The sequence below is a fragment of the Medicago sativa genome, chromosome 3, assembly GCF_051527215.1.
Source record: "Medicago sativa cultivar Bolivia chromosome 3, Bolivia_mono, whole genome shotgun sequence".
Lineage (NCBI taxonomy): Eukaryota > Viridiplantae > Streptophyta > Magnoliopsida > Fabales > Fabaceae > Medicago > Medicago sativa.
This window is the reverse complement of record NC_140751.1, coordinates 31,512,800-31,584,888: the sequence shown is the minus strand read 5'-3', so window position 1 is coordinate 31,584,888 and position 72,089 is coordinate 31,512,800. Positions and strand designations below refer to the sequence as shown.

General features: G+C 37.7%; 1 protein-coding gene and 1 pseudogene across 1 annotated transcript; one reads left to right on the top strand and one right to left on the bottom strand.

Annotated features, from left to right (window-relative positions):
- Window positions 1–2,363: 2,363 nt before the first annotated feature.
- LOC146937139 (protein NRT1/ PTR FAMILY 5.3 pseudogene) lies at window positions 2,364–4,731 on the bottom strand (annotated as a pseudogene).
- Window positions 4,732–63,617: 58,886 nt separating this feature from the next.
- On the top strand, window positions 63,618–65,364 carry LOC146937138 (uncharacterized). Its single transcript, XM_085749342.1, has 3 exons — window positions 63,618–63,828; window positions 63,912–64,737; window positions 64,827–65,364. Exons 1-3 carry the CDS (start codon window positions 63,618–63,620, stop codon window positions 65,362–65,364), a joined length of 1,575 nt encoding a protein of 524 aa, XP_085605468.1.
- Window positions 65,365–72,089: the final 6,725 nt, after the last annotated feature.

Sequence of the window (72,089 nt, the reverse complement as noted above, 5' to 3'; positions counted from 1 at the left end):
AAAACTAAAACCTCCATCGTGCCACGTTGCCCTTCCATCATGCCACATTTTCCTGCAGATCCTGATTTTAAGTTAACTCTCACAATTCTCCACCTTGACTTCAAATCAGTGATGATGCCAAACCATCAACCACCTTGTTGATCTTTCCCTTGTTCCCACTACACCAAGTAGCTCCACAAGTTTACACCCTAACCCCTTCAGCCATCGGAATGTCTTCCGCCTTCTCGAAGGTCCTTGCAGTCCAACTACACTAGGAATTTTAGGTAGTTCCACAAGCATTTACCTCAACCTCTTCAGCCATCGGAACGTCTTCCGTCTTCTCGAAGAGTCCTTGCAGTCTAACTACGCTTGGAGTTTCAGGTAGTTCCACAAGCATTCACCATGACATCTTCAACACAGGACATCTCCCGCTTCCTTGAAGGTCTCCTTGCATCCAATCACCCTTGGCCCTTTTTTAGGGTAATCCCGCAAGCTGTGTTATACATTCTTCAACCTCCGGAATGCCTTCCGTCTTCATGAAGAAATCCCTTGCTCACCATAGAGCATAGCACCCAAGGTCCTCCATAGTCGTACCATTATCGGTGTGTTCAACTCCACCTTACGCTGAGCGTACTCTACCTCAACTAGCAAATGCATACATCCCACTATGTCTTCAACCTTGAAACTCCACCTCAACAGGTAGATCATGAGTATTGTTGCCTCCGTCTCTCCAGACTGATCATGAGTATTCTTACCACCGCCTCTCCAGGCTGATGTTGAATGTTTAACGTCTCTCCAGACAATTACCGCTTCACTAGGCATCAATCCCAAGGTGACCAACATCACCTTCATCCTCCAAACAACACCACAGCATCAAAGCACCTGCATCCTCATAATCCTCAGTGACAATTTGTGCGGAGTTACCATTAATCTCCGGACAATCCTTCATGAAGTGACCCATCTTATGACAGTTAAAGCATTTAGATTTTGACTTTTTACCACTCTTTCTCCTGTTACCTCTACCTCCACCATTCCCTCTTGAGACACTTAGGCCTTCACCGTTTTCATGAACTCTCAAGTCCTTGGACTTGGTCAACTCCTTGGTTCTCAAAGCCGCTTGAACTTCTTCCAAGGTAACAGTGCCTTCTTTGCCATAGAGCATGGTATCTTTGAACGATTCATAAGATTTTGGTAGAACACACAACAAGAGTATAGCTTTATCTTCATCCTCAAGTTGCACCTCAATATTCTCCAAGTCATCAAGGATTTTGTTGAACTCCGTAAGTTGCTCCATGATAGCCTTTGACTCCACCATCCTGAATGAGTAGAGTTGTTGCTTTAGGAATTGCCGATGAGCCAAAGACTTTGTCATATACAAAGATTCCAACTTTGCCCACATCGATGTCCCGGTTGGTTCCTTTGCTACTTCTCTCAAAACTTTATCCCCGAGGCACAAGACAATGGCACTCGTGGCCTTGTCCACCATCTCGGTCTTCTCCGCTCGTGACATGGTGACCGGTAACGCACCTTCACCCTTCAAAGCTTTCTCACATTTCTGCTGTATTAACACCGCTTCCATCTTTACCTTCCATAACCCAAAATCTTTATCTCCGGTAAACTTCTCAATATCCCACTTCGAACCCATGGTACTTGATTATCCTTTAACCCTTGCTCCACGGTGGGCGCCAATTGTTGCGGATTCGATGAGAAAACGCACCAATAACAAACTTGATGTGTGGAGCAAGGGATAATTAAGCAACCAAAATCAAAGTGTATGGAACAATTATAATCACAAACAAAAGTAGAAAACAGTGAGAGAGAAAAGAAGAGAGAACACAAAAGAATTTGTTGACCCAGTTCGGTCCAAATTGACCTACTCTTGGGGGAGAGAGCAGCCCTCCGTTCCACTATATGATGAGTAACGTTACAAAAGAGATTTCAATGGGTTACAAGAATAAGTCTCCCGCCTAATTCTACCCAAATCCCAGCCTCTTCACGTTACCAAGAAACTCAATCCTAATAGTGTTTCCCAAGGTGAATCAACCCTTCAAACCCTAGTGTTTGTTCCAAAGAGACAAACTCTATAAAAACCCTAGATTTGTTGTTTCCTTTCTAAACCCTTGTTTTAGCCCCCTCTATCTCTCTCAAAATAGTCTGATACAAGGTCTATATTTATAGTAAAAGTTTTGCTTAAAATTTGGAACAAATCTGCTCCCGAAAATACGTTTCTGTTATTTGCTGCCAACGCACCATCGTGCCACGTTGCCTACCCATCGTGCCACGATTTTTCCAGTGACTTGCCTCAAAAACTGAAACCTCCATCGTGCCACGTTGCCCTTCCATCGTGCCACGTTTTCCTGCAGATCCTGATTTTAAGTTAACTCTCACAAAAACTCTAGCTTGGCAATATCCACAAACGTATCAGCAATCCCCATCAAAGCGAATTGAGGGACGAGAATGAAAATAGTAAGTGGTATTGTATCGAGCGGGCCTAAAAGATTGTTTTCTCTTGCAACACTGAGTCTCTTTCTCTCGATAAGGCACGCAACAATCATTACAATAATGTGCATCACAAAGCCAATTCCTAGTCTCTGTAGCATTGTGATCCCTTTCTTTGTGTATCTCGTCGGATTAATGGAACAAAGACTCGATCGTAGATTACAACACTTATCAGCATGAAGATATTTACAAATTCTATGAGACATGCTGGAGGTATTTTAAAATGAGCTCCCATTCCCCTGTCTAGAGTTGTGCCTTGTCTGATGAAGAGTGTGGTTGTTTGAGATATAATGGTGCTTGGAATGCATGTTGTAATCAATACAGGTAACATTTTTGTCATTTGGTTGGTTTTTTCAATTTGTGTCACAGTATAAAGCATCCATGACGAAGTTTGGTCAATCGTCACTGCAGCTTTGTCTAGGAACCTGCAACAATTTGTCAATGTTATTGTTCAAAAGAAAAAACATATTGAAAACACAAACAAGGAAGATGCAATTTTTAATAACGAAGTTCAGGCAATTGTGACTACGTCTCTAACTATAGAGTGGTTGCAGTTCCTTTGTACCATTTCAAGTTGAAGGTTTACATTGTGATGACGTGATGGTGTGGGCAATCACGTAATGCTTTTCAATGAAAGTGGAAAAGCATATATGAGTGGATCTTAAGGAAAATCAAACTGTTTGCACAACAATGGATAAGAAAATGTTACTTGGCAATTAATTGATGCTTGGAGTTTTGGAAAATTCTGATCGAAGAATGAAAGTGAGGCAAACCCTAGCAGAGCGTTTTTCCAATACTCTCTCTCTCTCTCTCTCTCTCTCTCTCTCTATATATATATATATATATATATATATATATATATATATATAAGTCACTATTTTTTTTCAAGTCTCTAAGTAAAATTGATCCAATACCAATATGTCTTGGGGACTGGAAGTCTGGGACACATCAAGGTTGCGCTTATATAGCATTAGATTTGTGTACTCAAGCTTCTTTTTATTGCAACATCATTAGAGGAAACAGTTGTTTGCACTTACAGAATAACACTTCTAAATAAGTTGGAGTTTTTTTTAAGGGTAAATAAGTTGGAGTTTTTTTTTTTTTTTAAGGGTAAATAAGCTGGAGTTTAATTTTTTTTTACGAAGGTAATATGAGAAGTATAAGCTTTTGTAATACTTTATTTTAAAAGAAATGCTAGCAACACACATTCTAACACACTTTTCAGCACACTCTCTTTCATTGGTTAAAATTCACATGAGACTCACATGATTTGGTGGGACCCATGTGAATTTGGTGAGACCTATGTCAATTTTAATCAATCAAAGAGAGTGTGTTGAAATGTGTGTTGTTAACATTCTTCTTATTTTAATCCTAAATGATTTAGTCTTATATTTATCTAAATGTCACTTGCAATTTCTTATACACCGGCGTTAGTCCATATCTACAAACAAGAGATAAAATTGTTGAAACTTTTGTACTCCTTATATTTCTCTTTAACTCATGAATCTTAACCCGTTTCTAATATTTTTTAGTATCATTAGATATTTTAGAGATTTAATATCATTAGATATTTTAGAGAATCATTACTTTAAAAATATAATTAGCTTGTGGGTCGCACAGGTCAAGGATCACTTATAGGTGTTTATTACAGTTGATAAGTTGATAGGACCCTTGTGACAATAAATAAGGAATCATTGTTACTGGAAGCACATTTTGTATTGGTAATAGCCTTAGTGTAAGCTTTCAAACAAGTCATAACAATGAGTCCAACATCGACACTGTCTAAAAGAATTGAGAAGATTTGTTATTGTTTTTTACCATTGAGTATTTTTAACCCTAAAAGATTTGTTATACAAATACTAGAGGAACCCTAAAAATATATTTAACCAAAAATATTGTCACAAAATATGCGATGATTCGTTATATATATATATATATATATATATATATATATATATATATATATATATATATATGTGGGAAGATGTGGGAAGATTCATTCTCAATTTATAAAACAAATACATATGTCTTTCTAAATTGATTCAGAATTGTAACCAAAAATATTGATTCAAAGTTAAATATAATCATAATTAATAATTATATATTTTGTGAAGAGATTCTTTGTAAATTTATAAATATACTTTTACAAATTACATACATACTATATATAATTACAAAAAGAGCTATAACAAAAGAGAAAACATACCCTACCTGTTTATAGCCAAGAGAAGACAAACAGGTAAGAGCCGTCATTCTTATTTTTCTTTCTTCTTTCAAAATTTGCACTTTTTTTAGAGTAAGTAATTGCACCTTTGTCTAATGATTTTTGAACATTCTGTTATGTGGGTTTTTGTTAGGGTTTATTAGCTTCGTTTAAGGATGTAAGATTCGCATAATTTTTTTTTTCCTTCATCAATATTGTTGTTTATTAACATCCCTTCCCATGATTTTGATAGAAACGATCACACAATGTTTTTTAACTTGATCTCCTGTTGCTACAACAAGCCAATCGCCTGGTAACGACTTCACATATATATTCGACATTTTATTACATGTATATTTTTATGGATTTCTAATGTTTGTGTACTTTTTCATCGTTTATTCTTTTGTTTTTTAAGCGATACTTTGCCGAAAGAGGAGACTTTGTTGTATCATTTGCGTGAGACAGCTGGATATGCAAAATCACTACTTGATGAAATACAGGAAAATGTGGATTATATGCAAAAGGAAATTGGACAGTTACTATTACTTGGACAAGAACAACGTGCACGTTTCAAGGTATACCTATTGTTGTCTGCTGTGTGTGTACAATCACAAATCAAAAATATTTGAACCACTCACATAAAATAAAATAAAATAAAATAAAATAAAATAAAATAAAAAATTAAACAAAAATAATGTAGTCATCCCTTATAAAAAATAATATATAGTCATATCAATTAACAACATTTAATTTAATTTTACTCTCTTTTAAATTCTTTTAGTTATGGTTTGTTCCATCACTTTGTTTGTTGGACCGGGGCATACCACGCTTTGGGTGATTTGAAAAGTTAGGAATGATATTGGGAAGAATATATAGTCAATCTCGGCAATGGAAATTAAAGCAGCTCAAAATCCCTCCACTCCATGTTTGTACTATGAATGGATCTAGAACCCCAAGGACTGTTCGATGCTCCTGCTGTTTGTTTGTACACGGGAGTGGAGCTGCTGTTCTGTCTTTTTAGTTTGTTGAGTTTTCGGGTTTTGTTGGTCTCGGTTGCAGGTTACCGCCATATCAAACCTGTTGTTTTGTCGTGTTTTTCTGTTCACGGATTGTATGTCTTGTATGATATAGGTGCCATTAATAAATTTGTTGATTCAAAAAAAAAAAAAATATTGTCATGTGAGTATGTGTGTCCAAATATTTTTATTTAGACTTGTGCTAAAGTAAGTATTATTTGTGTATCTTTTTCTATTTAAGAATTTTAAGCCAATGAGTTATTTTTATTTTTGACACAGGGAACATTGCTCTTCATATATATGGTTATTTATGCAGGTTGTGAAGTTTATTCATGATAAAAATTTGTCTCGGGTCCTAGAGATTATTATACCATTTTTTCGACTAATTGCTTGTCGTCTTCTTTCAATTGAATCTGAAAGGTACTCTTCTACAAGTGTCAATTTAGTCTGAAGTTACTATATATTTCTAGATTTTTTTTTTAAATAGCATATTCAATTAATAAGCCATGCACAAGATGTGCATCTAAAGTCTCAATGTTGTTCAGAGAAGTTCCCCCAAAAATGAAGGAAGCTATAGCTACATTATGTTTTGTTGGAACAAGGTCTTCCGAAATTCCAGGTTTGATGAAGCTTCGATCAGATCTTTGTAGCATGTATGGGGAAGAATATATAGTCAATCTCACCAAGTGCAAGCCAGATTGTTGTGTTAATAAGAAGGTTACATGAATGTTTTGTATGCTCGTCATGCTTTTCTTTTTTGTGGATAAAACATCTCATATGGTTTTAATTTCAGATAATAAAATTGTTGTTACTTCCGAATCCAAAGGAAAATGACAGAAATAAAGTTCTAAGAAAAATTGCTATGAAAAGCAAGATCAAAGACTGGCATCCGGGGTACAAATGTTCGTTTCGGAATTTTGATGCGAAAAAATGTCAGCCAAGATGGGGCTACACATATCCTGATCATAATTTTGTCGATGAAATCACATCGTCGTCATCATCATCATCGGCTTCTGCTTCTCCAAAATCAATGTCACATGTAAGTATTACTAATTTCAATGTTGGACCGTGCATATTTTTCTCACATTTTTTGGTGATTTATATTCGATTAAGTGAACTTATTTTTACTAATTAATTACTCGATTAAGTGAACTTATTTTTCTCACATTTTTTGGTGATTTATATTCGTAAGTGCGTGTACTTTTTTTCATTTGCCTTTCCTTGTATATTTTATTTGTAGGACAACTTGGAGATTGTGCCGGTTGGATGGAATAAAGTTTGATGTTTGATGCACTTATTTTGTTTCACATGCAGTTACTTCTTTATTATTACTTTTTTGTCCTTAATAATTATTTTTAGAAGTTTTAAATTTTATAAGAAATTAGATTATTAAAATTAGGTGTTGAAATCCATTTGACAGGTAAATATTTTGGTGTCTCCGATTTGAGGGGTTTAATCATCAAATTACTTATTTTGCTTTGATTTCGGAATTCTTCAATTTGGAGATCTAGTTTAAATTATGAACATGTTACATGTGGGGTTTAAAAGTGGCATATTGAGTTATATGATAAATAGACAAACATTGTCTTTTTTTTTTTTAAACGGAAAATATTTTTCTCGTCGAGGTAGTATAAGACACACCAACTATCGTGGAGGGAAAAGAAAAAACACAGGTGCCAAAATAATTACTGCAGCAATGAGATAGTTGTAATTTGATTTTATAATTTGTAGCCATATAAAAATCTCATTAGGAAAGCTGAAAGGTCACCCCTATATACATATGCATGTTGTTGAAAGTGAAATGTATCGTCTCCACTTCTCCAGCATATGATGTCTGAAAAAACGAATTATAACATGTGAAAGTGAAATCATCATGTACATATTTCTAACATCAGCTTGTGTCGTCATCTGAAAAATAAACTAATTGTCCAAGTCTAATACACCAAATTGGTCAACCTTAGATTGATCGAATGAAAGAGACCAATAACATTACATCATGTTCTTGTCATGACAATTTATTTCTCAATATACACAAAAAATAAAATTTTTATTACATATTAACTTGGAAGAAACCACCAAGATTGATCCTTCTATTATGAATGAAGCAAAATGAATGAAATGATTCTCATTACTTGTAATTGAAGTATGTTACAGTATATATAGGAAGCTTAGGGACTACAATAACAGTCATGCACTACCTATATTCTATCATACAAACTGATACAAAGTGATGACTAGATAACTTGGTGAGCAAGTTATCTCTATAACTAGGATTTATCATCAATGATCTCTTCACTATGCAATAGCCTCCCACAAGATGGAGGTTGGTAAATGTCTACCAATCCCAGCTTGGATAGTAGAATGTGAAAAGGCTGAGGAAGTAATGACTTTGTGAAGAAATCTGCAATCTGATCCTGTGAAGTGATAGGAAGCAGTTTCATCACACCAGCTTGAAGCTTCTCTCTTACCAGATGGCAATCTATCTCAAGATGCTTGGTTCTTTCATGGAAAACTGGATTTGCTGCAATGTGAAGGGCGCTTTGATTGTCACAATAGATGACTGGTGGCTTGATGCAGGAAAGCTGCAAATCCTGAATGAGGTAAAGAAGCCACTGCAGTTCACATGTAGCTGCTGCAAGTGCCCTATATTCAGCCTCAGAGGAGGATCTTGAGACAGTCAATTGCTTTTTGGTGCGCCAAGAGATGAGGGACTTGCCCAAAAAGAAGCATTGACCTGAGATGGACCTTCTAGAGTCCAAACATCCTGCCCAATCAGCATCTGAGAAGCCCAGAAGTTGGAGAGTGGAATCTCTGGGAAAGAATAAGCCTTTTCCTGGACAGCTCTTGAGGTATCTGACTACTCTCATGGCAGCAGTATGATGTGTATGTGTAGGTTTAGTAAGAAACTGACTTAATTGTTGGGTTATAAAAGTGATATCAGGTCTAGTGGTGTTCAAATACAGCAGTCTCCCAATTAATCTTCTATAAGCAGAAATGTCTTCATAGAGAGGACTGGAATCACTATGCAATTTGATAGAAGGATCTGAAGGAGTAGAAACTGGTTTAGAATTTGTAAGACCTGAATCAGCAAGCAAGTCCAGACAATACTTTCTCTGGCACAGTGAAATGCCTTGTTTATAATGTGCAACTTCTAAACCAAGGAAATATTTTAACTGGCCAAGGTCTTTGATTTTGAAAGAACTGTGAAGTATGTCTTTGATGAGTTGAAATTCAGAGAGTGAGTTCCCAGCAAGGATGATATCATCCACATACACAAGAAGAATGGTGAAGGATTCAGATGAAAACTTGGTAAACAAAGAATGATCTGAATTGGCTTGTTTGAATCCTTGAGTCACAAGTAAAGAGGTCAATCTTTCATACCACTTTCTGCTGGCTTGCTTCAATCCATAGAGGGATTTAATCAGTTTGCACACTTGATTTGGTTTAGATGATTTGACACCTGGTGGAAGTTGCATGTACACATTTTCTTGCAACTCACCATGAAGAAAAGCATTGTTAACATCAAGTTGGTGAATGAACCAATGATGCATGGAAGCCAAAGCAATGATGAGTCTGACAGTTGTAAGCTTTGCAACAGGGGAGTATGTGTCAAAATAATCCAAACCCTCAATCTGATTGTATCCCTTAGCAACCAAACGTGCTTTGAATCTTTCTATGGAGCCATCTGCATGATGTTTTATCTTATACACCCATCTGCAGCCTATTGGTTTGATTCCTGGAGGTAAATCAACCAATTTCCAAGTACCAGTTTGTTCAAGGGCAGTAAGTTAAGTCTACATGGCTTTGTTCCAACATTCAAATTTGCTAGCCTCAGTATAGGTTTTGGGCTCAGTGTGAGTAGTAAGAGACAAAGCAAAATGAAGGTGATCATTAGACAATTTATTATAAGACAGAAAATGTGAAATAGGGTAAGCAGTTTTATTAGTAAGAGATGATGATGAAGATGATTGGCAGATGTAATCTTTAAGATGTGGTGGTGGCTGTCTGCTTCTAGAGGAGACTCTTTGGGAAGGAACAACAGGAGTATAAACAGGAGGAGGAGAAGAAACTGTTTGTGAAGGGTGAATTGAAAGATCAACAAAGGGAGATTCATGAGATTCATGGGAAGAATCTGAAGGATGAGAGTCAGAAAATGGAAAATAATCTGAAGGTTGATTAGATGAAGAAGGATAAGGAAGAATATTGTCATGAAAAACTACATGTCTAGAGATGAAAATTTCCCTAGAATGTAAATCAAAGAGTACAGAACCCTTGAAACCTGACTTGTAACCTAAGAAACAACATTTTCTGGCTCTAGGGTCAAGTTTGGATCTGTGAGACATAAGAGTGGAAGCATAACACAGTGAACCAAAAACTTTAAAAAGTTTAAGGTCAGGTAAAGAGTCATATAAGAGTTGATAAGGTGTTTTGTGATCAAGTAAAGGAGTAGAAACTCTGTTGATAAGGAAAACTGCATGACTGACTGCATAACACCAAAAAGGTTTAGGAAGTTTAGATTGAAACAATAAGGCTCTTGCCACATTGAGGATATGTTGATGTTTTCTTTCTACTCTAGCATTTTGTTGAGGTGTTTCTACACAAGATCTATGGCGAATGATGCCTTTAGAGGCATAAAATTCAGGAAGGAGGAATTCAGGGCCATTATCTGATCTAACAGTCTTAGGGGTGATGTTATATTGAGTATGAATCATGTTAATAAAGTTTTTAACATGAAGAGATACTTCAGATTTAGATTTGAGGAGTATAATCCAAACAAATCTACTAAAATCATCAACAATAGTGAGGAAAAACTTATGATTATGAACAGAAGGAAAAGCTAAGGGACCCCAAATATCAAAGTGAAGTAATTCAAACTTAGCAGAAGCAATAGAAATACTAGAAGTAAAGGGCAATTTTCTTTGTTTTGTCAAATGACAAATGTCACAGACATCTTTATTATTGCAAGAAATTGAAGGGTACATAGACTGCATATGAGACAATCTCTGATGAGAGAGATGTCCCAATCTATAATGCCATAAGGCTGAATTAGGAATTACACTGAATGAAGATTTAGAAACATTATTACAAGAAATAGACAAATTTTTATTGAAACTATGAGGAGAAGACTTGAAGGAATCAGCAGACACCACCAATCTGTATAAGCCATTGAGATTCTCACCCAAACCAATCATCCTCTTGGTACTCAAATCCTGAATAATGCAACTATCAGTGGAAAAATTGACAAAACAAGATAATGATTTGCACATTTTGGAAATGGATATTAGATTAAAACTGAAATTTGGACAATATAAAACATTGGTAAGATATAGGGAAGGTGAAAAAGAGACATTGCCAGCATATTTAACTAAAACAGAAGATTTGTTAGGCAAGTTAACATTGGTAGGTTTGATTTTATAGAATGAGGTAAAACAATGCAATGATGAACATATATGGTCATTGGCACCTGAATCTAAAATCCAATGATGAGGAGCAGAGTCAATAGCACATGAAACAACACTGAATATACCTGCTTGAAGAGAATCAGAAGCAGAAGGATTGGAAGTATGAATATGATTGGAGACAGGACCAGTGGGGGAAGATACTGAGGAAAGCAAATTAGCCTGTTGGAGCAAAGCCACAAGATGATCATACTTCTCTTGAGTCAAACTAAACTTGGAATCTGATGATGTCACATCATTGGAGCCAATAGAGTTGCTGGAATCAGAAACTTCAGCACTAGCATTGTTAGCAGATGAATTACCCTTATTGAAGTTAGGGTGTCCATGTTTCTGATAACAAAATTCAACAGTGTGATTGTATCTATTGCAAAAGGTGCAAAACCTATCTTTACCCTTGCTAGTTGAAGAACTAGAAACACCTTTACCACGAGGATTAAACTTTCTAGCATCTGAAGCATTAACAGAGATGCTAGATTCATCAACAACAGGAGGTGTAGAAAACACAACATTTTGGCTTTCTTCTTGAACAACCAAAGAATAAACCTTGTTGATAGGAGGTAAATGATCCATAAGGAGAATTTGAGTCTTGACAACAGAGAAAGTGTCATTCAAACCAGTAAGAAACTGAAGGATTTGATCCTCAGTTCTATAGTATTTAGCAAGGCGTATAGAATCACATCTACAAGTATGAACGCAAGTGCAATTGGGAATAGGTCTGTGTGAATTCAATTCATCCCATAGAATACGAAGCTCAATGAAGTAATCAAGAACAGATCTAGTACCTTGCTTGAGATTGTTAATGGTGGATTTCAAAGAAAGAATGCGAACACGATCAATCTTTTGGAATCTTTCTTTCAGATCATCCCAAGCAGACAAAGCAATTTCATGAAATACGATAGTTTGAGCTATGGATTCAGTAACAGAATTCACAATCCAAGAGTGAATCAAATGGTTGCAACGTTCCCAAGCTTGGCGATTGAGATCATCAATATCAGGAACAGAGATGGAACCATCGATGAAAACGAGTTTGTTCTTCGCTCCCAAGGCTCGTTGCATGGAACGATGCCATGCAAGATAATTGGAACCGTTGAGTTTGGGAGTGATAACCAAAGAACTAGGTCCATCACTAGGATGAATATAGTATGGAGAATCAGAATCAGAGTTAGAAGGTGCAGAGTTTCCACGAGCCATGAAAACAGAGTATGAAAAAGGAGAGAAAAGAGAAGAGAAATGCGATCGAATTGAGCAAAGAAGAATGCAATTCGAAGCAGAAACAAGAAAGTTGAAAGGTATAGATATACAACAAGTAAGCAACGATTCTCCTCTACAAATGTGTTTACATCACATAAATCAACCACCTTTACAGTTCTACAATTCTAGGGATCTAAGAGAAAAATAAAAAACAAAATGAAGGGTAAATATATACCCAGTGGAATCAGAGCAATACTGAGAGAGCTTTCCGGTGCTTGAGAAAATGATGAGTCCAATTTGAGCTTCACATAGTACAGAAAGCTCACGAGTCTTCTTCAACAATCCAGTTCTTCTTTTTGAAAATGTCAATTGCCTTGTGGTTTTGTTTTGAATCTTCTTAATCTCAATCTTCCCACGTCCCATCTCTTAGAACAAAACCCTAGTTTGCTAGAACTTTCTTTTCCTTTGATCTATTTCATTTACCACATATATAAAGAAACAATATACTATATAGCAACTTTGTGAAGGCTAACTTAAACGGACGAAAATGCCATTATAACTTTTTCTGATTTGAGAGAGAAGAAAATGGTGTAAGTGTCATTTCAATATGTGGGGTCATGAACAATGAAAACAAAGGGGCCATATTGCATGAAAGTAGGTGAGATGAGGGCAATAATGTCAAAACCCATCAAATGTTGAACATAAAGAGTTGTTGCAGACTTGCAAAAGCCATGACACGTGCTGTTTAGTTTGTATCATGAAGGGAAATATCTGAAATTTGCTAAAATAAGAAAAAGGTAAAAATATTAAAATTGCTAAAATTTACATTGAAGAAGCTGAAACACTTGAGTTTACATCACACAAATCAAACAATTTTACTAAGCAAGAGATCCAAGAGAAAAATATAAAATGAAATGTTGAAAGGTATATATATACATGTAAGTTGTGATTCTCCTCTACAAATGTGTTTACATCACATAAATCAAACAAGTTTACAATTCTAGGGATCAAAGAGAAAAATAAGAAACAAAATTTAGGGTAAATATATATATACCTAGTGGAATCAGAGCAATCCTGAGAGAGCTTTCCGGTGCTTGAGAAAATGATGAGTCCAATTTGAGTTTCACATAGTACAGAAAGCTCACGAGTCTTCTTCAACAATCCAGTTCTTCTTTTTGAAGATGTCAATTGTGTTGTGGTTTTGTTTTGAATCTTCTTAACGTCCCATCTCTTAGAACAAAACCCTAGCTTGCTAGAACTTTCTTTTCCTTTGATCTATTTCATTTACCACATATATAATGAAACAATAGACTATATATCAACTTTATGAAGGCTAACTTAAACGGATGAAAATGCCATTATAACTTTTTCTGATTTGAGAGAGAAGAAAATGGTGTAAGTGTCATTTCAATATATGGGGTCATGAACAATGAAAACAAAGGGACCATATTGCATGAAAGTAGGTCAGATGAAGGAAATAATGTCAAAACCCTTCGAATGTTGAACATAAAGAGTTGTTGCAAACTTGCAAAAGCTATGACACGTGCTGTTTAGTTTGTATCATGAAGGGAAATATCTGAAATTTGCTAAAATAAGAAAAAGGTAAAAATATTAAAATTGCTGTAAATGGAATTTTGGGGATTTGTTTCGAAACCACAATGAATAATAATCCCGGTGTACAACATTCATTGCCATATGACAACATTCGTTGTACATAGGGATTCTTATTCATTCTGGTTTCAAAACCAATCTCCGAAATTCCATTTATAGCAATTTTAATATTTTTACCTTTTTCTTATTTTAGCAAATTTCATATATTTTCCTTAATGATACAAACCAAACAACAAGTGTCATAACTTTTGCAAGTTTGCAACAACTCTTTATGTTCAACATTTGATGGGTTTTGACATTATTGCCCTCGTCTCACCTACTTCAATGCAATATGGTCCCTTTATTTTCATTGTTCATGACATGCATATTATCTTCCTCGGACTGCATAATATTGTCTATATCATTAACTTGAAATGATACTTACACCCTTTCCTTCTCTCTCAAATCAGAAAAAGTTATAATGGCATTTTCATCCTTTAATGTTAGCTTTCATAAAGTTGCTATATAGTCTATTGTTTAACTTTGTGTATTCTGAATACGTTTTTGTTTCTTTCTTTCTTCATATATTTGGTAAATAAAATAGATCAAAGGAAAAGAAAGTTCTGGCAAGCTAGGGTTTTGTTCTAAGAGATGGGGCGTGGGAAGATTGAGAGTAAGAAGATTCAACACAAATTAAAAAAAATATATTTTTATCTAAGATAACTTTTATTTAAAGAATAAAATATATGAATGCACAAAATAAATAAATAAATAAATAAATAAATAAACCATCTTGTATATATATTTTTTATTGACATAGATAGTATAATAGGCAACGATGTCGTTGTAAAATATATTTTCACTCATATTCATGTCCCATTACTAACTTTTAACTACTCATATAAGAGTCAAGTGATTTCATAAAATTTGCACTCATATTCATGTCACATTATTGACTTTTAACTTCTCATATAAGAGTCAAGTGATGTCATAAAATAGTAAGTTTTGATTGAATGTAAGTGTGAAAGTGTTTAAAACTCATGGTGCAAATCTTTTAAACCTTATAAGAGTCAAGTGATGTCATAAAATAGTGAGTTTTGATTGAATGTAAGTGTGAAAGTGTTTTACACTCATGGTGCAAATCTTTTAAACCATTATATATGGTACGAAGACCGCTCAAAACTGAAGGGACAGAAGGAGTAGAAGAAAGGAAGAAGGACTCGTCAACACAAGTCGGAGGAGGAAGAAGAGAAGAAAAGCACAGGAAGCATCAACTGTGAATTTTCGGTGTGTGGAATGCACTGTGTGAGCTCTCTATTTATAGAGAAAATTCACAACTAATAATTGAGAAACTTTGGGAACAAGTTGTTATACCCTAATTTTGGACCTAAAAATACTAACTCAATTCTTCTTTTCTTGCATTTCAAGTCATTTGATTTGTCTCTGATCAATTACATCTTTCTCTGCATTTTATTTCAATATTATTTGCAAAATTCACATAAAAGGGCATTTTAGTCATTTCTTATGTTAAAATTTCTTTCGGTCTTTTAAAAAAATTGTTTGAGTCCTTTCAAATAGTTTGAGTAAGTCTTTGTTTCCATTCTATTCAAAATCCATTTCAAAAAATTGCATTTGAAGTCGTTTTGAGTCAGTTTAGCCCCTAGGGGCATTTTAGTCTTTTCATGTGTTAAAACCCTGTTTAATTTCTAAAAATTGCCTCTGAGTCTTTTAATTTTGCTTGTATAAGCTCTTGCTTTAATTCCCTGTTAAAAACCCATTTTAAAATTACATCTGAGTCATTTTTAGTCGTTTTAGCCCCAGGGGCATTTTGGTCATTTCACACGAAATTTCGGCAAAGAGAGGTTACTTTAAAGTACCTCATTTAGGTAATTGGTTCATTTTAGTCCGTTTTGTCAATTTTAATCGTTTCACTTTACGTTATTTCCAAATTACATTTTTTTACCAATTTTTATTTTAATTACATTTTTAGTCCTTTTTTGTCATTTTTTTTGCATTTTAGTCCTTTATTTTTAGTCATTTGCAGATTAGTCCTTTTAGTCCAAATGTGCAGTCCAGTCCACATGTCAATTTTTCATTTGTCCACAAGAGTTTGTTACAAGGTCCAGTGCCACGTGTCATTAGTCCATTGGTCCAGCATACACATGTGTCAGCTATAAATAAGCCAACTCATCAGAACAGTCACAGTCACCAATCATTTTTCTGCACAATCACCACAAACACATTTCGTTTTTCTCTCTCTTCACCAAAACAGATCAAAAGCCACAAAATATGAAGAACACGATGAAGATCATCATCATCTTCAAACCCTAACCGAATCTGATTATCACAAAAACCTTCAATTCTCACCAAATTCAACAGCACCGAACCATAATCATCACAAAAACATCGAATCTCTTTTCAAATTTCACAATTACAGTTCGAATTTACAAAAAAAAAAAAGAGGAAGAAGCTCTCAGAGATTCCAAGGAATAATCATCATCAAGCTTCACCTTCGCAATTCCAACGCAGAATCATCATCAACGACGATGAAACTCACGCGATCATGAAGGATTTGAGGAGAAGAGGGAAAGAAAGATCAAATTCGAAGTCGTATCAGAGAAGAGGAAGAATTCGAAGTTCATCAGAAGAAAAACAACTGAAGAACTCACGTCTCCTTCGTTCGTCTCATCTCCGACCTAAACACAGGTATCAGACTCTCCTTCCTTTTCTTTTCGTTCTTTTTCCTCGAAAATCTAAAGTGTTTGCTTCATACATGTGTTTGTTGCTACGAATCAAAGTAGATCGGAACGGTTTAAGAGCTTTCCTTCAAAGAATCATTTAAACAAAAAAAAGGAGAAGAGTTAACGAAAAAACATCAAAGCCGTATGAGAAATTCCCCGATCTACGTTGATTCAAGAGTCTTTTTAGAAAACTCGTGCTGGAATCGAAAAGAGGAGAGAAAAAGCTTTAGAAATATGCGTTTAGGTTTTAGATCTGGGTGGCTTGAAGCTCCGACGCGGCGGCGCCACTGCCGGTCACCGCGTCGGAGAAAGGTTGAAGATGACCGGTGTTACGTCGGAGAAGAGAGAGTTTGCAGACTCTCTCTCTCTAAGAACATTGTAGAGAGAGAAGCGTTTGTGTTTGTGAGGGTTTTCCCCTTGTTTTGAGCTTATATACCTGCATGTCAATCACACGCGCGCGCGTCCTTGATCTTACCACGTGCTGCTCGTTCAGGACCCTTAGATCTAGGGTTTTGATGGAGCTGGATCCATCCAACGCTCCTAGTGCATTTGAATAGTCCAGGATCCATCAAGACCTTGGGCCTGAATCTGTTCCTTGCAGATCTTGTGATTTCTCTTGTTTTTTGCTATTTTACACTTCGTTTTATCTTTTTACACATCTGATCATGTTCAAACTTGCTTAGAAAATTCTATAAAAATTCGTATGTGTTCCTTGTAATTGTTGTGATGGTTTTATGCATTTTGTTGACTGAAAATCTTGGTTAAAAATAGGTGGCATTTTTTTTAGTTAATTGTTCATTATATTTGTTAAAACTTGCGAAAATTTTACATGTTCTTGTTCTTTAAAAACTCTAAAAATTTGCATACACATTTCTTGGTAGTTTTATGGTATTTTTGTAATGATTCTAGCCTATTGAAAATTGATAAAAATATATGTGGAGTTTTCTTGTGATTTTATGTTACTTTTTGTTAATTTCTTGTGAAATTCTTGCATGTTCTTGATCCTAAAATCTTGCTATGGTATATTGACCCTTGGTATGAGAATTTACAATGTGTATGCCTCTGATTTGGTGCTGTACTTTACTGTTTTGAAGTTTGATTTTTTAGTTTCGTGTTTTACAAGTTATGTGAATATTTCTATACAAAAATAAAGTGTAAAATGTGCCTAAAAGTGTGTCATAACTCTTGGGTTGAATATGTGCCTATAATTACCACATTGTGGCAGCAATAAAGTCTCTTGAAAAGTGCTATGATGAGAGGATTATAGGTCATGTGTATATTGAGAAGTTATGGTAAACTTTTAGTATATTTTAACACTTTATTCTTGTGGATTTTACCACTTTTGTTTAACACTTTCTTGCCTTATTTCTTTATCCTATTGCATCTTGTGATACTAACCCTTTCATTTCATATTTCATACATTCCATAAGCATTTCAATCTCCATCTCACATTCTTGTTTTTTATCTTCCTACACTTTAAAATTCATGCAAAGCTTAGAATGTAAAAACTTAGGATTCTTTTTGTACTTTACCTTTATGCCTTTAAAATTCTTGCAAGACCATAGAATGTATCTAGGCCAATGATGTAATATGGACAATGGACTCTAATAATGTACACCGACACAAGCACCGACACATGCACACACATCACTTTAGGTATATGGCTAGAATATGCATGTTTAGATGTATGTTTAGGATTGTATGTTTAGATGAATGCTTAGGCTTTACACTTAGAAGAATCATTTTCCAAAAAAATATGATCAACAACACTCAAACATTTTTCTTAATAAACCTTGGGATTAAAATCCCATTGAATTTTCCTTTTCTTTTCTTAAACAAAAACTTAATGAATTTTAATAATACTTAGACCACATTTTGCAAAATAACTAATTCCACCTCACCTTTTTCCAATCTCATGCCCTTGGGGCCTCTTTCTATTCTTCAAATTCCAATTTTCAAACTTAAAATCAACCAACAAAAACAAAAACATTTTAGGAAGAGAACTACGGTGGATTTGATCCCTTAAACGGGTACGTAGGCAAGGACAAAATTCCTTAAATTCAAATAAAATCAAAATCCAAACACATTCTTCTCCCTCCAATTCTTCACTTAGTACATTTTTAGGTATAAATATTACTTTTAAATAGCATTTAAAAATAAAGCGCACGCGTAGAAATTAAAGACGGTTCCTATAGGATACTATAGTCGTTATGGGTGCCTAACACCTTCCCGTAGCGAAAACAACTCCCGGACCTCGATTCTCAAGGGTTTTGCTTACTTTTTCCCTTCCCAAGAAAAATAAGGTATCACTGGTTAAAAAGGTTCAAACGTAATCAATGTTTGACACCCGAAAACCAAGATAAACAGCTGGCGACTTCACTGGGGAATTCGAGAGTTACGCCTAGTCTTTATTTCCACGCTTGCGCTCTTTTTACTTGTTTCTTTTACTTGCTTCCCTATGTGAATAAATGTTTAATTTCTTGCAAACGTGTGGGGTGAGAATATCAAAAGTCCTGCACCCGGGCTGAGTGAACTTAGGATTTAGGACGGATATAATCGACAATTCATTCCAGGGGTTGCCTCGTGCTTTGGATTATGCGATCAATCCCACATAGCTAAGGCATTTTGGGGGTGATGTTGTCGGCGCGTGTTGTCGCGTTTAGGCACGTTACTTCTAATTGTTCTATGACGCTATGAACCGTAGATAACCGAACCCATCCATGGCCATTTTCTAGGATGTAGTGCGGAGGCTAAACCGAGTGTTGTCTCGAGTTTTAGTCGTCACGCAATACTACACTCAAGTTAGACCTTCTTATGTACAATCATGGAGCGAGTGTTGTCTCGTGACACCGTGATATACGTCGGAGAGGTTGCAACTTGGGAACTTTTTAGAACCCGGTTACTATTATCCAAAGCCCTAGTTTCACCGGACACCGTGTCCACCCGTGACTCCTCGACTTTGAACTTCAACCCACCATGTTTTCTCCGAACTTGAACATAATCATGCATTCATGCATACATGCATAAACTTTTTTCCATGCATTGTTATCGAAGGGCTTAGACAATTTGAATTTGTAAACATTGTAGGAATGGGGAAGACTAAGTCCTACAAGTTCAAGGAAGTGGATTTGGCTAGTTTAAGAGACTTGGCACTCAAGATCGAGGATCCGACCGGTTTCCGACACCGTTACGGGGCTTTACTTACTATTCTCCAGACTAATGTGGATGAGAAGCTTGTGCACACTCTAGTGCAATTCTATGATCGGGAGTATCGGTGCTTTACTTTTCCCGACTTTCAGTTGGTGCCTACTCTAGAGGCTTATTCTTGCTTGATGGGTCTATCTATTGCAAAGGGGGTACCCTTCGCGGGAATTGAGCATCCTCCTACTTCTTTGGTTATTGCTAGGGATCTCCATCTTACAACCTCCGATGTTTCCAAGAATCTTGTCACTAAGGCTCGCATCCGAGGGTTCACCTTGAAGTATCTACTTGAGAAAGCCAACCTCAAGACCACTTGTCAGGACACTCTTGAAGCTATTCTTGCACTTTTCATCTATGGGCTTATCCTCTTTCCAAATCTTGATGACTTCGTGGACATGAATGCTATTATGATCTTCCACTCCAAGAATCCGGTTCCTACTTTGCTAGCTGACACATACCATGCTATTCACGATCGATCCGGAAAGGGTCGTGGATACATTCTATGTTGTGTGCCTCTCCTCTATAGGTGGTTTATTTCACACCTTCCGAAGTCTTTCCACGACAATCCGGAGAATTGGTCTATTTCACAAAGGATTATGGCTCTCACTCCTAATGAAGTGGTTTGGCTCACTCCAGCTTCTAGAGTTAAAGAAATTATCTTTGGTGGTGGGAAGTTTCTTAATGTACCTCTTCTTGGTACCCGGGGTGGAATAAACTATAACCCGGAGCTCGCCTTGCGACAATTTGGTTTCCCGATGAAAGAAAAGCCCATCAATCTTGCTACATCTCCTTACTTCTTCCACTACTCCAATGCACCCACGGGAATAAGAGAGGATTTCATGGAAGCTTGGTCTAAACTTCGGAAGAAAGAGGTGAAACATATGGGTGTAAGGTCCAGTGTTGCTCATGAGGCCTATACACAGTGGGTGATAAACCAAGCTGAGGAGATTGGTATGCCTTACCCCTCTATGAGATATGTGTCCGCATCTGTTCCTACCATGCCTTTGCCTCTGCTCCCCCTACTCAGGAGATGTATCAGGAGCATCTAGCTATGGAGAGTCGGGAGAAGCATCAGTGGAGGACTAGATACTATGAGGCTGAGAACTTGATTATGACTTTGGATGGAAAGGATGAGCAGCAGACTCATGAGGTCTTGACACTGAAGAAGGAGTTAGCTAAGGCTAGGAGAGAGATTGAAGAGAAAGATAGGTTGCTTATGAGAGACTCTAAGAGGGCTAGGGGTGCCCGTAATTTCTATGCACGATACTGCAGCTATGAGTCTGAGTCTGAGGATGACGCTTCCACTTCCTATGCTTGAGGACTTCCATTTCCTGTTGTTATTTCCATTTGTTATTGCTACTTTACATTTCAAAGTCTATCCCTTGGCTTAGCATTTCAAAGGGAACCGTCTTGTAAAACTATATGTTGGTTGTTTGTTTCCCGTTCATGTTAATTGTTGTTTAGTAATGTTTGCAAATTTCTAATTTGTCTAAAACCCTTCGATAACAGAAAAAAAGAGTCTTTTTACATATGCATTAACACATTTCATGCATCATATGCATTCATTGGTCACAAAAAACTTCTCTCGTGCTCATTGCCTCCTGGTTCTTCTGCCGCAGTCTGAAAAGTGGCTCGTGCTCGCAAGGTTTACCAACCAGATAGAATTCATCAAACAAGATTTCACAAGAGAAGAATCATGGCTAACTTTGAAGAAGAAAATGCTCAGCTCCGTGCCGAATTGGCGGCTATGAAAGAAGACTTGGCTAAGGCTCATGATGCTATGTCCACTATGATGGCTGCACAAGAACAACCAGCCACATCTATTTCAGTTTCTACTGAAGGGATTCCCTCTATCCCACTGTCTACTGTGGCTACTAATGCTCGTTTTGTTATGCCCAATGGACGTCCTTATGGGCTTTCAGCTTACTATTCTCCTAATATTGCTGCTAGTGTCTCTGGTTTTGCTGGTCAAGGACAGATTCCCGTATCCACCTCTATGCCTCAAGTGACTACTGTTGTTACCGACCCTATTGTACACACTGTGCAACAGGTGATTGATGTCGATACTCCGCGTGGACAAGATCCTGTAATGGAAGCTATGAAACGACAGTTAAGGGAGTTGGCTGGAGAACTCCGTGAGGTCAAGGCTAGCCGTGGAAACAATGTCTCTGCTAAGGCTCGTGATCTATGCTTGGTATCCCGATTTGAGATTCCTAAGAAGTTTAAGGTGCCAGATTTTGACAAATACAATGGATCTTCCTGTCCCCATAGCCATGTCATTCGGTACGTCCGGAAGATGGCCAATTATGCAGATAATGATGCACTGATGATACACTGCTTCCAAGACAGCCTAGCAGAAGATGCGGCAGACTGGTACACTGGTTTGAGCAAAGACAACATCCATACTTTTGAGGATCTGGCTACTGCTTTTGAAAATCATTATGAGTTCAATACCCGTCTGAAGCCAAATAGGGACTCTCTTAAGTCTTTGTCTCAGAAGTCAGATGAAACTTTCCGTGAATATGTTCAGAGATGGAGAGGGGCAGCTGCCCGTGTTTTTCCTCGGCTTGATGAGGAAGAATTAACATAGACATTCCTGAAGACTTTGAAGAAGGAATATAAGGAAAGAATGATAGTCTCTGCTCCAAACAACTTCTCCGACATGGTTACCATGGGAACTCGTCTAGAAGAGGCCGTCAGAGAAGGTATCATCGTTCTGGAGAAGGGTGAATCTTCAGCCAGTGCACCAAAGAAGTATGGTAATGGCCACCACAAGAGGAAAGAATCTGAAGTAGGGATGGTATCTGGTAACCCATCTGCAGCTGCTACACAATTACCTCTGCCCTACCAATACATGCAGTACTCTCAACATCCTTTCTTCCCGCCATTCTACCAGCAATATCCTCTGCCACCGGGTAAACCACCAGTGCCCGTCGATGCCATTGCTCAGCAAGTACAGCAACAACCTCCTGCTCAACAGCAACAGCAGCAACAACAGGGTCCCCGACCCAGAACTTCTTTTCCACCAATACCAATGCGGTATGCTGAGCTGCTCCCAACTTTACTTGCTAAGGGACACTGCGTCACCAGACCAGGCAAGCCTCCGCCCAATCCATTGCCTCCCAGGTTCCGACAGGATCTCACATTTGAATTCCATCAAGGCGCTCAAGGCCACGATGTTGAAGGTTCCTATGCTCTGAAATATATTGTGAAAGACCTGATAGAAAAAGGACGGTTGACTTTTGAAAATAGTGTTCCTCATGTTCTTGACAATCCACTTCCAAACCATGCTGCTGTTAACATGATCGAGGCTTTCGAAAGAGTTCCCGGTCCTCAGGAGGATCCCATGTTGGATGTCCACAATGTTGTTACTCCCTTGGTACCGCTACATGTCAAACTTTGTCAGGCTTCTTTGTTCAATCACGATCATGTCTCTTGTTCAGAATGTCTGCAAAATCCTATGGGTTGTTGTGTGGTGCAAAATGATATACAGAGCCTGATGGATGACAAGCATTTGATTACCAGTGATGTTTGTGTGATTGTGCCAGTGTTTCATGATTCTCCTGCTGAAAGTGCATCTAAGACAAGGAATGTTGAGCCCTTAGTGATCAGGTTACCTGGTCCAGTATCTTATGCCTCTACAAAAGCAATCCCTTACAAGTACAATGCAACCATGATTGAGAATGTAGTGGAAGTGCCTCTGGTATCCCCAGCTACGGTTGATAATGTTGCGGGGGAAATTACAACTCTGAGAAGCGGGAAAGTCCGTCCACCCTTGTTCCAAAAGAAGGTGGTTACGCCTATTGCCACAATAACTCCACCAGTTGCTCCTCCTGTTGACAGGAACACCGGCCCAACAGGCCAATCTATTGACGAGTCTAATCTGGACGAAATTCTGAGGCTTATTAAAAAGAGCGATTATAAAATTGTTGACCAGCTGCTGCAAACTCCGTCAAAAATATCCATCTTGTTTCTGCTCTTGAGCTCAGAAGCTCACAGGAAAGTGTTGATGAAGGTACTGGAACAGGCCTATGTTGACCATGAAGTCACTGTGGATCAGTTCGATGGAATAGTGGGTAACATTACCGCTTGCAATAACTTGGGGTTTGGTGACGATGAACTCCCCGAAGCAGGAAAACACCACAACTTGGCTTTACATATCTCGGTGCACTGCAAGTCTGACATGATATCCAATCTGTTGGTGGACACTGGATCATCTTTAAATGTAATGCCCGAGTCTACACTAAGACAGTTGAGTCATCATGGAATCTCTCTAAGGGGAAGTAGCTATCTGGTTAAGGCTTTCGATGGATCTCGCAAAGATGTTATGGGGGAAGTAGACTTGCCAATTACTATTGGTCCTGAGACATTTCAGATTACTTTCCAGGTCATGGACATCAATGCTTCTTACAGTTGTCTTCTCGGAAGGCCGTGGATTCACGATGCTGGGGCAGTAACTTCTACTCTGCATTAGAAACTCAAGTTTGTGAGGAATGGTAAGCTTGTCACTGTACATGGTGAAGAAGCATATCTGGTTAGCCAAGTGTCATCTTTCTCTTGTGTTGAAGCAGGGTCCGCTGAAGGGACGTCATTTCAAGGCTTGACTGTTGAGGGTGCAGAACCCCGAAGAGCTAGTGCTAGTATGGCTTCATTGAAGGACACCCAGAAGGCTGTTCAAGAGGGGAAAGCTGCCGGCTGGGGCAAAGTGATTCAGATTTTGGAAAACAAGCGTAAAGAGGGCCTTGGATTCTCCCCAACCTCTGGTGTTTCAACAGGAACTTTCTATAGTGCTGGGTTCATCAATGCTATTGCTGCAGATACTGTTGAAAGTAGTTATGTGCCTACATTCGTTGTACGAGGAGGCACTATGAGAAATTGGGAGGCCATTGATGTTCCTTTAGTCATGCATGCTTCCATGTAATGTGTCTTGTTGCTCATGTTTTTCTTTGTTTTCAAAATAACAATCCTTTCGCTCTGCCCAAGGCGAAAGTGATATCATTGTAAGGGCGTGTTTGTTTCGGCATTGCCGTTATCAATAAAAGTTGTCGTCTTTTCCGTGACTCTTTGTTTTTATACTTTTTAGTGCCTTTTTCTTGGAAATGATGGTAATGCCAGAAAAAATCAAAACATCTGTATTTTCTTATTAATTTCAAAAATCTGCATGAAAAACTTTTTCTAAAAATCATCCCAATCATATTATGCAGATTGAACCATAATAAACCCGTTGAACACAGTGACCCTATGGTTCCTCCAAATTTTGAATTCCCGGTATATGAAGCTGAAGATGAGGAAGATGATGAAGAGATACCGTATGAGATCACTCGACTGCTTGAGCAAGAAAGGAGAGCCATTCAGCCTCACCAGGAAGAGATTGAGCTTATCAACCTGGGTACTGAAGAGAACAAACGAGAGATTAAGATTGGTGCTGCACTTGAGCCAGAAGTGAAAAAGAAGATCACTCAGCTTCTCCATGATTATCCAGATGTCTTTGCATGGTCCTATGAAGATATGCCGGGTCTAGACCCCAAGATTGTGGAACATCGGATACCGACAAGACCTGAATGTCCTCCCGTCAAACAGAAATTGAGAAGGTCTCGTCCAGACATGGCTCTTAAGATCAAGGCTGAGGTGCAAAAGCAGATTGATGCGGGTTTCCTCATGACAGCTGAATATCCTGAGTGGATTGCCAACATTGTACCAGTACCAAAGAAAGATGGGAAAGTTCGAATGTGTGTTGATTACAGAGATTTGAATAAAGCCAGTCCAAAAGATAACTTCCCATTGCCTCATATTGATGTACTTGTTGACAGTACTGCTCAATCCAAAGTGTTCTCTTTCATGGATGGTTTCTCTGGTTATAATCAGATACGAATGTCACCTGAAGATAGAGAAAAGACGTCCTTCATTACTCCATGGGGAACATTCTGTTATAAAGTGATGCCGTTCGGTTTGATAAATGTTGGTGCTACCTATCAAAGGGGTATAACCACCCTGTTTCATGATATGATTCACAAAGAGATTGAAGTATACATTGATGATATGATTGTGAAGTCAAGTGATGAAGAGCAGCATGTTGTGTATTTGGAAAAGATGTTTGAAAGACTAAGAAAGTACAAGCTGCGGTTGAATCCTAACAAGTGCACATTCGGTGTACGATCTGGAAAGTTGCTAGGCTTCATTGTCAGCCAAAGAGGCATTGAAGTGGATCCTGACAAAGTCCGAGCCATCAGAGAGATGCCGGCCCCTCAAACTGAGAAGCAAGTCAGAGGTTTCCTCGGACGTCTGAATTATATTTCAAGATTCATATCTCACATGACTACTACTTGTGGTCCAATTTTCAAATTGCTCAGAAAGAATCAGCCTGTTGTTTGGAATGATGAATGTCAGGAAGCTTTTGATAGCATTAAAGAATACCTGTTGGAACCACCTATCCTTGTCCCACCAGTGGAAGGAAGGCCTTTGATTATGTATCTGTCAGTGTTAGATGATTCTGTGGGTTGTGTCCTCGGTCAACAAGACGAGACTGGAAAGAAAGAACATGCTATCTACTATTTGAGCAAGAAGTTCACCGACTGTGAGACTCGGTATACAATGCTTGAAAAAACTTACTGTGCTTTAGCCTGGGCTGCCAAACGCCTGCGTCATTATATGGTGAATCATACAACTTGGTTGATATCCCGAATGGATCCAATCAAGTACATCTTTGAGAAGCCTGCTGTTACTGGAAAGATTGCACGTTGGCAAATGTTGTTGTCTGAATATGATATTGTGTACAAAGCTCAGAAAGCAATCAAAGGAAGTATCCTTGCTGAACATCTTGCTTGTCAACCTCTCGATGATTACCAGCCAATTAAGTTTGATTTCCCTGATGAAGAGATTATGTATCTGAAGGCAAAAGACTGTGAAGAACCACTGATCAATGAAGGGCCAGACCCCAATAGCAAATGGGGATTGGTGTTTGATGGTGCTGTTAATGCTTATGGTAAAGGAATTGGAGCCATCATTGTAACTCCGCAGGCGCACCACATTCCTTTCACTGCTCGAATAACTTTCGAATGCACAAACAACATAGCTGAATATGAAGCATGCATCTTGGGCATTGAAGAGGCTCTTGATCTGAGAATTAAGCATCTTTACATCTATGGAGATTCTGCGCTTGTTATTAATCAGATAAAGGGTGAATGGGAGACTCATCACGAGAAGCTGATCCCATACCGTGACTATGCCAGACGTCTGTTGACATATTTTACTAAGGTTGAGCTGCACCACATCCCTCGGGATGAAAATCAGATGGCTGACGCTCTTGCTACTTTGTCTTCCATGTTTCGTGTGAACCATTGGAATGACGTGCCTATAATCAAAGTAAAACGTCTTGATAGACCCGCTCATGTGTTCACTATTGAAAATATGCCAGATCAACCTGATAGAGATGTGAATGATAGAAAACCTTGGTATCACAACATCAAACAATTCTTGCAGAATCATGAATATCCACCTGGTGCTTCCAACAGGGATAAAAAGACCCTGAGACGATGGGCTAGCAAATTCCTTCTGGACGGAGAAATCCTATACAAGAGAAACTGTGACATGGTCTTGTTAAGATGTGTTGACAAACAAGAAGCTGAGAAATTGATGCATGATGTACATGATGGTACTTTTGGCACCCATGCTTCTGGTCACACTATGTCAAGAAAACTGTTAAGAGCCAGCTATTATTGGATAACTATGGAGCGTCACTGCCACAAACATGCCAAGAGATGCCACAAATGTCAAATTTATGCTGACAAGATTCATGTGCCTCCACATGCCCTCAATGTTATCTCTTCCCCATGGCCTTTCTCTATGCGGGGCATTGATATGATCGGAAGAATTGAACCAAAAGCTTCTAACGGACATCGTTTCATTCTAGTGGCAATTGACTATTTCACCAAGTGGGTTGAAGCTGCTTCCTATGCAAATGTGACCAAGCAAGTGGTTGTCAAGTTTATCAAGAATAACATCATCTGTCGTTATGGCATTCCCAACAAAATCATCACTGACAATGGTTCCAATCTGAACAATAGCATGATGCAAGCTTTATGTGAAGAATTCAAAATTGAACATCACAACTCTTTTCCTTATAGACCTCAGATGAATGGTGCAGTCGAGGCCGCTAACAAGAACATCAAGAAGATTGTTCAAAAGATGGTCACTACTTACAAAGACTGGCATGAAATTCTACCTTTTGCCTTGCATGGTTACCGTACTACAGTGCGTAGTTCAACCGGGGCAACTCCTTTCTCTCTGGTGTATGGTATGGAAGCAGTTCTCCCTCTAGAAGCGGAGATTCCATCTCTTCGAGTGATCATGGAAGCAAAGTTGACTGAGGCTGAATGGTGTCAAAGTCGGTACGATCAATTGAATCTGATTGAAGAGAAACGTATGGATGTTATGGCGCATGGACAGTTGTATCAAGTGCGAATGAAGAATGCTTTTGACAAGAAAGTCTGGCCTCGAGAATTCAAGGAAGGCGAACTTGTATTGAAAAGGAGGATAAGCCAGCAACCCGACCCAAGGGGCAAGTGGACACCTAACTATGAAGGTCCTTATGTTGTCAAGAAGGCTTTCTCTGGTGGTGCCTTAATCCTTACACACATGGATGGCGTTGAACTCCCAAATCCTGTTAATGCCGATATAGTCAAGAAATACTTTGTCTAAAAAGAAAAGAACAGCGTTGTAGGTCGAAAACCCGAAAGGGCGGCCTAGGCAAAAATGCGCTTCCCGGTGGGTCGAAAACCCGAAAGGGCGATCCAGGCAAAAGTTAGGGACAAAAAAATGAATATGAAAGAGCTCGCTGAGATTGTACGCAACTCAGGCAAGAATGAGTGCCTCGATGAGCCGAAAACCCGAAAGGGCGGTTCATGCAAAAATGAGGTTGACAATAAAAGACAAATAACTATATCCGGCAAATCACCATCACCCCTTGGGGCATCTGCAACTGTCAATGATCATCTTCATCAGAAGCTTCTGTACTTGTAAATTCAAAATTTCTATGAAATGTAGCGGTCATCGTGTTCAATGTATCACCAACCAATAAAATTACCATTTTCCAAGCTTTGTAAATCCGTGGAGTTATGCCTTTGGCTGATTTTCACTCTTCTACATCAATTTGAGCTTTTCTATTGTTTGAAACTCTATTTTTCCTTTCTACTTTCAATGCTATATACAAAATATTTTCTTTCCATTTGGTAATGTCAATATCTGAAACAAACATCTTTGAAAATTGAAAAATCTTTTTCTGTCTATTTTGAAAGCAAACCTGAGCAACATGGTACATTTCAATGAAACATGCATGAATAAATGAGTGTCGATGTCTATTTCAATACAAGTTACAAGCAGGTTACTCCCTAGGATGATCTGTGGTCAATGGCAAGAATGAAAAAACAGAATGAAAATGAAAAGAAAGATGAAAGTGAAAATAAAAAGCTCGCTAAGTTGAAAACCCGAAAGGGCGGCTTAGGCAAAAATGAGCACCCCGCTGATTGACAACCTATGAAGGCAATTCAGGCAAAAATGGGGCAATGAAAAGAATTTTATTCCCCGGTGAATCGAAAACCCGAAAGGGCGGTTCAGGCAAAAGTGGGATTGAAAATGAAAGAATGAAATATTGAAAAGCATTGACCACAAATGCGAATATCCAATGTTTACGCAGCACTGACACGCCTAGCAACGGCGACTTGTACCCAAGAATCTTCCAAGGGTCCCTCCTTTACAAGTATTATTGCCCTCAGTCATGGTCTTGATGCGTCTTTCAACGACGGTCTTTCCAAGGAGTTTTCCCCTGTGAATATGTTGCAGCACGAGCCACTACGTGCCCAATCTTCCAATGTTTTGTCTATCTCTGTGAAACTCTCTTGTCAAATTGCAAACCAATCATGCATTTCAAGCATTCATACATGCATAATCATGCATTTTATGTGCTCATCCATTCAATAATCTTGTTATACCATACATACATGCTGCATTTCCAATTTCAACTTTCAATCCAACTCAGTTTCCACTTTCAATTTAAATCAACATTCAATCTCCAATTCAACTCAACTTCAATTTCCAATTCAACTCAACTCCCAATTTCAATTCAATCCAAATTTCAACTGTCAAATTCAATTTCAATCTCCAATTTCAAACCAATCACAATTCCAATTTCAACTGTCAAAATCAATTTCAACCTTAAGTCCAATTTCAATTCCCAATCTCAATTCAAATCAATTTCTAATTTCAATTCAAAACTCAATTTCAATCCCAATTTCAATTCAATTCAATCTCAATTCGAAGCAATCTCAATTTCAATTTCAACTCGATCTCCAATTTCAATCCAATCTTAATTTCAATTCAATTCAATCTCAATTTTCAATCCAATCTCATTGTCAATTTCAACTCTCCAATCCAATGTCTATGTCTATGTCTCTAATCAATCTCAATTCTCAATCTCTCTTTCAATCCCAAACTTTCAATTCAATTCGAATCAATGTCAATTCACTCTCAATTTGCTTTTGGGCCAACAAAAATGGTCATGTCTATCTTCAAATCAAGTCAATGACAATTTACCCTCAATTGGTATCTTGCTAAATCAGACTTCCAATTTGTATCTTGTTACTGGTCAAGTGACTAGTTCGATCCAAAGAACAACTTGTACCTACTTATATACCTATACTTCCGGGCAAACGACAAGTTCGATCCAAAGAACAGTTTGTACCCAGCTTATGCTTTATTATCAGTCAAACGACAAGTTCGATCCAAAGAACAGTTTGCACCCACCTACATGATGTGGTGATGATCCAGCGGCAAGTTCGATCCGAAGAACAATTTGTATCTACCCTGTTGTCTATATCTCCATCCAAACAGCCAGTTCGATCCAAAGAACAGTTTGTGCCTACCTATCTGTTTGTATTTTCAATCAAGTGTCAAGTTCGATCCAAAGAACAGCTTGTGTCTGCCTATATGTCTATGTTTCCGGTCAAGTGCCAAGTTCGATCCCAAGAACAGCTTGTACATATCTCTTGTTTTGTATTCCTTGGTCAAGTGGCTAGTTCGATCCAAAGAACAGCTTGTACCTTATTTTCTATCCCCTGGTTTGTCTACCCTGTCAATGTCCACCTGGATCCCCAGTGACATGACATGCTCCATAGACTCCAGTCGTTTGTCTTGCATTCATAATCAAAGTATTGCATGGCATTCATGTTTTTGAAAATCTGAAAACGTATTTTTATGTCCAAAAGCAGTGCAAATGTTAATATTTAAGTATCTTCGTCCCGTCAAATCAAAGACTTCGTCTCTTGACTCTCCGGACAAAGAAACTTAAATAGGGGCAGCTGTTATACCCTAATTTTGGACCTAAAAATACTAACTCAATTCTTCTTTTCTTGCATTTCAAGTCATTTGATTTGTCTCTGATCAATTACATCTTTCTCTGCATTTTATTTCAATATTATTTGCAAAATTCACATAAAAGGGCATTTTAGTCATTTCTTATGTTAAAATTTCTTTCGGTCTTTTAAAAAAATTGTTTGAATCCTTTCAAATAGTTTGAGTAAGTCTTTGTTTCCATTCTATGTCAAAATCCATTTCAAAAAATTGCATTTGAAGTCGTTTTGAGTCAGTTTAGCCCCTAGGGGCATTTTAGTCTTTTCATGTGTTAATACCCTGTTTAATTTCTAAAAATTGCCTCTGAGTCTTTTAATTTTGCTTGTATAAGCTCTTGCTTTAATTCCCTGTTAAAAACCCATTTTAAAATTACATCTGAGTCATTTTTAGTCGTTTTAGCCCCAGGGGCATTTTGGTCATTTCACACGAAATTTCGGCAAAGAGAGGTTACTTTAAAGTACCTCATTTAGGTAATTGGTTCATTTTAGTCCGTTTTGTCAATTTTAATCGTTTCACTTTACGTTATTTCCAAATTACATTTTTTTACCAATTTTTATTTTAATTACATTTTTAGTCCTTTTTTGTCATTTTTTTTTGCATTTTAGTCCTTTATTTTTAGTCATTTGCAGATTAGTCCTTTTAGTCCAAATGTGCAGTCCAGTCCACATGTCAATTTTTCATTTGTCCACAAGAGTTTGTTACAAGGTCCAGTGCCACGTGTCATTAGTCCATTGGTCCAGCATACACATGTGTCAGCTATAAATAAGCCAACTCATCAGAACAGTCACAGTCACCAATCATTTTTCTGCACAATCACCACAAACACATTTCGTTTTCTCTCTCTTCACCAAAACAGATTAAAAGCCACAAAATATGAAGAACACGATGAAGATCATCATCATCTTCAAACCCTAACCGAATCTGATTATCACAAAAACCTTCAATTCTCACCAAATTCAACAGCACCGAACCATAATCATCACAAAAACATCGAATCTCTTTTCAAATTTCACAATTACAGTTCGAATTTACAAAAAAAAAAAGAGGAAGAAGCTCTCAGAGATTCCAAGGAATCATCATCATCAAGCTTCACCTTCGCAATTCCAACGCAGAATCATCATCAACGACGATGAAACTCACGCGATCACGAAGGATTTGAGGAGAAGAGGGAAAGAAAGATCAAATTCGAAGTCGTATCAGAGAAGAGGAAGAATTCGAAGTTCATCAGAAGAAGAACAACTGAAGAACTCACGTCTCCTTCGTTCGTCTCATCTCCGACCTAAACACAGGTATCAGACTCTCCTTCCTTTTCTTTTCGTTCTTTTTCCTCGAAAATCTAAAGTGTTTGCTTCATACATGTGTTTGTTGCTACAAATCAAAGTAGATCGGAACGGTTTAAGAGCTTTCCTTCAAAGAATCATTTAAACAAAAAAAAGGAGAAGAGTTAACGAAAAAACATCAAAGCCGTATGAGAAATTCCCCGATCTACGTTGATTCAAGAGTCCTTTTAGAAAACTCGTGCTGGAATCGAAAAGAGGAGAGAAAGAGCTTTAGAAATATGCGTTTAGGTTTTAGATCTGGGTGGCTTGAAGCTCCGACGCGGCGGCGCCACTGCCGGTCACCGCGTCGGAGAAAGGTTGAAGATGACCGGTGTTAGGTCGGAGAAGAGAGAGTTTGCAGACTCTCTCTCTCTAAGAACATTGTAGAGAGAGAAGCATTTGTGTTTGTGAGGGTTTTCCCCTTGTTTTGAGCTTATATACCTGCATGTCAATCACACGCACGCGCGTCCTTGATCTTACCAGGTGCTGCTCGTTCAGGACCCTTAGATCTAGGGTTTTGATGGAGCTGGATCCATCCAACACTCCTAGTGCGTTTGGATAGTCCAGGATCCATCAAGACCTTGGGCCTGAATCTGTTCCTTGCAGATCTTGTGATTTCTCTTGTTTTTTGCTATTTTACACTTCGTTTTATCTTTTTACACATCTGATCATGTTCAAACTTGCTTAGAAAATTCTATAAAAATTCGTATGTGTTCCTTGTAATTGTTGTGATGGTTTTATGCATTTTGTTGACTGAAAATCTTGGTTAAAAATAGGTGGCATTTTTTTTAGTTAATTGTTCATTATATTTGTTAAAACTTGCGAAAATTTTACATGTTCTTGTTCTTTAAAAACTCTAAAAATTTGCATACACATTTCTTGGTAGTTTTATGGTATTTTTGTAATGATTCTAGCCTATTGAAAATTGATAAAAATATATGTGGAGTTTTCTTGTGATTTTATGTTACTTTTTGTTAATTTCTTGTGAAATTCTTGCATGTTCTTGATCCTAAAATCTTGCTATGGTATATTGACCCTTGGTATGAGAATTTACAATGTGTATGCCTCTGATTTGGTGCTGTACTTTACTGTTTTGAAGTTTGATTTGTTAGTTTCGTGTTTTACAAGTTATGTGAATATTTCTATACAAAAATAAAGTGTAAAATGTGCCTAAAAGTGTGTCATAACTCTTGGGTTGAATATGTGCCTATAATTACCACATTGTGGCAGCAATAAAGTCTCTTGAAAAGTGCTATGATGAGAGGATTATAGGTCATGTGTATATTGAGAAGTTATGGTAAACTTTTAGTATATTTTAACACTTTATTCTTGTGGATTTTACCACTTTTGTTTAACACTTTCTTGTCTTATTTCTTTATCCTATTGCATCTTGTGATACTAACCCTTTCATTTCATATTTCATACATTCCATAAGCATTTCAATCTCCATCTCACATTCTTGTTTTTTATCTTCCTACACTTTAAAATTCATGCAAAGCTTAGAATGTAAAAACTTAGGATTCTTTTTGTACTTTACCTTTATGCCTTTAAAATTCTTGCAAGACCATAGAATGTATCTAGGCCAATGATGTAATATGGACAATGGACTCTAATAATGTACACCGACACAAGCACCGACACATGCACGCACATCACTTTAGGTATATGGCTAGAATATGCATGTTTAGATGTATGTTTCGGATTGTATGTTTAGATGAATGCTTAGGCTTTACACTTAGAAGAATCATTTCCCAAAAAAATATGATCAACATCACTCAAACATTTTTCTTAATAAACCTTGGGATTAAAATCCCATTGAATTTTCCTTTTCTTTTCTTAAACAAAAACTTAATGAATTTTAATAATACTTAGACCACATTTTGCAAAATAACTAATTCCACCTCACCTTTTTCCAATCTCATGCCCTTGGGGCCTCTTTCTATTCTTCAAATTCCAATTTTCAAACTTAAAATCAACCAACAAAAACAAAAACATTTTAGGAAGAGAACTACGGTGGATTTGATCCCTTAAACGGGTACGTAGGCAAGGACAAAATTCCTTCAATTCAAATAAAATCAAAATCCAAACACATTCTTCTCCCTCCAATTCTTCACTTAGTACATTTTTAGGTATAAATATTACTTTTAAATAGCATTTAAAAATAAAGCGCACGCGTAGAAATTAAAGACGGTTCCTATAGGATACTATAGTCGTTATGGGTGCCTAACACCATCCCGTAGCGAAAACAACTCCCGGACCTCGATTCTCAAGGGTTTTGCTTACTTTTTCCCTTCCCAAGAAAAATAAGGTATCACCGGTTAAAAAGGTTCAAACGTAATCAATGTTTGACACCAGAAAACCAAGATAAACACAAGTAATACATTACTTTGACGTTAAGTAATTCACATATTAGATCTACTACAAAAATATTTCAATTGAGTACCAAAATATATTATATTATGTACCAAAATATATTCAGATCAAGTGCTAAAATATATTAGATTGCATACTAAAATATTTCATATTTTGTTCCAAAATATTCTAGATTGCGTTCAAAAATATTTTAGCATAACTTGGGGACTAAGAAAGAACTTTCTAGTAATGATTTTATTATTTATTTAATTTATCATTTCCAAATAATTTCATTTCCAAATAATAAAATATATAAATATATATTTTTCAATTAGTGCTTACTTTGTTCACTTAATTATGCACCTCCTTAGAGGTAAACCCCCAATATATAAACACTACTAATGTGTGGAATCCATGCGATGTGGGCTTCCTGTTTTTTAATTCACACTACACTAGTTCTATCCATTATGGGAATTTGTGCTTAGTCAATTACTCAATTTACACACATGTTCCAACAATCCCTTACTTGAACTTAAAAAATGGTTTCGAGAAATAACGTCAAAGACATCTCCGTAAGATTTGCGAGTAAACAAAGGTGTTGCCTACAACTTTGACCTTTGCATAAAGGATACTATTTTGATTTAACAAGAGTTGCTTACAACATTGAACTCTATCTCAGACATAGAACCCGCACACAAACCTTTTCCTTAAGGTGTTTTCTATAAGCTCGTTTGTTTAAGGCCATACACGTCTATCGCAGATTTAACGAACGCTCTAGGAATTCTGCCTCAAAATTCCATAGGACTGGCCTCAGTTCCACATTCGTATAGGTGAGTCTATCAAAGGTACTCATGTAACTATGTACCTCACTCATCATAGAGTATAGATCTCATTAAGAGTTTCTTTTACCTTGTCAATCTTTCGCTGCAGGATCATGTTTTCTTAATTCTTATCATAGCATGTTCTATCACTTCATGACTTGTTATTACCCATTGAACCTAAGTCTTGGGATCTCCAGTCATTTAGGTCGGGTTACCATCACTCAGTGAGCTATATGTATTAAACCCAACCTACTGGATGTATCTTGGACTTTCTCTCTATTTAGTCCTTCCGTCAAAGGATCAACTAAGTTTTCTTTAGTACGTACAAAACTAACTCTAACCGTTCCATTAGAGATACTCTCTCTAATTGTGTTGTGTTTCCGCCTTATGTAAAACCCTATTTCTATTAAGCGGTAAAACGCGCGAATATATCAGAAATATTCTAGAAATAGATGCTACGTCTCCGGATAAACCACAAATCATACATGCATAAAGATCATGTTACACAACATAGCAGCGGAACAACATATAATTCATAGACATATCTGGATCTCCACTAAAATACAAATGTATTCTCCACGTACATCGGACTCCCTCGGTGTCGTGCGGGTCCCTTGCGGCTTAAACCGTTCCCCTTAGGTCGAGAACCTCCCGTATCCCCCTGGCGTGGATAACAAGAGACACGAGCACCTACGTCTTGTTACTCAGTGACATGCGGGTCCCTTACGGCTTGAATCGTTCTCATAATGAGAACCCCTTGTATCCCCCTGATGTGGATATCAAGAGACATGTCACCTACACTTATTAGTCATAGTCTTGTCGTGCATAAGTTAAACATAATCATACATACATGTTTACCTCGGAACCTTGATCGATCCGTTTATTGGTAACCTATACTTGTTCATAAACATACCTAATCATGGTGAAGAGACTAACTAGTCAAACCACGTCTTACGTACTTGCTAAATCATACTAGCTCTTGTGCGAAGAGATTACACTTCGCGTCTTATCTTTCTAGGGATTCTTGCTAAACATACTAGTTCTCGACTAGCTAAGCCGAGGCTCTACATACATTCCCTTCCTTAGTTCATTACTACCCCATCATACTTAAGCTCTCTTGAGCCACCCTCGTGTTACATGCTAAGATTGCCACGATTAAGGATGCAAGGATCAATTGACGATGCGTGCAAATTTTCAATACTTTCTAAAGACCGAAAATGCCATAAACCCAAGTTACGAGCCGTTTACAAATTTCATGATTTGGTAAAGCCAAACTTGTTCCAGTAGAAAGATAAGTAAAAACAGTGAAAGAACACTTCGAAACGATCGCTACGGACCCCCACGCGACTGCCCCCAAGCACCCGAGCGCAGAACAACGCGAACGTTGTCCTGTCTGGGGCGCCTGGCGCCAGAGGGAGGGCGCCTAGCGCTGGCTCCCTGACTTGTGGGCGCCTAGCGCCCTTGTTCAGGCGCAGCGCTGCGAATTCTGCGTTTTCGCGTGTTCCGGCCGCGGGTTTTCGCCATTTTCGACCCAAAACTCGTCCAATTCGACCCTGTAATGCACCAAATCCATCCAACAACATACATAGACTTATTTAAACATATCTCATGGCAATTTTAACATATAAATCACAAGAATTGGTCAAGAGAACATTAGGGTTCTAAACCTCACATAAACATAATTCAATTCGTTCTAACATGAATTTACACAACCAAAGGTAGGTAAACTATCTATGGAACTCACCTAAACATGTTTCTTGCATAACTTCAAGCTTCAAGCATCAAACCCTAGCTTTTGATCCATTCTCAATCTTTAGCTTTCATCCAAAACCATGCTTAAATCTTTTCCTCCACTTGCTTCTTGCTTGCTAAACCACCTTAATCCTTGCTTGATCATGTTTAGAGGAAGATTGGATGATTTAGAGTGGAGAGGGAGGGCGTGGGTTAGAGAGAAGGAGGAGAGAATTCTCTTCTCAAAACCTAGAGAGAGAAAGAGCAATCACAAATGAGAGATTTTGAACCAAAATCACTTAAATACCCCTTTTTCGAGCAATTACCATTATGCCCTTGCCTTAAGCGTGTTCGATTAACTCTGATACATAAGTCCATACTTTACTAATATCACTTAATAATATCCTCCATCGTACATAACATTCTTCACCATACTCGTTTTCTATGACTCTTAGTCCTCTGATACGTTTGTCAGATAAACTTTCCATTAGCAGACGAGCGGGATGTTACAAACACTAGTCTATTAGTCTAGACAAGACTGACCACGACTCTGATACCAACTTGTAACACCCTATTTCTATTAAGCGGTAAAACGCGCGAATATATCAGAAATATTCTAGAAATAGATGCTACGTCTCCGGATAAACCACAAATCATACATGCATAAAGATCATGTTACACAACATAGCAGCGGAACAACATATAATTCATAGACATATCTGGATCTCCAATAAAATACAAATGTATTCTCCAAACTCCAAATAACAAAATAGCTCAACAACTCCAAAATACAAAGTCAAATAACAACATGCAAAGACTATCCTAGATCAGAGCCCTAATCTAGACACTTGCATGAAAAAGAGGACTCCACTCCTCGGCATCAACAAGCAACACTAAGCATCCTGCACTCCATCTACCCGTCCATACAGAAAGGTAGGTGGTAAACCACTGAGGGTTAGCATTACAACATCATAATTCACGAAAAACATTTATCATGAATATTGGAAATGGAAGGATATATTCAAGAATAACAATTCATGCATATTATTCATAAGTAATGTCAACATATACATACTATCATTCCAAGTTCGTCTCCACAAGTGTATCATACACATATATCCAACTCACCTTGTCAATCAACAATTAACAATCAATAATACAATCCACAATTCACAGTTAGCAGAACAATCATCAAACACATTGCAAATGCAATTCAACCCACCAACAGTTTATGCAATGATTCTAGACTCATCTAGATGCATGTGGTACCAATCACTCCAAGGTCGTCACCTTCGATGCAACAAAAACATCGTACTCACCTCAATTGGATATAAAATCCGCCACCATCAGTCTTGGATATAAAATCCACCACCATCAGTCATGAATGCATGAACATATGACTCAACTACAAATGCATATGTTCACACAAACAATAATCACCTTACCATCACCAATACATGTATATATGCAATCATCAACAATTCATCACCAATTAACACATATACAATCACTAACAACATCAAAAATCACACAACATAGAGTTGTCACATAATTGCACCACCAATCATCTTCACATAACATATAACAATTCCCCATAAAGGATTCACAATCAATTGATTCTCAAAAGTCATCTTTAGTCAAGTTCGTCTCTCCAATTCATAACTTAAAATTAATCGAACAATTAATTCAAAACTAAGTAAACCAGCTCAATAGCCTATGCCTTGTATTCTCACAGTCCACATGTGTGTGCAGTAGTGGATACGTAAGCATTTCATCGGCCAAATCCGATGAATTCATAAAAATCACAAAATTCGTCTCCATTATCATTTTTCAAAGAATTTCCCAAAAAAAAATGAGTAGGTTCACCTGAACACAGCTTAACCATCACTGTTGCACTCTTAAAAATCAAGTTTTCAAAGATTAAAAACATTCCACAAGGATTGGGTCGACTTGGAACGAGTTACGCGGGATTTTTCAAATAAACGTTTCAAGAGTAGTTTCCCCATAACTTGCAAACCAAAAATCGTATTCAAGTCAAACCAACGCCCTTAGAAAGATAAAAATATTCTCTACAATATTCATGTTTTCACCAAAAACCAGTTCAAAACAAAAACGAGTGAAAAGGCACGAAAACGCAAAAACAGGGGGCCTGCACTGAACAGCTCGCAACTGCGAGCAGGTTGCTCGCCATTGCGAGTGCTCGCAATTGCGAGTAAACGTTACTCGCCATTGCGAGTTGTGACAGGTTCCTCTCGGGAAAAACCCCATTTTCACCCCAAAACCCCAATTTTGAATTCTCAATGCCCAAATTTGATCCCAAAGTTTGTCTAAACATTTCTAAACATGAAAAGACACTCAATTCCATATAAAATTTGCCCCAAAACATTCTCTAAACAAAAATCATCATTTGACCCATTTTCATCAAATATTCAAAAACAACACAAAATCATATCAAACTCTCCAATTATGATTACTGATAAGTACCCAAAAGTGTTATAATTCATGTGATAAAATAAGCATTTTAGTAACTTGTTTTGCAAGTTATCTATGGAAAAGCTTCAATTATGTGCACTAATGCCATTTATGCTTTAAAATGCTTTACTCTACCCTTTGATGCAGGAAATTATATTCAAGGATCAAAAACTGCCAAAAAGATCACAAGAATTTCGCTAATAGCTCCACACACGCTATTAGCGAAAGTATGAAGAAAAGCAAGAACTTCGCTATTAGCGTAATGGACGCTAATAGCGTAATTGTTAGGTCATGATTTTGACATCCACTCCGTGAAATCTGGCACTAGAAGACATTGATTGTGACAGGCATGTAACCTAATAATTTATCTAATAGCGTAATATAGGCTATTAGCGAAATTTCCTGCCCTATAAAAGCAAGGCTCTCCTCTCTTCCAATTCACTCAATTTTCCATCCTATACTTTCATATTTTTAGTCAATTGTACGTTTTGTAAGAGAGGAGTGAGTTCATTTCTAAGAGAGAAACATAAAGCAAGGTAGTTAGAAGTAGGTTTAATAGTCGATTCATTGAGACATCATGACTTGTGCTATGCAAATCTTCATTTCCTTCCATCCTTGCAAGGTTGTCATAGACATATGCAGCTGCTTCTAATCTTGTGGTTTTAAGGTATTCAACCTAGCTATTATGTAACTTCTTGATCATTTAATATATGGTTCTAGTATTTATTCAATATTGTTGTTATTCTCGTCTTTAATATTTTCATCGAGATTCAAGATGATTTGGACACGAACTCTTGAATCTAGAACTGGAATAACAATCTATCTTAAATTATCAATCTTGACACGTTTGAATAATCTTTGATAATCACAATAAATCAAGAACTTAATGCTTTAGGACATTTAATCGGTTGGGAAATCGTCGATTAAGTTATCCTATCGACTTTGTTATCTTTTAAGTGTTTGGGAAATCAATCTTTAAAACGATAACTTAGAAATAATAATATCACTTTGGACACGAAGTATATTGTAGAAATGATTATGATAATATTGTTTAATATACTAGAACCTGTTAATTGATTAAGAGATTACAGTTGTTATGCTTGGTTGATATCTTTTACCTCAAGTGAAATGGTTCTACTCTCTTCTCATTTTATTTTTATGTTAATTAGTGTAAATTGGTTACATATAAACAAATTATTCAAGATCCTTAACATGACATATATTGTATTAATGCTTAAGAAAATAACACATCCCTGTGGAGACGATCCTATACTATACTCACGTATAGAATAGTTATATGAAATGACTTGTGCAAATAATATAAACCCTAACAACAGTCCTTCAACAATTACCCAATGTTTTATTCATCAACAACAACATATATCAGCAACAACAGTAGCTATATCTCATGAATTTACCAACAATTCATCACAACAACATCTCATATCACCATTTTTGGACAAAAATGCAAATTATACATATAACCACCACTTAAGCATGTAATTTCATCACTAACAACTCAATTATCATTCAAATTACATACTCAAACATTGCATCAAAACATGAACACGAATTTGAAAACAAATAGGTTCAATTCAACAATTTTACAAAAATGGGTAAAGAGAAAAAGTTGTGAATTATGGTTGAAACCTAACCCTCTTACCTCTAACACCAAGATTCTCTAACCCAAAGCTTCAATTTTGCTCCTAGATGTTGAATCCCCTCTTTGCCTTCTAACCCTTGTTGTTGTTGTTGCCTCTAGTCTTTATCTCTATCTCTTTCTCAAATGAAATGAAATGAAATGAATAATGTTTGTAAAACCTAGTTTTACCAACAACTAGAGTTTATATACTATCTCTACTCAATTGGGCTTATCTCTTAAACCTTAATGGGCCTAACCCATTTCTATTCTAACACCCCAAAATGTCACTACTCACTTAATGGTAAATTATAACACTAACGGTCACTTAATGGTAATTAAAATAATTACTACCCCCTCTCTAGTAACTTGGTAAAATAATACTCTTACTAAGCACTAAAAAAAAATAATAACTTTCTGCAAAATTACAAAATTGCCACTGCCCTCAAATGACCAAAACGCCCCTAAGTTCACAATGACTAAAATACCCTTCTACACCGAATTCTACAATTCCCAACCAAAAATACACACAGAGGCAAATAATCACATAAGAGCACTTATAACACACATAAATAAATAATAAAATAAAACTAGCGGAAATCGGGCTGTTACAACTCTCCCCCACTAAAAAAGAATTTTCGCCCTCGAAAATTACCTGATGAAAACAACTCTGGATACGCAACCCTCACTCTACTCTCCGATTCCCAAGTGGCACTCTCACCGGTTGGTCCAACCCAAATCACTTTAACCAAAACGACCTCCTTGCCACGCAAACGCTTCACTTCACGATCCTCAATCCTAACTGGCCAAGTCTCAACGGTCAAATTATCCCTTAATTCCAAATCATCCACTTGAATCACATGAGACGCATCATACACATACTTCCTCAACTGAGACACATGAAACACATCATGAAGATTCGACAAAGATGGCGGTAACGCAATCCGATACGCCACAACCCCAACCTTTTCAACAATCTCAAAAGGTCCAGCAAAACGAGGAGTCAACTTCTGACACTTCAAAGCACTTCCAACACCAGTTACAGGATTCACTCTCAAAAACACATGATCACCAACCTGAAACTCAAGGTCTTTCCTCCTCTTATCATGATAACTCTTCTGCCTACTCTGAGACGCTCTCATCTTCTCTTGGATCATCTTAACCTTCTTGGTCGTCTCTTGCACAACTTTCGGTCCTAACAAAGCACTTTCTCCTGACTTATACCAACACAAAGGAGTTCTACACCTCCGACCATACAAAGCCTCAAACGGTGCCATCCCGATACTAGAATGAAAACTGTTGTTGTAAGTGAACTCAATCAACGGTAAACATTCAATCCAACTGACACTTTGCTCCAACACACAAGCTCTCAACAAATCTTCCAAACTCTGAATAGTCCTCTCCGTCTGACCATCAGTCTGGGGATGATACGCAGAACTCAACCTCAATTTAGTTCCCAAAGCAGCTTGCAAACTCTCCCAAAACTTAGAAGTAAACCTCGGATCCCGATCCGACACAATACTAGAAGGAACACCATGCAATCTAACAATCTGCTCAATGTAGATCTCAGCCAACTTAGCCACAGACATACCGGTCTTAATAGGAACAAAATGTGCCAACTTCGTCAACCGATCGACAATCACCCAAATGGAGTCAAAACCCTTAACAGTCTTCGGCAAAGCTCCAACAAAGTCCATTGATATACTATCCCACTTCCACTCTGGCACAAACAACGGTTGCATCAAACCTGACGGCTTCTGATGTTCAATCTTAGATTTCTGACAAACCAAACAAGCATACACAAACTCTGCGATCTCTTTCTTCATTCCAGGCCACCAAAACAACCTCTTCAAATCCTGATACATCTTAGTCGCTCCGGGATGAATACTCAAACTACTTCTGTGACCTTCTTCCAAAATCTGCCTCTAAAGCTCAAGAACACTTGGTACACAAACACGATCACGAAACATCAAAACACCGTTCTCATCCAACCTGAAGTCCCCACCCTTACCTTGGTTAACCAACACCACTCGATCCACAAGTTCCAAATCCTCCTTCTGACCATTCTTGATCTCCTCCAAAATATTACTTGTTAACTTCAACATGCCCAACCTCACACCATCCGGTGTCAACTCACTAACCAAACTCAAATCTCGGAACTGCTCAATCAACTCCAACTCTTTAACCATCAAAGAAGACATATGCAACGACTTCCTGCTCAATGCATCAGCAACAACATTAGCCTTTCCAGGGTGATAACTCAGCTGAAAATCAAAATCCTTAAGATACTCCAACCACCCTCTCTGCCTCATATTCAACTCCTTCTGGTCAAACAGATACTTCAAACTCTTATGGTCACTGAACACCTCAAACTTAGAACCATACAGATAATGCCTCCAAATCTTCAGCACATACACAACGGCCGCTAATTCCAAATCATGAGTTGGATAGTTCCTCTCATGCACTTTCAACTGCCTCAAAGCATAAGCCACAACCTGACGATTCTGCATAAGCACACCACCAAGACCCATCTTAGAAGCATCACAATACACAACAAACGATTGCTTAGGATTCGGCAAAATCAACACTGGAGCTGAAGTCAACCTCTTCTTCAACTCTTGGAAACTCTTCTCACACTTAGCATCCCAAACATAAGCTTGTCCTTTCCGAGTCAACTGCGTCAATGGCAACGCCAACTTAGAGAATCCCTCAATGAACCTCCGATAATAACCTGCCAAACCAAGGAAGCTTCTAACTTCAAAAACAGACTTAGGCGATTCCCACTGCAAAACTGCATCAACCTTCGACGGATCCACCGCAATGCCACCATTAGAAATCACATGACCAAGGAAACTCACTTCCCGCAACCAAAACTCACACTTCGACAACTTAGCAAACAACTTCGTCTCCTTCAAAACTCCCAACGCAATCCTCAAATGTTCAGCATGCTCTTCTTCAGACTTCGAATACACCAAAATATCATCTATAAACACCACCACAAAACGATCCAGAAAAGGATGAAATATTCTATTCATGTATTCCATGAAGACACCTGGCGCATTAGACACTCCAAATGGCATCACAGAATACTCATAGTGTCCATACCTCGTTCTGAACGCAGTTTTGGATATATCTTCCGCCTTTACTCTAATCTGATGATATCCTGACCTCAAATCAATCTTGCTAAACACTTCTGCACCAACCAACTGATCCATCAAATCATCAATCCTCGGAAGCGGATACCGATTCTTGATTGTCACCTTGTTCAACTGCCGATAATCCACACACAACCTCATGCTTCCATCTTTCTTCTTAACCAATAACACATGATCTCCCCACGGCGAAACACTTGGCCTGATAAACTGTTTCTCCAACAACTCTTCCAACTGCTTCTTCAACTCTCCCAACTCTGATGCAGACATCCGATACGGCGCAATCGAAATAGGACTCGTTCCAGAAACCAAATCAATTGCAAACTCAACTTCCCTCTCCGGCGGTAACTCGGTAATGTCGTCCGGAAAAACTTCTGGAAACTCTTACACTACCGGCAAATCACCAACTCCTTTCTCACTACTTTCCTTCAAGGAAGCAAACATCATGAACACACTAGCTTCACCGTCCAAAGACTTCTTCACTTGCTCCGCGGTCAAAAACCTTCTACCTTCCTCAACTACCGGCTTAGAAAACGTCACACTCTTGGTCAAACAATTAATGTTAACACCAAAAGTCAACATCCAATCCATACCAAAAATAACGTCCATATGCTTCAACGGAAGACACACAAGATCCAACTCAAAATCAACATTGCCAAAACTAACAGGACACTTAGCATACACTAAAGAAGTAGTCACTGAACCACTAGCTGGGGTATCGATAACCATCCCACGAGACAACGGAGTCACAACCAAACCCAAACGCTCAACACAACTAGCCACGATAAAAGAATGAGTAGCACCAGTATCAATAATTGCAATCAAAGGAATACTATTGATAAAACACATACCTCGGATGAGATTATCAGGATGCTCTACCTCTTCCGCATTCAATGCAAACACCTTGCCCGCAGCCTTCTTCGGTTTGGTACTCCTAGTGATCTCCTTCTTGCAGTCAATATGCCCCTTCTCACCACAATTGTAGCAAGTGATCTCCTTCTTGCACTCAATAGCCTTGTGACCTGCTTCTCCACATTTGTAGCATTTCTCACTACCCTTGCAATCATTAGCAAAATGACCCAATGTGCCACACTTGTAGCACCTCACCTCAGTAACATTCACTTTAGAGCCTCCACCAGATTCCTTCTTCTTGCCTTTGCCTTTGTTGTACGGCTTCCCATATCCATAACTTTTTCCTTTCTTCTCATTCTGAGCCTTGTAGTGATTAACCTTAGCTCTTCCAGCATCATCAAACATGTGACACTTATGCACCAAAGTATCAAAATCATGGATCTCCTGAACACACATATAGTGGTAGATGTCGGGCCTCAAACCGCTCTCGAACTTCACACACTTGGAAACCATAGCATCCTCCGCATTGATGTACGGACAAAACTTCGAAAGCTCCTCAAACTTTGCCGCATACTCAGCCACTGAACGGTTCTCTTGCTTCAAGTTCAAGAATTCCACTTCCTTCTTAGTCCTCAAATCCTCTGGAAAGTACTTCCTCAAAAACTCAGTCTTGAACCTAGCCCAAGTCACAGCTCCACCAGCCTCAAGTCTCCCCTTAGCATTGGTCCACCAATACTTAGCCTCCTCAGCAAGCATGTGAGTAGCCAACCTGACCTTCTGGTCCTCACTAGTCACCTTAGCACGAAAGATCCTCTCCATGTCTTGCACCCACTTCTGAGCTCCATCCGGGTTATACCTACCCTTGAACGTCGGTGGACTATTTCGCAAGAAACGATCCAACCTCCGCTCCTCCGCCTCACTAGGATCACGATGACCAGCTGCCACCTGCTCATTAACCAGAGCCAACACCTGAGCCACTGAAGTCAAAGCCTGAGCAATCGCTCCATCATCTCTACCACCGGCCATCTCACTTCTACACAAAACCAACCAACAGGTAAGAACAACAACACAACACTACAAGAACAAGTACCGAAGGTAACTCATTACCATTCGCATACTGACAGGGTAAAACAACAAACACTGTAACACCCATACCAGATGTATCTAGAAAGTCTGGCACGTGCGTTAATATTAGTACAGGATACATTAAATTATACAACAATTAAAAAATTCGAATGAATAATAATTACATCAAGTTCCGTTCGTTTAAATAATAATACAATACAACTTATCCATACATAAAAATACATCCTTGAAGTCCATAACATCCTGCAGCTTCACGAACGAACCCTTGAAGTAATATCCATCCGGCTCCGAACATGCATAAACATCCTGCTTATCTGAAACAAATAAGGATTGGGATGAGACATAATGTCTCAGTGAGTTCCCCTAAATCCTAGGCTATAGGCAACCTCAAGGGGAAACCTACGGTCACCACGTGTCTACATTACAACCTGACGGTTGATTATACGTGTGTGGGGACATGCATACTTAGACGGTAGTGCATACTAGGGCCGTCATAGTCATATCTCACTTGTTAAAGGCTTCTCACCTATACATGTCATGGCGGTCGAGGGGGAACCTAAAACCGCATTGCCAAGAATACACGCTAAGTATCGAGGCCTAAGCATAACATAATCATGACACGATTCTAAACCGGACGATTAGGGGAATCCTAAGACCGTCATCGGTATCATATTCTTTACTTGTTCTATACATAACTTGAACTTATCTTATAACATCTCATGCTCTTATACCTAACATATCGTACATGAATACATTCTTAAACATAATCATAGCCATAGCTTGCATAAACGTATCTAAGTTCATTTGTGTTAGCGTTGAACAAACATTATTATCTTGGTTCATTTTACGGATAGTCCCGGGTGGAGTAACCCCGAAATCAATCCCATACATGACCGATGTACGTACATCGGACTCCCTCGGTGTCGTGCGGGTCCCTTGCGGCTTAAACCGTTCCCCTTAGGTCGAGAACCTCCCGTATCCCCCTGGCGTGGATAACAAGAGACACGAGCACCTACGTCTTGTTACTCAGTGACATGCGGGTCCCTTACGGCTTGAATCGTTCTCATAATGAGAACCCCTTGTATCCCCCTGATGTGGATATCAAGAGACATGTCACCTACACTTATTAGTCATAGTCTTGTCGTGCATAAGTTAAACATAATCATACATACATGTTTACCTCGGAACCTTGATCGATCCGTTTATTGGTAACCTATACTTGTTCATAAACATACCTAATCATGGTGAAGAGACTAACTAGTCAAACCACGTCTTACGTACTTGCTAAATCATACTAGCTCTTGTGCGAAGAGATTACACTTCGCGTCTTATCTTTCTAGGGATTCTTGCTAAACATACTAGTTCTCGACTAGCTAAGCCGAGGCTCTACATACATTCCCTTCCTTAGTTCATTACTACCCCATCATACTTAAGCTCTCTTGAGCCACCCTCGTGTTACATGCTAAGATTGCCACGATTAAGGATGCAAGGATCAATTGACGATGCGTGCAAATTTTCAATACTTTCTAAAGACCGAAAATGCCATAAACCCAAGTTACGAGCCGTTTACAAATTTCATGATTTGGTAAAGCCAAACTTGTTCCAGTAGAAAGATAAGTAAAAACAGTGAAAGAACACTTCGAAACGATCGCTACGGACCCCCACGCGACTGCCCCCAAGCACCCGAGCGCAGAACAACGCGAACGTTGTCCTGTCTGGGGCGCCTGGCGCCAGAGGGAGGGCGCCTAGCGCTGGCTCCCTGACTTGTGGGCGCCTAGCGCCCTTGTTCAGGCGCAGCGCTGCGAATTCTGCGTTTTCGCGTGTTCCGGCCGCGGGTTTTCGCCATTTTCGACCCAAAACTCGTCCAATTCGACCCTGTAATGCACCAAATCCATCCAACAACATACATAGACTTATTTAAACATATCTCATGGCAATTTTAACATATAAATCACAAGAATTGGTCAAGAGAACATTAGGGTTCTAAACCTCACATAAACATAATTCAATTCGTTCTAACATGAATTTACACAACCAAAGGTAGGTAAACTATCTATGGAACTCACCTAAACATGTTTCTTGCATAACTTCAAGCTTCAAGCATCAAACCCTAGCTTTTGATCCATTCTCAATCTTTAGCTTTCATCCAAAACCATGCTTAAATCTTTTCCTCCACTTGCTTCTTGCTTGCTAAACCACCTTAATCCTTGCTTGATCATGTTTAGAGGAAGATTGGATGATTTAGAGTGGAGAGGGAGGGCGTGGGTTAGAGAGAAGGAGGAGAGAATTCTCTTCTCAAAACCTAGAGAGAGAAAGAGCAATCACAAATGAGAGATTTTGAACCAAAATCACTTAAATACCCCTTTTTCGAGCAATTACCATTATGCCCTTGCCTTAAGCGTGTTCGATTAACTCTGATACATAAGTCCATACTTTACTAATATCACTTAATAATATCCTCCATCGTACATAACATTCTTCACCATACTCGTTTTCTATGACTCTTAGTCCTCTGATACGTTTGTCAGATAAACTTTCCATTAGCAGACGAGCGGGATGTTACAAACACTAGTCTATTAGTCTAGACAAGACTGACCACGACTCTGATACCAACTTGTAACACCCTATTTCTATTAAGCGGTAAAACGCGCGAATATATCAGAAATATTCTAGAAATAGATGCTACGTCTCCGGATAAACCACAAATCATACATGCATAAAGATCATGTTACACAACATAGCAGCGGAACAACATATAATTCATAGACATATCTGGATCTCCAATAAAATACAAATGTATTCTCCAAACTCCAAATAACAAAATAGCTCAACAACTCCAAAATACAAAGTCAAATAACAACATGCAAAGACTATCCTAGATCAGAGCCCTAATCTAGACACTTGCATGAAAAAGAGGACTCCACTCCTCGGCATCAACAAGCAACACTAAGCATCCTGCACTCCATCTACCCGTCCATACAGAAAGGTAGGTGGTAAACCACTGAGGGTTAGCATTACAACATCATAATTCACGAAAAACATTTATCATGAATATTGGAAATGGAAGGATATATTCAAGAATAACAATTCATGCATATTATTCATAAGTAATGTCAACATATACATACTATCATTCCAAGTTCGTCTCCACAAGTGTATCATACACATATATCCAACTCACCTTGTCAATCAACAATTAACAATCAATAATACAATCCACAATTCACAGTTAGCAGAACAATCATCAAACACATTGCAAATGCAATTCAACCCACCAACAGTTTATGCAATGATTCTAGACTCATCTAGATGCATGTGGTACCAATCACTCCAAGGTCGTCACCTTCGATGCAACAAAAACATCGTACTCACCTCAATTGGATATAAAATCCGCCACCATCAGTCTTGGATATAAAATCCACCACCATCAGTCATGAATGCATGAACATATGACTCAACTACAAATGCATATGTTCACACAAACAATAATCACCTTACCATCACCAATACATGTATATATGCAATCATCAACAATTCATCACCAATTAACACATATATAATCACTAACAACATCAAAAATCATACAACATAGAGTTGTCACATAATTGCACCACCAATCATCTTCACATAACATATAACAATTCCCCATAAAGGATTCACAATCAATTGATTCTCAAAAGTCATCTTTAGTCAAGTTCGTCTCTCCAATTCATAACTTAAAATTAATCGAACAATTAATTCAAAACTAAGTAAACCAGCTCAATAGCCTATACCTTGTATTCTCACAGTCCACATGTGTGTGAAGTAGAGGATACGTAAGCATTTCATCGGCCAAATCCGACGAATTCATAAAAATCACAAAGTCCGTCTCCATTATCATTTTTCAAAGAATTTCCCAAAAAAAAATGAGTAGGTTCACCTCAACACAACTTAACCATCACTGTTGCACTCTTAAAAATCAAGTTTTCAAAGATTAAAAACATTCCACAAGGATAGGGTCGACTTGGAACGAGTTACGCGGGATTTTTCAAATAAACGTTTCAAGAGTAGTTTCCCCATAACTTGCAAACCAAAAATCGTATTCAATTCAAACCAACGCCCTTAGAAAGATAAAAATATTCTCTACAATATTCATGTTTTCACCAAAAACCAGTTCAAAACAAAAACGAGTGAAAAGGCACGAAAACGCAAAAACAGGGGGCTTGCACTGAACAGCTCGCAACTGCGAGCAGGTTGCTCACCATTGCGAGTTGTGACAGGTTCCTCTCGGGAAAAACCCCATTTTCACCCCAAAACCCCAATTTTGACTTCCCAATGCCCAAATTTGATCCCAAAGTTTGTCTAAACATTTCTAAACATGAAAAGACACTCAATTCCATATAAAATTTGCCCCAAAACATTCTCTAAACAAAAATCATCATTTGACCCATTTTCATCAAATATTCAAAAACAACACAAAATCATATCAAACTCTCCAATTATAATTACCCAATGTTTTATTCATCAACAACAACATATATCAGCAACAACAGTAGCTATATCTCATGAATTTACCAACAATTCATCACAACAACATCTCATATCACCATTTTTGGACAAAAATGCAAAGTATACATATAACCACCACTTAAGCATGTAATTTCATCACTAACAACTCAATTATCATTCAAATCACATACTCAAACATTGCATCAAAACATGAACACGAATTTGAAAACAAATAGGTTCAATTCAACAATTTTACAAAAATAGGTAAAGAGAAAAAGTTGTGAATTATGGTTGAAACCTAACCCTCTTACCTCTAACACCAAGATTCTCTAACCCAAGCTTCAATTTTGCTCCTAGATGTTGAATCCCCTCTTTGCCTTCTAACCCTTGTTGTTGTTGTTGCCTCTAGTCTCTATCTCTATCTCTTTCTCAAATGAAATGAAATAAATAATGTTTGTAAAACCTAGTTTTACCAACAACTAGAGTTTATATACTATCTCTACTCAATTGGGCTTATCTCTTAAACCTTAATGGGCCTGACCCATTTCTATTCTAACACCCCAAAATGTCACTACTCACTTAATGGTAAATTATAACACTAACGGTCACTTAATGGTAATTAAAATAATTACTACCCCCTCTCTAGTAACTTGGTAAAATAATACTCTTACTAAGCACTAAAAAAAATAATAACTTTCTGCAAAATTACAAAATTGCCACTTCCCTCAAATGACCAAAACGCCCCTAAGTTCACAATGACTAAAATACCCTTCTACACCGAATTCTACAATTCCCAACCAAAAATACACACAGAGGCAAATAATCACATAAGAGCACTTATAACACACATAAATAAATAATAAAATAAAACTAGCGGAAATCGGGCTGTTACACCTTATATGTTGTCTCTTTCCATTATAATAATTCTTAATCTTTGCAATAGTCGCGGTACTATCACAATGAACTAACGAAGCTGGTAACAGTTTCTCCCATAAAGGGATCTCAACTAGCAAGCATTCTAGCCATCTTGCTTCTTCACTAGCAGTAGCTAGTGCTAGCATCTTAGATTCCTTTATGGACTAAGCCAGAATGGTTTGCTTCTTAGACTTCCAAGAAACAACTTCTCCAGCTATACTAAATATAAAAATCAGCGTTCATTTTAGACTCTAAAATTTATGAATAGACAAATACGTCCCTGAAAACATGTCGATTTTAGTTTGTCCGTCACATTTTTACATTAGAGGTACATGATGTACGTTAAATGCATATAGAACATCTCTATGTAGATATATGAAACACTATCATACAACTTACATCAACAATATCTAAGCTCTTCGCAATAAAAAAATTAACAATATCTAATCTTAAATGCACTTTTCTAAATTTTGGATTTTTATTTTTTGATTTTTTGAACTATTCTAAATTTTTGATTTAAATGTCTTTGTTTCTCAAGTTTAGAAATAGTGGAACTAAATCAGCTGCTACCGGTCGAGAGATGTTTCCATATGCGGCAATGGACGAACTTGGAAGTGCATTATGATAATTTGTGTCTTGACCGATTTTTACCCTGGAGACTGACTGGAGTCATTTTATGTTTTGTACTATATATCTTTGTTCTTTTTCAATTCTCATTTCTTAACCTCTTAAAAAAAAAATTCTCAATTCTTAAGTTTTTATTTTTTGAGTAGATTTGTCATTTTAAAGTTGTTTCACATACTAAGGACACTATCTTTGTTTCACTTTTTTTTTTATTCAAGAATGGGTGTAGTTAAGGCAACACAACCCTAAGTAATATACTTATGAAGGATTTCAGGGAAGGAACAAAATCCATCACTAATTACAACGGAATTAGAGACACAATTTGGTGTTCACATCAAAAATTGAGTTGACAAATATTAGTGACGAAATAGTTTAAACATCTGCTACAAAATTTCTGTCATTAAATTCCTCACAAAATTAATTAATTTAAACGTTTGTACTTTGTTATGGCAGTTGACACATCATGTATCCCTCTCTTAATTTTCATTAATGTGAATTATATAGTTTGTGAGGAATCATCCCATCACGAACAAATTTTGTTCTTTTTTTTTTTTTAAGAAATTGTATATATTTTAATCTTTAAATAAAAGCTACCAAACGCAAAAATGAAATAATAGAAACCTTATTCTTTGTATATATGTTTGATTGATACGGAGAGTATAATAGATATACACCGTCGTTGTAAAATATATTTGTACTCACATTCATGTCACATTACTAACATTTAACTAATCATATAAGAGTCAAGTGATGTCATAAAATAGTGAGTTTTGATTGAATGTAAGTGAAAAAGTGTTTTACACTCATGGTGCAAATCTTTTAAAGCCTAATATAAATCCATATATTATGTATTACATAAATAAACCCATCGCTTCCTGAAGCTCGACGATCTCCCCCACCCGTTGAACCTTCCTTCTCATCGCTCTCTGAAGCAAGTGAATCAAATCTTTACAAACTCTTTGTTCTCTTTGTTGTTAATTTTTAATTTTGTTTTGAATTTTGATTGCATGTCGTTAAAGATGGGTAGTATGAGATCGGTTAGCCAACTCAGAAGGAAATAAATCTAAAACATGGAAGCCCAAACCTATACCTTGTAAAATTATTAGATTAAGTTAATGCACCATATATATATAAGAATAAGAACAAATAAGCTATATTAAAATGCAATATATAATGCTAATAAAATAATAAATCTTTATTTATTAATTTTGTTAAGTCTGCAGCAACTTAACCTAATTATTTTCCCTCCTCTGTTCCGCTGATACTGATCCCAAAACCCTAACAATTTTTCCCTATTTTCCCTCCTCTAATCCGCTAATACAAATCCCAAAATCCTAACAATTTTTTTCAATACTCATTGTTGCATAACCCTCCTTTCTCTCTCCCTCTCTCTATGATTCTTCATCTCCACCCCCCTTTTCCCTTTTCTAAGATTCTTCACCTTCCACCCCCTTCTCTCTCCACGACCTTGCTGCCTTCACCATGGCCAAATCAATATGCTCACAGAGACGACATAAGCTCTTTGCCATAGTCATACTCTTCTTGCTTCTCCTTTTTTCAACCCCAATCGCGTGGAACTCGATGGCCGATCGGCAGCCAATCCATGGCTACGATTCACGACAGTTACTATTTTTTGCGACTTTCACTTGATGGCGAGGGCATTTGGGAGGCCGAAATTGATTCAGGAAGATTGAAATTTGGCAAAATCTAAAAAGCTTATGGTATACATCTTTTATGTTTCTCCCATTATTCTTCTCTTACCTCTAATATTTCAGATCTATTATATAATTGGAATTTGAAAGCCTATCACAACTATTAATGTATTTTTTGTTCTTTTTATGTTCGATTTCAGAAAAATAAGAAGCACTATTAATTATATGATGAAACTGACAAAATTGGATTTTTTTTTGTAGCTATCACCAAATGAGATTGGAGGCCTGTTAGGAGGAAATTAAAGGTGAGTTATTATTTATATAATGTATATCAGAAACTATATTGGCCTTTACTATTTTAGCTTTTAATGTTTTTCTCCCAATTGCCCCGTTAGTATTGTTATTATGAGAATTAATAGAAAGAGAGATTTTAACTTCTCTGCTAGGGTTTTTCTTTGGTGTTCATGAGTTTCACTTTCTAGTCTATGCGGTCATCGCCAGCAACATCATCAAAACCACCAGACCCTCCTGACATGAGTGGTGGTGATGACATGCTCGATACAGGAAATAGAGATGCAAATAATGGGCAGAAACAACCCATGTTTGCGTCCTTCCGAGACAAGGTATTAGGATCACAACCTATTGCTAGGGAACGAGTTGATTTGGTGGCAAACAAACTAGCACAGGTTGAACACATCAAAGGAAACAGATTACTCCCGATGCTTCATGTTCATGATACATGTAACACCTCGTTTTCCCAATATAAAAATTTCATCGTAAAATCAGAGTATTTTAAATCACAACGGAATGTCACATAATTCTTTAAATCGTAAAATGGATAATAATAATTATCTCTCAACTCAATATCAAATTCTAAAATCATGCAGCGGAAAAATAGTTCAACATAACATAGTCTTGGCACGCAGGCCTTATTAAGAAAATCTCATAAACTTGGTTCAACATTTATTCATGAAAAGACACGTAAAGGAATAGATAAGAAAGCAAGCCCCATCCCGTTACGTATCAGAGCACCTAGACACGAACCACAGCTAGTCCTGGTTACCTGCGCGTTACCAACGTAAGGACAACATTACAACAGAAGGGGTGAGATTTCACATTCATTAAAAACAAATAATAATTCATAAAAAGATAATCAACAGCGTATATCTAACTTTAATAACATCAATTTAACATCGTTTAACAAGATTAAGCAGTCAACAACTTCATAATTATCAAAAGTAACATATGCATCCTTATACACATCGTCTACATCTTTTTATTAATGTTAGGACAACAACAACATCAACAAGACAGCAACATCATCACGTCATTCATCATTAATTATAAGTTATGATGACTCTACAATGCAACAACAACTCCAACAACAACTTAGACAACTTCAACATGCATGTGGTACCACCAGGGCATTAAGCCCCCATCGATAAGGTCATAATTGGACCGTCGGGCATTAAGCCCCCATCGCTAAGGTCATAGAGAACCTGTCAGGCATTAAGCCCCCATCGCTGACTATGCAACAACTCGACTCTAAATGCAACAACTTTATTTTTCATGTTAGATTTATTATTAATTACTCACAAGGATTTCATCACATCAAACAGCATCTACTGGAACAACGATTAAGTCTACAACATTTTTCATTTAAACATCAGAACCTATTCCATCAAGGAAACAAGTCAAAACTGCAACAATTTGCGAAACAGCAGGTCTGTACTGCACTAACTCACAGTGGCGAGCTAAACTACTCGCAATGGCGAGTTCATCAGGGAAGCTCGCAGTTGCGCACAACATTGCTCGCAGGGGCGAGCTAAAAGGGGTTACTCGAAGTTGCGAGGAAAGCTACTCGCAATGGCGAGCTCATCGGGATTGCTCGCAGTTGCGAGTGGGAACGCTCGCAGTTTCGAGCGATGACAGAACAGGGTTCTGTCGCAGCTCTGCAACACATCTCAGCACTCGAAATCTCACTACCCAGGCCCCAATTTCATCCCAATTTGACATCTAAACGTTTTCTATGACTAATTAACATCTGTCTACATCAAACTACATCAAAGTTCACTTAATTCTTCCACTTTTAATGATTTTTGACCTAATCCCAATCCCTTAAACCTACAACAATTGACCACTTCTATGAATCAAAACTTGTTAATAATGAGAGTTAGTCTCACCCTTACCTTAGATTATAGTTTCTGAAATCCAACAGCCGCGTTCTTCGTTCGTAGGGTTCTCTCTGAGTTCTCCTCTTTCACCTCTTTTCTCCAATTGCACGTGTTCTGTTTTTCTCTCTCACTTACAGATTTTATTCTTTTTCTAATTACTCTTCTCACCACAATCCTACTCTTTCCCCTAATAATTAATTATTTCTACTAATAACAATATTTCTCCCCCCACTTAAGAAAATACTTATTTTATAACTATTAACATAAATTTCACCAATATAATATATATATATATATATATATATATATATATATAGTAATATTTCACATAATATTCTAATAAAATGCAATAAATAAATCAAATAATAGATATTAAAAAGTGGGCGTTACAACTCTCCCCCACTTAGAAAATTTACGTCCTCGTAAATGTACCTTGTTCAAACAACTTTGGGTAAGATTCCCGCATCTTACTCTCCAATTCCCACGTCAAACTTTCGCCAGTCGTTCCACTCCAAACAACTCTCACTAGAGTTATCTCCTTGCCTCTCAACGTCTTCACCTTGCGATCATCAATCCTCAAAGGTAAGGTCTCCACCGTAAGGTTGTCTCTAACTTGCACATCATCACTCTGAATCATGTGAGACGAGTCTGGAACATACTTCCTCAACTGCGAAACATGAAACACATCATGCAAATTCGATAAATGTGGTGGTAAGCCAACTCTATAAGCCACCATCCTGACTCTTTTCGATATCTGGTACGGACCAATAAACTTCGGAGTCAACTTCTTTAACTTCAATGCACGACCAACTCCGGTCATTGGAGTAACTCTCAAGAACACATGATCTCCCTCTTGAAACTCAAGGTCTTTCCTACGCTTATCATGGTAACTCTTTTGTCGACTCTGCGACACTTTCATCTTTTCTTTAATCATTTTCACCTTTTCAGTAGTCTGTTGAACAATTTCTGGTCCTAGAACCACCCTTTCACCTGTCTCAAACCAACACAACGGAGTCCTACACCTCCGACCATACAACGCCTCGAAAGGTGCCATCCTAATACTTGAATGATAGCTTTTATTATACGTGAACTCTATCAACGGGAGATGACCATCCTAAGTTCCACCTTCCTCAAGTACACATACTCTCAACAGATCTTCGAGTGACTGAATCATTCTTTCCGACTGACCATCTGTTTGGGGATGATAAGCCGAACTCAATCTCAACTTAGAGCATAATGCCTCTTGCAAACTCTTCCAAAATCTCGAAGTAAATCTTGGATCTCTATCTGACACAATGCTTGAAGGAACACCATGCAACTTTACAATATCTCGAATATAAATCTCCGCTAACTGAGCTACAGGAAAACTAATATTGATCGGAATGAAGTGTGCCGACTTCGTCAATCTATCAACAATCACCCAAATGGCGTCATTCCCTTTAGGAGTATTCGGCAAACTCGTCACAAAATCCATGGATATACTATCCCATTTCCATTCCGGTACATCTAACGGTGTCATCAATCCAGCAGGTTTCTGATGTTCTACCTTCGACTTCTGACAAATCAATCAAGAGTGCACAAATTGTGCTACATCGCATTTCAATCCAGACCACCAAAACAACTTCTTCAAATCATGATACATCTTTGTAGCTCCCGGGTGAATACTTAAGCTACTCCTGTGACTCTCTTCAAGAATCATCTTCTTTATCTCATCATTATCTGGGATACATATCCTTCCTCGAAACCTCAACACACCTTGATCATCGACCTTAAAGTTACTATCTTCATTTTGATTACTGGCAACCAACAAGTCTACAAACTTAACATCAACCTTCTGTGCATCTCTGATACTTTTTAGGAAATCATTATCAATTTTCAGCATTCCCAACTTAACACTCCGAGACGACATTTCACAAACTAAGCTCAAATCTCTAAACTGTTCAAGCAATTCAAACTCTTTAACCATCATATCGGACATATGTAGAGTCTTCCTACTTAAGGCATCTGCAACAACATTAGCTTTACCCGGATGGTAACTCAAACTAAAGTCATAATCTTTCAACAATTCGAGCCACCTTCGTTGTCTCATATTCAATTCTTTCTGATCAAACAAATACTTCAAGCTCTTGTGATCACTAAACACTTCAAACCTCGAACCATACAAATAATGTCTCCAAATCTTAAGCACAAATACAACTGCAGCTAATTCAAGATCATGAGTAGGATAATTCCGTTCATGTAATCTCAACTGTCTTGATGCATAAGCAACCACTTTACCTTCTTGCATAAGTACACCGCCTAATCCCAACTTGGACGCGTCACAATACACTACAAAAGGTTCATCAGGTTTTGGCAAAATCAAAACTGGAGCTGTCGTCAGACGCTTCTTCAATTCATTAAAAATGTTCTCACAATGAACATCCCACACAAAGGTTTTACCTTTACACGTCAACTGTGTTAACGAAAGTGCTAACTTAGAAAATCCTTCTATAAATCTTCGGTAGTAACCAGCCAAACCCAAAAAGCTTCTAATCTCTGTAACTGACTTAGGAGTTTCCCATTGTGATACTGCTTCGACTTTAGATGGATCGACTGCAATACCACTACCAGAAATAACATGGCCTAGAAAACTCACTTCATTCAACCAGAATTCACACTTAGACAATTTAGCATACAACTTCTTTTCTTTCAACACTTGCAAGACAATCTTCAAATGCTCAGCATGTTCTTCCTTCGTCTTGGAATAAATCAATATATCATCGATGAACACAACCACAAAGCGATCCAAAAATGCATGGAAAATGCGATTCATATACTCCATAAATACGCGAGGCGCATTACTAACACCAAAAGGCATCACCTTATATTCATAATGTCCATATCGCGTCCTAAAAGCCGTCTTCTGCATGTCTTCATCTTTTACTTTAATTTGATGATAACCCGATCTCAAGTCAATCTTGCTGAACACACGTGCACCCACTAACTGATCCATTAAGTCATCAATTCTAGGAAGTGGATACCTATTCTTTATAGTTACTTTGTTCAACTGTCGATGGTCAATGCACAACCTCATACTTCCATCTTTCTTCTTAACCAACAACACCGGCGCTCCCCAAGGTGAAACACTCGGCCTTATGAACTTCTTATCTAGCAAGTCTTCCAGTTGTTTCTTCAACTCAGCCAACTCAGAAGCTGACATACGGTATGGTGTCATAGACACAGGCTTCGTTCCCGGAACAAGATCAATAGAGAATTCAACTTCCCTTTTCGGTGGTACATCAGGAATTTCATCAGGAAAAACTTCAGGGAAATCACACACCACTTGTAACTTGTTAATCACTGCTTGATTCTCCAAAGATAAGGATGCCATCAAAGAAAACATTAAGATCCCCTCACGTTCTAACTGCTTCAGCTGCATAGTAGACAAAAATTCTGCTCCATTTTCCTCTTCAGCAGAAGAGAAACGCACCGACTTACTAAAACAATTAATGAGAACATGGTTGTACTCTAACCAGTTCATACCAAGAATTACATCCATTCCACTCAGAGGCAGACAAACTAAATCAATCTCAAAATCACGATCAAACATAGACAAGGGACATCGTAAACAAACAAGAGAAGTAGTCACCGAACCCTTAGCTGGAGTTTCGACAACCATTTCTCCACTCATATCAGACACAGCAAGACCCAACTTAGAAGCACAATCAAAAGCAACAAAACAATGCGTAGCACCAGTATCAATAATAGCAACTAAAGGAGTATCATTAATATAACAAGTACCTCTGATCAAGCGATCCTCACTATCAGTCTGAGTACCAGTCAAAGCAAAAACCTTACCCCTGGCCAGGGCCTTATTTGGTTCAGTACACTTAGCAGCAATGTGTCCCTTTCCACCGCAATTGATACAAATAATGTCGTCGTGCTTGCATTCTGACATTGTATGCCCCTTGACGCCACAACGGACGCACCCTTTCACCTCATTAGCACCACAAGCATTACTCTTGTGACCTTTTTCTCCACAGTTGAAACAAACAATCTCACCACCAGCACCTTTCTTATTGGACCTTCTCTCATCATTAGCCCTTTCCTTTCCTTTGTCAGCAGGGGCACTGTAAGGCTTTGGGCAACTTTGTTGGCCCTTGCCTCTCTTCTCACTCATAATCTTATAGTGAGCCTTGCTATCATCTTCATAGATTCTGCATCTGCTCACTAAAGCAGAAAAGTCACGGATCTGTTGGTAACCAATGGCTCGCTTAATATCAGCACGCAGACCATTCACGAACTTGATACACTTTGAAAACTCAGCATTATCTCCGGCATAGTGTGGGTAGAACTGAGCCAGCTCCACAAACTTTGCTGCATACTCTGTCACCGACATGTTTCCTTGCTTCAGCTCAAGGAACTCGATCTCTTTTCTTCCGCGAACATCTTCAGGAAAATATTTGTTTAGGAACTCCCGCCTAAACACAACCCAAGTCACAACTGCATCACCTTGCTCTAAGTCAGTCAAGAGACCCACCCACCAGTCATCAGCTTCCTCAGCTAGCATGTGCGTACCAAAACGCACCTTCTGATCATCAGTACATTGCATAACCCTGAAGACTCTCTCAATCTCTTTGAGCCATGTTTGAGCTCCATCAGGGTCGTATCTTCCTTTGAAAGTGGGAGGATGATTCCTCATGAAAGCCTCCAACATTCTCACTTCAGCATTAACACCAGCACCAGCACCAGCATTCTGTTGTTGTCCTATAGCTTGGGCCACAGCTTGCAATGCAGCAGCCACCGCAGTATCATTCCTTCCAGCCATTCTAGTTCTTTTATAACAGATAAAGTTAGCAGCCTCCAGGTCTCTTTTCTGCACAACATACAACAATTAGAATAACATAATAATGGTATCCCAGCTGCCAAAGACACAACTCGACTCTCTATTTGGCCGGACGAACCGACCTGCTCTGATACCAATTGTAACACCCCGTTTTCCCAATATAAAAATTTCATCGTAAAATCAGAGTATTTTAAATCACGACGGAATGTCACATAATTCTTTAAATCGTAAAATGGATAATAATAATTATCTCTCAATTCAATATCAAATTCTAAAATCATGCAGCGGAAAAATAGTTCAACATAACATAGTCTTGGCACGCAGGCCTTATTAAGAAAATCTCATAAACTTGGTTCAACATTTATTCATGAAAAGACACATAGATAAAAAAGCAAGCCCCATCCCGTTACGTATCAGAGCACCTAGACACGAACCACAACTAGTCCTGGTTACCTGCGCGTTACCAACGTAAGGGCAACATTACAACAGAAGGGGTGAGATTTCACATTCATTAAAAACAAATAATAATTCATAAAAAGATAATCAACAGCGTATATCTAACTTTAATAACATCATTTTAACATCGTTTAACAAGATTAAGCAGTCAACAACTTCATAATTATCAAAAGTAACATATTCATCCTTATACACATCGTCTACATCTTTTTATTAATGTTAGGACAGCAACAACAACAACAAGACAGCAACATCATCACGTCATTCATCATTAATTATAAGTTATGATGGCTCTACAATGCAACAACAACTCCAACAACAACTTAGACAACTTCAACATGCATATGGTACCACCAGGGCATTAAGCCCCCATCGCTAAGGTCATAATTGGACCGTCAGACATTAAGCGCCCATCGCTAAGGTCATAGAGAACCTGTCAGGTATTAAGCCCCCATCGCTGACTATGCAACAACTCGACTCTAAATGCAACAACTTCATTTTTCATGTTAGATTTATTATTAATTACTCACAAGGATTTCATCACATCAAACAGCATCTACTGGAACAACGATTAAGTCTACAACATTTTTCATTTAAACATCAGAACCTATTCCATCAAGGAAACAAGTCAAAACTGCAACAATTTGCGAAACAGCAGGTCTGTACTGCACTAACTCGCAGTGGCGAGCTAAACTACTCTCGCAATGGCGAGTTCATCAGGGAAGCTCGCAGTTGCGCACAACATTGCTCGCAGGGGCGAGCTAAAAGGGGTTACTCGCAGTTGCGAGGAAAGCTACTCGCAATGGCGAGCTCATCGGGGTTGCTCGCATTTGCGAGTGGGAACGCTCGCAGTTGCGAGCAATGACAGAACAGGGTTCTGTCGCAGCTCTGCAACATATCTCAGCACTCGAATTCTCACTACCCAGACCCCAATTTCATCCCAATTTGACATCTAAACGTTTTCTATGACTAATTAACATCTGTCTACATCAAACTACATCAAAGTTCACTTAATTCTTCCACTTTTAATGATTTTTGACCTAATCCCAATCCCTTAAACCTACAACAATTGGCCACTTCTATGAATCAAAACTTGTTAATAATGAGAGTTAGTCTCACCCTTACCTTAGATTATAGTTTCTGAAATCCAACAGTCGCGTTCTTCGTTCCTAGGGTTCTCTCTGAGTTCTCCTCTTTCACCTCTTTTCTCCAATTGCACGTGTTCTGTTTTTCTCTCTCACTTACAGATTTTATTCTTTCTCTAATTACTCTTCTCACCACAATCCTACTCTTTCCCCTAATAATTAATTATTTCTACTAATAACAATATTTCTCCCCCCACTTAAGAAAATACTTATTTAATAACTATTAACATAAATTTCACCAATATAATATATATATATATATATATATATATATAGTAATATTTCACATAATATTCTAATAAAATGCAATAAATAAATCAAATAATAGATATTAAAAAGTGGGCGTTACAATACAGTCATAGAGGAACTCAGTCTTCCGTACAAAGGTTGTTTAATCGTTAAACTTCTGGGAAAAATGCTCGGTTACAACATGATGAAGACAAGACTTGAAACTGAGTGGTGGATTTGATCTCATGGAGGTGCGAAACTCTTTCTTTATGATCAAATTTAATGAAGAAGATGACAAAACAAAGGTGATAAATGGAGGACCGTGGATGATTTTCGAGCACTATATGGCATTTCGTCAATGGTCGCCTACGTTTAATGCAGCCACGACAACTATCGATAAAACAATGGCGTGGATTCGCATTCCGAATCTGAATCTGGTTTACTATGATGAGAGTTTATTGTGGACGGTGGCCTCGATGGTCGGAACTCCTGTGAAGGTTGACATGCATACCTTAAGAGTTGCTAGAGGGAAATTTGCAAGGTTATGCGTTGAAATCGATCTAACAAAACCGGTTGTGGGAAAGGTGGGAATCAATGGAGAATGGTACAATGTCAGTATGAGGGTTTGCATCTTATCTGCACGCAATGTGGTTGTTATGGACATTCTTTGAACGATTACACTGCTCAACAAAAAATAGCTACCGCCGTGCCGAAAGAGACAACAACACGAGTCACCGCCGCGCCGGAAATTGCTGCAGTAACGGTAACTAGCGAGAATGGAAAGGAAGTAAATGTTGGGAACGTTTCAAGCGAAAATTCAGAAGGAATCATTAAGGAAAATCCGGTTAAAACTGATAGCATTTATGACGAGCCGGATTTTATGCATGGTGAGTGGATAAAGGTGGAAAGGAAAAAAAGAAGTAATAAGGCTAATCAACGTGGAGTTGGTGGAGATACTAAAATTCCTTTCCAAAAGCTTAGAAACAGAATTAATGAATTGAATGAATTAAATACAAATTCAGCTCATGGTAATAGGAGCGTTTTGATTTCAAAAGAAAACGACGGCGGCGATACTCAACGTATTACAGGGGCACGTATTTGGAAAAATAAACAGAAAAGAACAAGAGGGGATATTGGGCCAAGTAAAATAAGCCCAATTAATGGAAGGCAGTTTCAAGACACAAGTTCGGTTGGTGTATACAAAGGGGGGTATACGGCTACAATTAAAACGGTGCAAACTAAAATTGATAACATTGCAAGTAGAGGGGCAGCTGTAAGGAATCTCGATAAAAAAGATAGCCATCATCCAAATAGTGGAACCGAACTTAACATAAAGGATGGGAAAGGCAATTTTTTTAATGGACTTAATTTAGGGGATGCTTCTCAACGTCATGCTGCTATACCTCCACAAAAGGATGACATAAACTTAGTTAATGATGAAAATGGAAACAAAGATCAAGATAACATTAGTACTATGGAGGATGCTAATGATAGAAGTATGGGACATTCCCATGATAGCCAAATGCATATAAACTGATGTGGTTTCTTCACAACAGGTTCTTATATCTTTTTTTAATTTATTTTTTAATGATTATACTTTCTTGGAATTGTAGGGGTGCTCAAGGTTTGAATTTCCGTAGAGCACTCAATAATTTTTGCAGGAATAATAAAGTAGATGTTGTGGCTTTGCAAGAAACTAGATGTAGTGGTATTGTTGCTCGCAAGGCTATAAAAAGACTTGGTTTCAAGAACCACATTGTGTCTGAAGCCCATGGTTTCTCTGGTGGCATTTGGCTTCTATGGAACAGACAAGATGTTCAGTTTGAGGTGATTCAAAATGATTTTCATTTCAGCCATGTTAAAGTTAAGGAGAAAGACAATGATCCTTGGTTTCTCACTGTGGTATATGCGAGCCCTCGTGAAAATGAGAGAGCTGCAACATGGCATCAACTTAGGGTCCTTGCTGATGGTATTCAGGAACCTTGGATGATGGTGGGAGATTTCAATGAGATTGCTAGCCCTGATGAGAAAAAAGGAGGAGCTCAACATGATCCTAGAAAATGCTTAAATTTTTCAAATTGGATTAACGAGTGTAAGTTGATAGAGGTCACTACTTCTGGCACAAAATTTACTTGGAGAGGCCCTAAATGAAACGGTCGTGACAGGGTTTTTAAAAAATTAGACCGTGTTCTATGTAATGTAGAGTGGAGATTAAAATATCATGAGGGTTTTACAAAGGTTCTTCCCAGAGTTCAATCTGATCATCATCCTTTGCTAGTTGTTATGGAAGGACTCCCGAACATTGGAGGGATTCGTCCTTTTAGATTTGAGGCTGCTTGGTTGTCCCATATAGATTTTCATAATTTTTTGAAGGCAAACTGGATAAGAGGTAATGATTTTCTTCACCTTCTTCATGATTTTACCCCTAAGCTGAAGGAATGGAATCAAGAGGTTTTTGGGAATATATTTAAACGTAAAAAGGAATTGCTTGCTCATTTGAATGGTATACAAATTAGCCCCAACTATGGTTATAGCAATTTTCTTGAATCTTTAGAGAAGGATCTACAAAATCAACTTGTTGTCACTTTATACCAGGAAGAGTGTCTTTGGTTTCAGAAATCTCGGAGTCAATGGATTGAGGATGGGGATCGAAACACAAAATACTACCATTCCAAGACCATTATTAGACGTCGGAGGAATAAGATTATGACATTACGTGATAATGAAGGGGTTTGGATAGAAGACTATGATAATCTTAAATCTTTGGTGCGTAATTTTTATATGGATCTCTTCAAAGAGGACAAAACTAACCGTGATAATGTCATCTCCCGAAACACTTATCCTGCGATTATGGAAGAGCACCAAGATACTTTGAGTGCTAATATTCAGATTGAAGAATGTAAGAAAGCTTTGTTTGACATGGGTCCTCATAAGGCGCCAGGGGAGGATGGGTACCCCGCCATCTTTTTCCAGAAATGTTGGGATAATCTCTCCATACCAGTCTAGTTTTATTCCTGGTAGAAGCATTCATCATAACATCATTGTAGCCAAAGAGATGGTCCACTCTATGTCTAGAATGAAAGGTAATAAGATGTTTATGTCTGTTAAAATTGATCTGGAAAAAGCCTATGCCCGTCTCAACTGGAATTTTGTGGAAAAATGTTTAGATGAATGTAATTTCCCGCCTAAGCTCGTTCAGGTAATTCATCATTGCATTTCTTCTCCCTCCTATAAAATATTGTGGAATGGAGAGAAAACTGACAGCTTTGTCCCCACAAGAGGTAATAGGCAAGGTGACCCCCTTTCCCCTTATCTTTTTGTCATATGCATGGAGAAATTGTCTCATATCATTGCAGATCAGGTGGATGCATGTTACTGGAAACCTATGAGAGCAGGCAAGTATGGACCTCAAATCTCTCATTTGCTTTTTGCTGATGATCTTCTTCTTTTTGCAGAGGCTTCTATTGAGCAAGCTCATTGTGTTTTACATTTTGGATATGTTTTGCCAAGCATCGGGACAACGAATAAATTACCAGAAGACCCAGGTGTTTTTTTTCTAAGAATGTTGATAATCAACTCAGAGAGGATATATTACATCATACAGGGTTCTCTGAAGCTAATAGTTTGGGCAAGTATCTTGGAGCAAACATAGCTCTGGGACGCACATCGAGAGGACATTATAGTCATATTATCAACAAGATTCAGAACAAACTGAGTGGTTGGAAGCATCAATGTTTAAGCTTAGCTGGTAGAATCACCCTTTCTAATTCGGTCCTTAGTTCTATACCCTACTACCATATGCAGTATGCTAAACTTCCTAAAACCATTTGTGTGGAGATGGAAAAAATTCAAAGGGGTTTTATTTGGGGAGATAGTGATCAGGGGTGTAAACCTCATTTAGTTGGGTGGGATGTTGTTTGTTTGCCTAAGGTGGATGGTGGGCTAGGCCTAAAGCACCCCCACCTTATGAATGAAGCCTTTTTAATGAAGATTCTTTGGAATCTAAAATCTAAGCCAGATGATCTCTGGTGCAAAGTGCTTTATAGTAAGTATGGTCAAAATAATGATTTAAGTATGGCCATTCAATCCCAACCTTACGACTCTTCTTTGTAAAAAGCTCTTGCTGGAATTTGGGGGGAGTTTCAAAGAAATATTGTGTGGAAAATTGGAGATGGTCTTCGTACCAATTTTTGGATGGATAAATGGGGCACCAACAACATTTCTCTTATTACAGTAGCTACTCAACCTTATATTGATGCCACTCTTAATGTTAAGGATGTGACGAATGACTATGGAAATTGGGATACTGATTTATTGTTTCACAATCTTCCTGAATACATTGCTAATAAAGTTATTGCACTCCCTACGCCCATTGAGGCTGATGGACCCGACAACAATGGGTGGGTAGGAACTAGTACTCAACAATTCTCTGTTAAAAGTGCGTACAATTCGCTTCTTCGTAACCAACCCAATGTGGAGGGGGATTGGAAAGTTCTTTGGAGATGGAGGGGTCCTCATCGTATTCAAACTTTCATGTGGTTAGTGGCTCATGGTCGTATTCTTACTAACTATCGTCGAAATAGGTGGCGGACATGTATTTCGCCTACCTGTCCTTGTTGTGGGAATGCAGATGAGACCGTTATTCATGTGCTTCGTGATTGCAGGCATGCATCTCAGGTATGGACTAGACTTGTGTCTCCAGATTTTATAACCAATTTCTTTTCTTTTGTTGATTGCAGGGAATGGGTTTTTAAAAACCTCGGTAAAAGATGGAACGGAGTTATCAACTCTAGGTGGCAGACAACGTTCATGACTACATGTTGGCATTTGTGGACATGGAGAAATAAAGCTATTTTTGAAGAAGGATTCCAAAGATCGGATAATCCAACTTATGTAATCCAAAATTTCATCATGTCCATTGAAGAAGTCTCTCAAGATCATTTGAAAAACAATCCTCATCAAAGGGAAACTGTGTATATTGGATGGAAGAGACCTTCAAATGGTTGGGTGAAACTCAATTGTGATGGAGCGTGCAAAGGTAAAGGGGAGCTTGCCGGGTGTGGCGGTATTTTACGTCAATCTGATGGAAGATGGATCAAGGGATTTAGTCGCAAAATTGGAGCTTGTGATGCTCTGCATGCTGAGATGTGGGGTCTTTATCTAGGGCTTGATATGGCTTGGAGTGAGGGTTTATCTCATGTGATTATTGAGAGTGATTCAAACGTGCTTATTGATATGGTTACTAACAACTGCAAGATCAATGGAATCATCCCTTCTCTGGTTCGACGTATTCAGGAGATCCTTCAGCGAGATTGGCATACTCAGATTATTCACACTTGGCGGGAAGGCAACAGATGTGCTGACTGGCTGGCAAATTTTAGCCTATCCTTGGATTCTTGGAATTTGGTTGTTTTGGAGTCTCCACCTAGTGAACTTCAAAGACTTATTTATGATGATATTTATGGGGCTTGCATGCCTAGAAATCTGCGTGTAATTTAGCTTTTTTTTCTCTTTCTTTTGGGTCTTAGGCCCTTTTTTGTACAAAAAAAAAAGTATTGTTATTATGAGTTAGAATTTGACTACAATAAGAAACAATATTCTTATGAGCGAGAATCATTTAGATCTAATTGGGATAAAAGAAACTACATTCTATATTGAATGGTTTTATATTGTGTAGTCTGATTGGCATTTGTGAAATTATGTAGGAAAATTGGCTGCTACAAAAGATGGAATGTTATAATTTTGTTTTGGTTTGATGCATGAGATCTAAGAGTAAAATATAAAATGAAATGTTGAAAGGTATAGATATACAACAAGTAAGCAACGATTCTCCTCTACAAATGTGTTTACATCACATAAATCAACCACCTTTACAATTCTACAATTCTAGGGATCTAAGAGAAAAATAAAAAACAAAATGAAGGGTAAATATATACCCAGTGGAATCAGAGCAATACTGAGAGAGCTTTCCGGTGCTTGAGAAAATGATGAGTCCATTTTGAGCTTCACATAGTACAGAAAGCTCACGAGTCTTCTTCAACAATCCAGTTCTTCTTTTTGAAAATGTCAATTGCCTTGTGGTTTTGTTTTGAATCTTCTTAATCTCAATCTTTCCACGTCCCATCTCTTAGAACAAAACCCTAGTTTGCTAGAACTTTCTTTTCCTTTGATCTATTTCATTTACCACATATATAAAGAAACAATATACTATATAGCAACTTTATGAAGGCTAACTTAAACGGACGAAAATGCCATTATAACTTTTTCTGATTTGAGAGAGAAGAAAATGGTGTAAGTGTCATTTCAATATGTGGGGTCATGAACAATGAAAACAAAGGGGCCATATTGCATGAAAGTAGGTGAGATGAGGGCAATAATGTCAAAACCCATCAAATGTTGAACATAAAGAGTTGTCGCAGACGTGCAAAATCTATGACACGTGCTGCTTAGTTTGTATCATGAAGGGAAATATCTGAAATTTGCTAAAATAAGAAAAAGGTAAAAATATTAAAATTGCTAAAATTTACATTGAAGAAGCTGAAACACTTGAGTTTACATCACACAAATCAAACAATTTTACTAAGCAAGAGATCCAAGAGAAAAATATAAAATGAAATGTTGAAATGTATATATATACATGTAAGTTGTGATTCTCCTCTACAAATGTGTTTACATCACATAAATCAAACAAGTTTACAATTCTAGGGATCAAAAAGAAAAATAAGAAACAAAATTTAGGGTATATATATATATATATATATATATATATATATATACCTAGTGGAATCAGAGCAATCCTGAGAGAGCTTTCCGGTGCTTGAGAAAATGATGAGTCCAATTTGAGTTTCACATAGTACAGAAAGCTCACGAGTCTTCTTCAACAATCCAGTTCTTCTTTTTGAAGATGTCAATTGTCTTGTGGTTTTGTTTTGAATCTTCTTAACATCCCATCTCTTAGAATAAAACCCTAGCTTGCTAGAACTTTCTTTTCCTTTGATCTATTTCATTTACCACATATATAAAGAAACAATAGACTATATATCAACTTTATGAAGGCTAACTTAAACGGATGAAAATGCCATTATAACTTTTTCTGATTTGAGAGAGAAGAAAATGGTGTAAGTGTCATTTCAATATATGGGGTCATCAATGAAAACAAAGGGACCTTATTGCATGAAAGTAGGTGAGATGAAGACAATAATGTCAAAACCCATCGAATGTTGAACATAAAGAGTTGTTGCAAACTTGCAAAAGCTATGACACGTGCTGTTTAGTTTGTATCATGAAGGGAAATATCTGAAATTTGCTAAAATAAGAAAAAGGTAAAAATATTAAAATTGCTGTAAATGGAATTTTGGGGATTTGTTTCGAAACCACAATGAATAATAATCCCGGTGTACAACATTCATTGCCATGTGACAACAAGAGACCAATCATCATATATTTTGAAATTAAGTGTTCAAATACATTGTGTTAGTTGTTACCATTTGCTTTTCAAAATATGTTACAACCATTTGGTAAATGGTGAAATATATATAGAGGAATGCTAGGGACACTTGCTCATACACTCTCTCATAAACACTCTCTCAATATGTGGTGCCACCTGGCCTACTTTTTCAATTCCTACTTACTAACCGGTTCAACAGGTTTCCACATTTTCTTTTTCTTTTTCTTAAAAACTTTTTTATTCTTTTGAGGGAAAAAAAACCCTTTTATATTATTAATTAATTAATTAATGTAAACAACCCTTTTCCAGTGCTGTTGCTAACAACCACTGCATTGAAACACATACACGAAAGAAGAAGAACCGCTTTCTCTCCTCGCCGCCGCTATGGATCGAGTTCTAGGACCGGACTTATGTTTAAGCTGAATCTCAATCGATGATACCAGGAAGGATCGGTGAACGTTTACGGTCGGAAGTCGATTTTAGACTTTTAGTGCGTGACACTGGCTGACGAGATTTAGAGATTCTTTTTGCGATGGCGAGAGAGAAAAGACAAGATGTGTCGTGTATGATGAACCGATGAAGGTCACATGCTGGTATAGAAGAAAGAAGACATGTGATAGTGTTCGTGGCTGGGTTTTTTGTTTGCAAATTGTGTTTGAATGAATTTTTACTTTTCACGTTTACCATACAATGATCTTTGTTTTGTTTACAATGATTTTTTTCATAAACAAAATTGCAGTTTTTAAAGGATGAAAGAACTTGTTCAGGCGGTGAGATTACAAAGCTGGTGTTGGAGTTCAACCATCTACAGAGATGACCATTGAGTTGCAGGAATAAAAATAATTAAAAAAGATAAAAAAATGTTTCCAACTTTAAAAGCCGGTAAAACAAGTGAACAGTTAATAAATTGAAAACGTGGCACCATAGGTTGGGAGAGTATCCGCAAGCGAGTGTTTGGGTGACTGTCCCTAGCATCCCTCATATATATATATGTTTTCGTCTAGCTAATGTAGTTTTCATCTTGCAAATCATATACATTTTTAAAGACCAATCATCATATAAATGTTGTACATAGGGATTCATATTCATTCTGGTTTCAAAACAAATCTCCAAAATTCCATTTATAGCAATTTTAATATTTTTACCTTTTTCTTATTTTAACTAATTTCATATATTTTCCTTCATGATACAAACCAAACAACAAGTGTCATAACTTTTGCAAGTTTGCAACAACTCTTTATGTTCAACATTTGATGGGTTTTGACATTATTGCCCTCGTCTCACCTACTTCAATGCAATATGGTCCCTTTGTTTTCATATTTCATGACATGACATATTATCTTCCTCGGACTGCATAATATTGACTATATCGTTAACTTGAAATGATACTTACACCCTTTCCTTCTCTCTCAAATCAGAAAAAGTTATA

Coding starts and splice junctions, on each gene's coding strand:
- LOC146937138 (XM_085749342.1), top strand. CDS start 63,618: ATGGCGTGGATTCGCATTCCGAATCTGAATCTGGTTTACTATGATGAG. Junction 63,829..63,911: donor TGGAGAATGGTACAATGTCA/GTATGAGGGTTT, acceptor AACAAAAAATAG/CTACCGCCGTGCCGAAAGAG. Junction 64,738..64,826: donor CATTCCCATGATAGCCAAAT/GCATATAAACTG, acceptor TTGGAATTGTAG/GGGTGCTCAAGGTTTGAATT.